Here is a 71,677-nt window from a genome sequence, read left to right on the forward strand (position 1 = left end):
ACCTGATGGATGTAGGGTGCCGTGCTGTTTGACCATACGCACACCTGGTCAAACCCTGGAGCCCCACCTCCACTGATCTCAGCATCTGTGTGGCTCCAGATTCATCCAAGAATGCATCAATTTTCTTCAGACAAAAGTCACAGAAACTAAGTATAAATAAAACACTGTCACCTATGAGAACTGTAAAGAATCTGCCTGCAGTGCGGGAGACCTGGGTTTGATCCCTGGGTTGGGACAACCCCCTGGAGAAGGGAATGGCTACCCACTCCAGTATTCTGGCCTGGAGAATTCCATGGATGGAGGAGCCTGGATTGAAAAGAGTTGGACAAGACTGAGTGACTAAGCACAGCACAGTATAGGATGTAAATTAAATGCTTATCAGAAATGACCTAGGTACCAGCTCTCAAAATTTTCAAACTAAAATTATAGGATTTCCCTGGTGGTCCAGTGGTGGATAAACTGCCTGACAATGCATAAGACACAGGTTTGACCCCCATTTCAGGAAGATTCCACATGCCATGGGGTACATAAGTTCATCTGCTGCAACTACTGAAGCCCGAGTGCCCTAGAACCCCTGCTCCGCTACAAGAGAAACCACAGCAGTGAGAAGCCCATTCACCACAACCAGAGAGCAAGCCCCACTCACTGCAACTAGAAAAAGCCTGTGCAGCAACAAAGACCCAGTGCAGCCATAAATAAAAAAAAGAAGCAGTTTAAAAAAAAATAAAGAATAAAATTATAGGTGCACCTTTATATACATGAATACACTGAAGACATACTCCAAGGTTTGCTTAATGGCAGATAGAAAAAGAGGGGCTTCATGACATGAGTGTGGAACATTAGACATTTAGGGACTTCCCTGGGGGTCCAGTGGTTAAGACTCCACACTCCCAATGCAGAGTGTACAGGTTCGAACCCTGGTTTGGGAACTAAGATCCCATATACCTCACGGTTTGGTAAAAAAAAAAGTCAAGTTTAACTACCACGTCTCAGTAACAGATTGAGCAGCTATTCAAAAAAGCCAGCAAGTATATAGTCAATTTGAATAATATCACCAGCCACTTTCACTCAGGCTGCATTTATACCTTGTTACACCCAATGACTGAAGAATTAAATCATTTTCAAGTGCACATGGACTAGCCAACAAGATAAAGAATATACTGGGCTGTAAAACAGGTCTTGAGAAATTTCAAAACACAGCTCTTACAGAATATATTCTCTGAGCACAATAGAATTGAATTAGAAATCAATAATGACATTATGACTGGAAAAGCACAAAATGCTTAGAACAGACTTGTAAGTAAGTAATCTATTGGTCAAAAAATAAGTCACAGGACTTCCCTGGTGGTCTGTTGGCTAATACTTCGCCTTCCAATGCAAGGGGTGTAGGTTCGATCCCTGGCGAAGGAGCTAAGATTCCACATGCCTTGCGGTCAAAAAACCAAAACATAAAACAGAAACAATATTTTAACAAATTCAATAAACACTTTAAATAATGGTTCACATCAAATAAAGGAAAAAATCACAAAGAAAATTGGAAAGTATTTCCAAATGGGTGATTAAAGAATGCAATATATAAAAAATTGTCAAATGCAGCTAAATCAGTGCTTTGAGAGAAATTTATAGCTCTAAATAATATTTACATAGAATTTTTTTTAAAGACTTAAATCAATTATACTTTTTTCTCCTTTTTTGTTGTTGAGTTGATAAGTCATGTCCGACTCTTTGTGACCCCAGGGACTGCAACATGCCAGGCTCCTCTGTCCTCTATTATCTCTGGGAATTTGCTCAAATTCATGTCCATTAAGTCAGTGATGCTATCTAGCCATCTCATCCTCTGTCATCCCCTTATCATTCTGCCTTCAATCTTTCCCAGCATTAGGATCTTTTCCAATGTGTCAGGTCTTCACACCAGGTGGCCAGTTGGAGCTTCAGCTTCTTCCAATGAAAATTCAGGATTGATTTCCTCTAGGATTGACTGGTTTGATCACCTTGCAGTGCAAAGGACTCTCAAGAGTCTTCTCCAGTAACACAATTCAAAAGCATCAGTTCTTCGATGCTCTGCCCTCTTTATGGTCCAACTCTCACATCTGTACATGACCACTGTAAAAACCACAGCATTGGCTACATGGACGTTGGTCGGCAAAGTGATGTCTCTGCTTTTAATACACTGTCTAGGCTTGTCATAGCTTTTCTTCCAAGGAGCAAGCGACTTTTAATTTCATGGCTGCAGTGATTTTGGAGCCCAAGACAATAAAATCTGTCACTGCTTCCACTTTTCCCCCTTCTCTTTGCCTTGAAGTGATAGGACCAGATGCCAGAATATTAATTTTTTGAATGTCTGAGTTTCAAGCCAGCTTTTTCACTCTCCTGTTTCACCCTCATCAAGAGGCTCTTTAGTTCCTCTTCCCTTTCTTCCATTAGAATGGTATCATCTGCATATCTGAGGTTGTTGATATTTCTACTGGGCCACCTGGGAAGCCCTGCTTTTTCCTTACAAAACTCAAAGAGACAAACAAACCCAAAGTTAATAAAAGTAAGAAAATAACAGAAATCATTGAAATAGAAAACAGGCTAGAGAAACAAATTCAGTCAAAATTAGTTCTTTGAAGGGTAATAAACTTGATAAATCAATAAGAAGACTGAACAGAAACAAAAAGAGGAAATACAATTTACCAATATTGGAAAATTTTAAATGGGATATCCTACTGACATCAGAAGGGAAATATAGAGTTAGTATGAATACCTTTATACCAAAACTCAATAATTTGATGAAATGGAAAAAAAATTATCAAAAGGCACAAATCACCAAAACAGATGTGAGGTGACAGAAAATCTGATTAACCTTTCATGTGTCAAATAAATCAGTTAGCAAAAATTACTCCACAAAAATCTTCAGGTCCAAAAGATTCCCATGATGAGATTCTGTCAGATATTTAAGGAAGAAATAATACTAATCTCACACAAGCTCTTTCAGAAAGTAGAAGAAGAAGGGCCACCCAAGGCATACGGTTCATGGTGGAGAGTTCTGACAAAATGCAGTCCACTGGAGAAGGGAATGGCAAACTACTTCAGTATTCTTGCCTCGAGAACCCTATGAACAGTATGGGAAGGGGAAAAAAAAAAGCCTGGTCTTACCTAATACTAATTGCGTCTTCCAAGACCCTGTTTCCAAAAAAGATTCTAAACAAAGGTTCTCAGTGAATGTGCACTTTGGAGGAGAGAATATTCAACCTTGTGCAGAGGGAAGGCATAACTCCCCACTCCTTAAGTGAGACTGTGAAAGAGGAAACAGACAGAAGAGGCTCCATCTTGAAAACAGGACTCCATCTTGGGCCAGACTCTGGACTTTCAGCTATATGCCCAGTATCTATGGAAAGGACATACCAACTGGAAAACCAGACCCCTGGATGGAAGAGCCCCAGGGCTCGTACCTAGACTCTCTGTCGCCTAAAAGAATACCCTAATTGTGTAACCAAATAGAACCATAAATTCTATTATGCTTATTCAGGTATGAGCACAGGCCTACTGATAATTGTCCACTGTTCACTAAGTAGGCCTAAGGCATATGAATCACGGGTTAACTTTGATTGTATCTTTCTCTTCCTTTGTTCAGACTAGTTTCAGGGAATTTGTCGAGGTGGGTTTGGGCACATACACTTAGGGTATATAAGGTTTTCAGAAAAACTGGTCGGGGTCCTTGGTTAAGAGGAGATTCTGCCTGGGGCTCCGTGTCATAAACTGCACTCCACTATCTGCATTGTGCTTGTGAGTGAGTTTGTTTCCCGGATGGGTGGCTACAACAGCTGTAGACATTGACTTCGTTCCCCAGAGTACAATATGGAAAAGGCAGGAAAAGAACATGAGAGTAGAGAACCCTAATACACTGAATAGAGTTCCCTCCTTGGACATTTTGAAATAGAAGGTTTGCTTCTGTTTTCTCCAATACTTCTTATTGGACCCCCGCCCCAGTCTTGCTGCTGATACACTAAAATAATATGAAGGAGATTGATAATGCTGTCAGTTAAAACTCTTAACAGCAGATCTCTTTTCTGCTTGTCCTCAGGAATTCGTACGTTACAATATCTCATCACACTCAGCCAAGAATGTTTGCATGTTTCCTTCACTACTCACCACTATGAGTCACTTGTCAAACAAGTGTCTATTACTCTGATAAGCTTTCTCATTTTTTCTTAATTTAAAAAAAAAAGAACTTTTTTTTGGTCACACGGCACATAGAATCTTAGTTCCCAGACCAAAGATCGAACTCACATCCCCTGCATTGCACGTGCAAAGTCTTAACCACTGGCCCACCAGAGAATTCTCTCCCTTTTTCTCCACCCTCTCATGGTCTCCAGTTAGTTCCCTTTAGGACCTCCCCCAGGAGGTCACACCTCCCCCCAGATACAAAAAGAAGTGTGTCAGGTGTATCTATGTACATCTTTACCATCATACATCGATCACACACAGTTAAGGGACATGTCTAGACAAATATTTCCTTGTCCTGGAAGATTTGGTGATAAGAAAGAAACTTCCCAAGGTCCTAAAACAGGCAGCTGGTGAGCCCAAAACAGGTAGTGGACCCCTGGGGGGAGGTGTACCCTCCAAGTGAGCTTAATGCTGTATCTGGTGGCTTTGCGCACAGCAGCCTTGTCTGATCTGTGGTTCAGAACCCAGAGTTCCAGGATTCTAGCCTCTCTAAAGGTAATAAGACAAATACATGATCTATTTTCATGTTTCTAAAAAGTTATTTTTACTGGTAATTATTTATTCCCATACATGCTACTCCTGTTCATTCCAAATGGAGATATTTATTATTTTTGTCTGATAATATATGCTCTAAAAAAATTCCAATAATAGCAAGTGAAAATTCCCTCAAAATTTTCCTTCCTTAAATATTGATTTTTGGTATATATCTTCCCACATTATATTTATGCCTCTCCATTGGAAAATCGTGTAGCAAAGAAACATCTGGGGCTTTGGAGTCAGGTAATTAAGGGTTTGAATCTAGATTTTGACCATCCCCACTGGGTACCATCTTTGATATGTTGCTTAGGCTCTTGACTTCTTTTTTTATACAAAAAATTGATTTTAATAGTCTCTTCCTCATATGAATATTTGGGGGAGTGTGGAAAAACCTGATTACCCACTAGTTCCTCAGTAGTAGCAGCTAATATGGAAACCTATTAATTGGTTTGAAAAAAATTAAAGAGATAGACTTAACTAGTGATTATTTGTGCAGCAAAATAGATGGACCTAGAGATTATCATACTAAGTGAAATAAGTCAGAAAGATAAATACCATTACAATAGCACTTATATGTGAACTCTAAAAAAATTATACAAATTAACTTATTTACAAAACAGAAATAGACCCACCTACATTGAAAACAGGCTTATGGTTGGGGAAGTCAGGGGGAGGGATAAATTAGGAATTTGGGATTAACATATGTGCGTGCGTGCATGTATGCTAAATCGCTTCAGTTGTGTCCGACTCTCAACCCCATGGACTGTAGCCTGCCAGGCTCCTCTGTCCATGGGGATTCTCCAGGCAAGAATACTGGAGTGGGTTGCCATGTCCTCCTCCAGGGGATCTTCCTGACCCAGGGATCGAACCCGTGTCTCTTATGTCTCCTGCATTGGCAGACAGATTCTTTACCACTAGCGCCACCTGGGAAGCCCAGGATTAACATATGCACTACTATATAGGAAATAGATAACCAACAAGGACCTGCTGTATAGCACAGTGAATTCTACTCAATATTTTGTAATAACCTATAAGGGAAAAGAATCTGAAAAAGAATATATATATATATATCATTGAGTCACTTTGCTGTACACCTGAAACTAACACAACATTGTAAATCAAGCATACTTCAATTTTAAAAAATTATTTTAAAAAACCCTCTCTAAAGAGTAACTGTTTGGATATGGTAGGTGAAAGAAAATATCCTAGGATAATGATCAGGCTTCTAGCTATGATAATAGGGTGGATTATAGTGCTATGAGCCAGCATAAGTGTGAAATACATTTATAAGTATTTTCTTCCAAGTTGAAACTTGATTTTTTTTCACAATTCTTTTGGAAGTTGCAAACAGCATAAGGAAAGGCACAGCACAGAGCCAGCCATGGAGTTAAGAATAATAGTCATTTTTCTCTTATCCTGACAAAGACTGATACAGCAGATATTTACACAAGGGCTTTTTCTCTATAGAGGGTAGTCTCAATAGATAAAGGGAACCATTTTTATTGACTTAATGAGATAGAAATTGATCAGGGAATCCATGGGAATGAGTGCATTTGTGTTTAATGGTTTATCAGATAACGCTGAAAGAATCCACAAAGCCTTACACAATTTGGGGAATGTTAAGTATGACTGTAGGGTCAAGTGGCTGAGGACGGATAAGAGACCTGAAATATGAGAACTAGGATCTGGGGGAAGCTAAGAATGAAGGAAGGAATTGCAGAAGGACAGGAATTGGGTGACTCATCAAGCATAAAGTGCATTTACTGTGTTGTCTGAGAATGTTCACTCTGACAGTGGAAAGCAAATGTAATTTATGTAACCTATGTGCGCATGAGTGCTCAGTCGTGTCTAACTCTTTGTGACTCTGTGGACTGTAGCCAGCCTGGCTACAATTCCTCTGTCCGTGGTATTCCAGGCAAGAATACTGGACTGGGTTGCCATTTCCTACATCAGGGGATCATTCCGACCTTCGGATTTAACTTGAGTCTCCTGTGTTGCCTGCATTGGCAGGTGGATTCTTTACCACTGAGCCACCTGGGAATCCCTATATAGCACATTAACCATAGCTAAGTAAGTATGACTGATTTGGATAGACAGAATACATGTACACAGAACACAGAATGGGACCAGAGGAGCAAGAGGCATCAATACTCTTATTTAGTACAACACTAAATATCCTTATGTACCAGAGGCATTCAACATCCATAGCTTTTATCTATGTATTTATTTTCTGGAGCCAAGAAAGGTTTATTGCAAAGCCATGCAAGGAGACAGGTTCCTCATGCCCTAAAGAGTCAGAAGCTCCCCAAAGTGTTTCAGAGAAGCACTTTTAAAAGCCAGATGAGGGAGGGGGAATCACAGGATTTGTGATCAGCTTGTGCACAATTCTCTGATCAGATTGTGCCACCATCCATAGCTTTTAAATTGGTGGTCCATGGGTAACACCCTTTCCAACGCCACTTGTATTCTACCCAAGTGATGAAAATAAATTCCACAGCTGCTCATCAAGCTAAGAAGAGCTATGCTTATGGCCAGGACTACCTTCCCTCAATGTCCCCATGGAGAAAGCCTGGGTGACTGTGTCCAGCTACATTTTTTCTGCAAAGATGTGGCCCTAATTCAGTCTGACCACATCCTTAGTCCCTGTCACATCTTGCACCTAAGACACGAGTTGTATGAACATTGCCAATCTGTCTATAATTCCCCCTTGAGACCCTAAGTGCATGAGGCTGTCCCAGTTTAATTCATTCTATAGGCTTCCAGCATATTGATTTCATCTGTGACATTTTTCTGTTCAATACCTCACTTGGTTGTTATACTTTGGAGGTAGAGCTACTTTGCATTCATTTCCCAAGCTTTTAACCTTTTTAAATTCTCAAGGACACTTTCTCCCAGGCCACATCAAACACCCAGAAACTGGGAACTCCTTAAAGAAGAGCTCGCCACCAGCTGCTGCTGCTTTCAGTCTGGTTTCACCTCAGCTTCACACCAAGGCATCTATTCAAATGCCTACATTTCGGTCTCCTCAGTCGGACTCACTTCCTGTGCCAGAAGCTTTTGTCGGCCCCAACTGCTTCTTTATTTAACAAATTCCCTTTATCTCCCACTTGAGGCGAGCTCCTTGGGCCCCGGGGGGCCAGCAGTGTTTACTAAGGGCCCTCCCCCTTTCCTGCCCCGTCTGGCGGTTGTCTGCCATTACCTTTGGGTCTCAGATCATGACTTCCCCACCGCCTCCCCCCAACCCTAGACACCAAGTTTTCTGAATAGCAGGATTATTCGTAACAGGATGAAATTTGTCCTTTACCCTGAGAATTGGGTGCTTGAAATTCAGTAAGCAAGGCCTCTACTCCTCCCACTCTTGGGCTTTGAATCCAGGCTGAGGAACTCAGAAGACCTAGGCAAATTCTCCTTCAGGCATGAACTCAAATGGAGAAGCAAGCTGAAAATCAAAACGAAGCGAAAATACAACGCAGTAAAATGACATTGGAAGTGACAGCCACCTCCTTTAGGGAGGAGGATGGAGAGAGCGAGATTTTCTAAAGAGAAGGGATGTGGAAAGATGGGAGAGGCTGGCAGGTGACTTAATCATCTTTTTTGCCTGTCTCCTTGTTATCAGTTCAGTTCAGTCGCTCAGTCGCGTCCGACTCTTTGCGACCCCATGAATTGCAGCACTCCAGGCCTCCCTGTCCATCACCAACTCCCAGAATTTACCCAAACTCATGTCCATCAAGTCGGTGATGCCATCCAGCCATCTCATCCTCTGTCGTCCCCTTCTTCTCCTGCCCCCAATCCCTCCCAGCATCAGATTCTTTTCCAATGAGTCAACTCTTCCCATGAGGTGGCCAAAGTACTGGAGTTTCAGCTTTAGCATCATTCCTTCCAAAGAACTCCCAGGGGTGATCTCCTTTAGGATGGACTGGTTGGATCGCCTTGCAGTCCAAGGGACTCTCAAGAGTCTTCTCCAACACCACAGTTCAAAACCATCGATTCTTTGGCGCTCAGCTTTCTTCACAGTCCAACTCTCACATCCATGCATGACCACTGGAAAAACCATAGCCTTGACTAAAGGGACCTTTGTTATACTAGTTTATATTCTTGGTAATCCTATGACCCAAGCCAAACACTTAAATGTCTTTAAATTGCTGTTGGTAATAGCAACATGATTTGTAATGGCAAATAACCAAAACAGAAGCAAATTAATGTATTTGCAATATGTATTGCACTATTTAGTATGTGTCAGTACAGCATTTAAATTCATTGATGTGGAGATTTTTTAGTTAGAAAAAATTATATGCAGAAAATGCATATAATTTATTTGGATAGGAAAAATGAGTTATGTTTATGTCACATGTATGCATGAAAATATCAGGAAAGATGTCAGAGTTAAAGTAACAATCTTTCTTTTTTAAGGAAGTGACAGTCACACTGAGATATTAGGAAACACCAAAAAACTTAAAAATCTTTCCCTGGTTCGACTAACTTGAATTTCACTCTTCATTAACAGAAATATTTTGAAAGAATATTTGAGGAAGAAACCACCTCAACATTAACTATGTTTAATAAGGAAAATAGGGACTCTGTTCTTGAATGTAGTTGTCAATTTTTATTAATTATCTAAATTATCTCAGATCTCTCAATTTTGATGTGCAGAGAGGCTGAAAAATGTCAAGTGGATAAAAGCCTTTCAGAAGAGAATGTATGGTATAATCCTCTTACAATGGAATAAGAGTCTATTAAAATCAACATATAGAAACCACCCATATTACATATACTAAAACACCTGTAGGAATGTATGCTATCTTGTTGATAGTTTACTAGACTCACTTCATTATGTATTTCTCTATTGCTTAGTTTTTAATGATTATTAGTCTTGCAGTCAAAAGCTCCAGTCTTTAAATGGATGAATGGCATTTCTGTAAAATGCCCGATTTTCAAAAGCAAGTAGTGATCATCAAAATTCCATCTATTTTCTGCTTCCCCCTTTTTCTCCAGTCTTACTCGCTTCCTTTCTTCTCCATTATCTAGCATCTTGCTTTAAACATAATAGGTGCTCCTATCCTTTCTGGCACTAATAAATCTTCCTAAATTAGCTGTTCCTTACCAATATATTCCCAATGTCTTATAGCTGCACTTAATCCAAAGCACAAAGTTGTAAAAAAACCTAACAATGGTTCATCTCAGTACAGGAAAAGTAAACTTGGTGTTTCCTGGGTTCTACCACTTTACTTTTAAATTGGAATATAACTGATTTACAACGTTGCGCTTCTGCTGTACAACATGAATAAGCATGTGTATACATACATCCCCTCCCTCTTGAGCCCCCTCCCACCCCCAATAACACTTTACAGTAACTATTTTCCCAAGTTTTCTGGGTTCTGGTTTATCATATAGTGCTTTTCTCAAAGCTGTCAGTTCATCTTGTGCACTTGTTTAGAGCCAAGAATTTTGTAAATGTTAAAGTGACTGATGATACAATCTATCAGTGCTTTCTATTTCCATCATCTACTCGGTTAAATATGCTGCTTGGCACAAAATCCACATATCTGCCAGTCAAAAAGAATGTTGCGTTCAACTGTGGTATTGGCAGAAATTTTCAGACTTCCTCTTTTAGTCAAATGTCTAAACTCATTGGGTTGGACAGTATGATAGATCAACATTGGAAAACTAGGGGAACCAAGAGGAAGATAAGAAAACCACTCTGGTTATTTCCACCAATGCTCTGTGGTAACCTAAATGGGAAGGAAATGCAAAAAAAAAAAAAAAAGTGGGGGGATATATATATGTATATATAGCTGATTTACCTTGCTAGTACAGGAAACTAGCACAACATTGTAAAGCAGCTATATCCCAATAAAAATTAATTTTAAAGAATCATTCTTAAGTTCACATAAAAAATAAAAGTAAACTGAACTCTAACAGTTGTTTCTGGCAGAAGAGCAGTCACAGAACCTGTCACTGGTTATAGGAGAGCTTCTAATTCCACCTCTTCCCCTCCTCCTTCATCTCCCTCCATTGCCCATCACTTAGCTTCTTTACAAACCTTTGCTCCAGATCTTCCAGATGTGGCATTCTTCCTTAACTGCAAACCACAGATTTTATTGTTTCAATACTATATACACTGAAAGGAAATAAGTTTGTTCAGGTTTAATTAATACATCACCTAATATTGTGTATCTGGTTACCTTTTTTTTACTCACTTCTAGTCTCCTGGATGCCTAGAGAAGATTAGTTTATTCCCTTCCATATCAAAAAACATTTCCATGTTGACCTCCCTGGTGGTCCAGTGGCTAAGACTGCGAGCTCCCAAGGCAGGGGGCCTTGGATTCAATCTCTGGTCAGGGGACTAGATCGCACATGCCGCAACTAAGACCCAACACAGCCAAAAAAAAAAATTTTCCATGTTTAGTCAAATTTTTAACTCTGAATCACTGCGTGAAATTGGTGAGAGACAACTAAATGTAAAATGGCTATTTTTTATTTGTACTTAAACAACAAACCAGCCAAACTGGTACTACTTACGATGTGGCAAAATACAAAATATCGTTCTCCAAAAAGTGATGAACAAATTAGGCATTGTAGTAAAATAGCTAAAAGGGGTGGTGGAAATCAGTAAAGCACTCTTCATCTTAAGGACTGAGACTCTTAACAAGTAAAGCCTCCCTATCCCAGAAAATATGAATAATCCTCATCATATGTCTTTGTACTTTTGCCCCCTGTGCTTAAAGTTAGATTCCAGATCCTAAAAGTATCCAAAATATTATATATTATATCCAAACTACTATAATCGCGTTATCTATAGCCAGACACCTTTTGTCATGTTGTACAATGCTTCTGAAACCTCTTATTGGACTCATTACCCTTCCCTCAAATTGACACAGAAGGTATAGTGAAAAGCAGCTTACTAAGGGGCAGTGGTACAGAATTCTAGAACGAGAAAAAAATCTAGAGAATACACAGTCTCTGCTCACATTAAGATCCCATACAGTAGCCGTCACAAATAGACTTTACAAATCTTCAGGCTGTATGTTGAGAGGGTAGTTTGGGAATAAATCAGTGATTTGCTGCTGGGGATTGAAATACTTGACAGCTTGCTGTATTACGTTATAATTTTCCCCAGCAGTTCCCAGGGTGGCCTCCAGATCACAGACGGGAGAATTCTGCTGGAGCTGGATCCCGGGCTGCAGGAATTCCTCCATGTAGTTGTTGAACTGATTGTTCCAAGGCTGGTTATTCCAGGCTTGGGGGCACCAGGCCTGACTGTTCCAGGAGTGGTTGCTCCAAGACTGACTGTTCCAGCTCTGGTTGCTCCACGTGGGGTTATTCCAGGTCTGGTTACCCAACATGGGCAGGTTTCCAGGAGAGTTCACCAAACACCCCTGGTGGTAGGAATAGAAGCCTGGGTATTCTGCCATTGCTGGGCCCTTTTGAAAAAAGAAGAATGGATTAACTGAAAAAGTACTTCTAAGTTCAGAATTGTCCGTGGTTGGGATTGCATGCTACAGCAATAGACAGAACTAAAACCTCTTGTTAGGAAAAAGCAGAAAAATTTAAGTTTTCTATCATTACCTGAGGCATGCCATTGCTATTTCTCGGCCAGTTGTTTTTCTGCCATTTCTTACATTTCATTCTCTGGTTCTGGAACCAGGTCTTCACCTGAGAAGGAAAAGATAACCGGAAAAAGTTTAAGATATTAGTAGGGACCTCCGATCTTCCAATGCAGGGGGCATGGGTTCAGTCCCTGGTCAGGGAGCTAAGATCCCGTGTGCTGCATGGCCAACCCCCCCCAAACCCACAAATAAATTTAAAAATAAAATATTAGTAATGCAGGATGTATCGATAGTAGGAACCAAAGAATATTAAGGTTTGGTTTTTTTTCTGATAGCTACAACTATCTCAAACTTGAAACAAAAATTCTAATTACCAGACTCTTAAATCCTGAATCTGGGTGAATTTCAAGCCTTTCAAGTCAGTTGGCTTTTTTAATAAACTTATGTTTAATAAACTTAACCAGTTAGATACACTGCAAGTATGGCTAGGAGGCTATGGCTATGAACTAGGAGGTTCACATTTAAATGTCTGCCCATACTGTTCATTAGTCACAGTTAAAAGTAACTTGTTTGCAATAATAAGCCCCCCTTCCATATTAGCACATTTACATTTAATATGATAATTGTATGTTAATTCAAGAATGATGAAACATACTTCACAAGGACAACTATACAAAAAGTTAAGATCATTTGATAGAGGACTTTTCCAAGTATGGTACCAGAGATAGAAAACCATTTGCCTGAATAAACTAGCCAATAAATATATGAAAAATGATTAACTTCATCAGTAATCAGATGTATACAGATAAAACATGCAACTTTAATTTTAATAAGAACCAGTGGTTGGCTAGGACTCTTCTAACTCAAGATGATAGAAGTGTGTTTTTCCTTTGTTTACCGGAAAATTGGAAACTTTTTCACAATTTTAGCTTAACATGGGAAATGGTTTAATAAATTATGACACATTTGCAATAGATATTTACTGAAAGAAAGATGGTCACAAAATACATTACAAAAAGATTCCATTTTCATTATTAAAAATTAACTTATTTGTAGAGGTGCATAAATATTCTTTTTTTTTTTTCCAAAAAATTTATCTTAGTTGTGTGGGATCTTAGTTGTGACATGTGGGAGGATCTAGTTCCCTGACCAAGAATCGAACCCAGGCCCCCTTCACTGGCAGTGCTGAGTCTGAGCCACTGGACCACCAGGGAAATCCCTTATTTTTTATTTCTTATTGCACAGACAACAAAACAACTGTACCTGCTTGTAGCTGAGGTTCAAGATGTTGGAAAGTTCTTGCATTTGCTGGAGACTGAGGTATTTCTGCCTCTGAAATCTGTCATTGAGCACACACAGCTGGGTCTGCGAGAACACAGTTCTAATCTTTTGTTTCTTGACCGGGACCGTCTCTTCCTTCTCTGTGCTCTCCTCCACAGACGGGGACAGTGGTTTCACTCTGGGGCTTGTGGAAGAATCAGGACTGTCCTGAATAAGCAGATCCATGGAGGAGGGAAGAGGAGAGACTGTTGGGAATAAAACAACACTTTTCTCTAAAACTTCAAATATTAAAAATGCATTGTTTTCAAAGCACTATTATAAGTCTTCAGAGCAAGATGGTAGGTAATAACTTTATTCTTAAGCGATCCTGAACACTCTACAAAGTTTTGCACAAAAAACATTTTACATGTAATAGACATGGTTAATATCATGTGTTGCTGGGAAGCAGTTTTGTTCAGTAGCTAAGTCCTGTCCAGACTCTGCGACCCTGTGGACTGCAGCTCACCAGTTTCCCCTGTCCTGGTGGGAAGCAATGGGGGACTCAAACCTCTTTGATAAAACAGATGATCCAGATTCTTGGGGACCCTATAGAATTAACAGTTTACTACCCAGTCTTAATACCAGGACTGTCAGAAAATGTGAATTCCAATAAACTCCTATTGCAACCCAGACCTTGGTTAGCTCTGTGGTCTCATTTCCAGGATTATCCCTTCCTCATAGTTTTTTTTTTTTTTTTTTTTTTGGTTTGGCGATTGGGCCAAGCTTATCATAGTTTTTTTTTTTTAATGAAATATGCTTACTGTGTAATATGTAAATCGCAGGTGTACAATATAGTTATTTACAATTTTTAAAGGTTATACTCCATGTATAATTATAAAATATTTGCTATCTTTCCCATGTTGTATATCTCATGGAGTTTTTCCATTGATTAATATGATGCAACAGACAAAAAATTTAGAAATAACAAAACAAGGTAACAGACAAAAATTGTCTAGCACAGGGCTTGACATATATTATTGACTTTGTAACTGAGAATTTATTTCCTGTATTAGATTTATTTGTACAGAGGTATTCCCAGTGCTCAACTCGAATTCTACCCTTGTCATGGAATAAATGGACAGGCCTTAAACAGCAACAATTCAAAAAAAAAAAAAAATCACAATTTCACAAGTAGGAAGGTCTTCAACTCAAGCCTAGAGGTGAGGAGTGTCTTAAAAATCATCTAGGATTTCCCTGGTGGTCCAGTGGTTAAGACTCTCTGCACTTCCAATGCAGGGTGCACGCTTCGATCCCTGGTTAAACAAAGATCCCACACAGCAAGGGGCTTGGTCTAACAAAAATTTTTTTTAATCATTTTTACAAACGTGCAGTTAGCTTGCTAGGAGGACATGCCCACTTGCTTGTATTAAGCACTGTGTTTTCAATCTGTGAAATTATAAAAGGATACTAACACAAAATTTAGGAAAATGGGGTTAACATTAAAATCCAACACTCAAATATCGCAGTTGGGACATCTTGCCTCAAATACAGCAATTATTTTAATTATTCCCTTCTCCACAACCGAGTTCTACAGTTGTAATCAAATAGTTCTTTGGCCGTCTTACACCATAAATGTTAAAAATCGCATTCCTGGGTAAATGGCTAGTGTTAACTTTTTTTTTAAAAAATGACTGCCAAATTGATTTCCCAAAAAGGTGGTGCTGTCTTTACAGTATCCTGAGCATCTCTTATATTCACAGTCACCAGTTAGAAGCTTAAGTACTAGAGCATAGCTTTTGAAGCCAATTCACAGTTACCAGTTAGAAGCTTAAGTACTAGAGCATAGATTTTGAAGCCAAACTGGATTTCAGACCTGAACTCTTAACCACTTAGGCAGCCTATTAAACCTTCTGGAATCATTCACCATAAAGTGAGGTGAACACTTATTTCCCCTGGATTTAGGAGACCTGAGCATACCAGGTGCTTACAAACTACCCAGTAATATCCAGACATCCAGAGGTTAGGAGAAGACACAACCGCTACTTGTATAGTAGAAAGGTGAAATATTTCCAAAAGGTGCGTTTCGGATCATTAACGATGCCATTTCTAGCACACCTTGAATAGACAGACCGAAAAGGTGATGCTCACCCGTACCAAGCGGTGATGTTCCTATTTCTGGCTTAGCAGTAACATTTACTGTTACCGGGTGCTCCGCATGATGCTAAGATTTTACACATCAGTGTATCACATTGCATTTGCCTATGCACCTAAACTCTCAAACACACCGTATACATTTGAACTGCTCCTCCCGGGTCCCCAGTCTCTCGGTCCACAGATCCTGACGCCTGAGACACCGGGGAAAGCGCACGACCCCATCAGATTATAGTGGGAAAAGAGGTGTGGAGAGGATTAACAGATAATGACACCTGCTTATATTGATGGGCTCAAGAGGGAGACAAATGACCTTCAGTCCCTTCTTTCTCTTTCCCTGAAGGAACTTTTAGCCCTTCAAGGGTTCGGTATTTTCTTACCAGTGTCCGTGTCGAGGGTGTCAGCAGATGACGTTTGCAAGGACGCGTAACTTTCTTCAGGCATGGGTGAAGATTCCCTAGAGTTGGATGCTTCGGGGCCAAGCAGGCTTTGGGGACAAGCTGGGCCCACACTCATGTTGCTGAGTTGAAGGAGAAGGAAAAAAGCCTAAGAGGTAGATGCTAGGAAAAGTCCAGGCTGAAGAATCGAGGTAGAAGAAACTTAGAGAAAGGTGAAGATCTCCGGGTGTGAAAGTATTTATTTAAAAAAGACGGAATGAAAGGAGTCACCTGTAAGATAAGAGCCAACCAGTCCAATCTAGGAAAATGAAAATAAATAGAGGCTCTACATTTATAAGTAAGGCTCAACCATACTTGGCCCCGCCCCTCCTGGCAACCCCACGCCCACACACACCCTTGCGAATTCCCAGTTAATCCCGTCTGCCAGTCTCACCAAGGCCATTGTAATGCAAAAGAGAGTTGCAGAGTAACCCAGACCCAGTGGGGAACTGGGAAACTAGGACCTCGGAAATGGGAAACACAATGAACCCAGCAATGAGATACTCCTAGCTTCACCTTCTTTCCATCTTTTAAAAGTCAAAGATGCACCTCCTGTGGCCACCTAAGGTGATTGAAACTCTCACTAGGACAATTAATTCCTTTGACTCGAGCCTCCCTTAGGGTCTCGAAATCAGGCTAGTTTATGGCAAAAACTGCAACTAACTCCATTTTCCTCTTTGGTTCACTCTAAGGTCACAGTAAAATGTTAAGGCATCTGCTGATGTTAAAAAATTGTACTTGTTTTCAACCCCCACCTAACTTCTGTCTTGGTTTTTGGCTTTCAGGAAAACCACCAAGTCTTTTCAGCAGGCAAAAGCCAGAGGAAAGGACCTGCAGACCTAGGATCCTGGGAGCCTGGTTAGTCATCATACATAAACCATTACTGTGGAGGTTTTTAAAACCACATAAACACATAAGTGCTTGGCTTAGCCACTTTACTACGTCTCAGTTTCCTCATCTACAAATAAGGGCAAAAGTACCTTATCTGTACCTTCTCTGTGTTATTGTAAGAATCAAGGAAAGTAAAATGCTCATAACATTTGACATGTTCGTGATCTATACCCATGGCTGTTAATAGAAATTCTTTCAGGACCCTATGCCTATGACCTCTAAGTCTGACAATACTTGATGAGATTTTTGTTCTAATCCAGTGAACATGAAATCTAACATTGCATGATAGAATGAAAGCACCACTTTCTTTACCTGGTACATTACTAGATATAAAATAATAAAATTTATTGACCTGTGAAAAGAAAAGTGAAAGTGTTCCTCGCTCAGTCCTGTCCCACTCTGTGCGACCCCAGGGACTGTAGCCTGTCAGGCTCCTCTGTCCATGGGATTTCCCAGGCAAGAATACTGGAGTGGATTGCCATTCCCTTCTCCAGGGGATCTTTCCAACCCAGGTATGGAACCTGGGTCTCCTGTGTCTCCTGCATTGGAAACAAGAAGAAAAAGAACATTCTCTAGGCAATTGATATTCTTGGAATAGACTTGCCAGAGCAAATGTGATAGATTTATTTGAGAACCAACATTTGCCCTCCTGACTATTTCTCCTTCCTAAGCAGTCATCTTTATCTTGCCTTCTTTTGCTTCTTCTGGCTCTTTCTTTGAATAGCTTTTCCTTCTCCAGCATGGAAATCCTGTCTGGTCCTTAAACCCCACACCATCCTCTTTCTTCTTCTTCTTTTGGTTTATTTCCCAAAGGAACCGTTTTTAGAGTTGAATTCCGCACTAACATATTTATGGACAAAAGATAAACATTTGCGCCTTCAATTTTCCTCCACATTCCCAAATTCAACATTCAAGAATCTTAAGATTTCTTCATTTCCCACCTCCCAATTCTAAAAGTAAACCCTTGGCAAATTCCAATTATATGTTTTTCTAAAATACAATTCTTGACGGATCCTCCCATCCACTTTGCCGCTCAGGTCTCCACCTGCTGGCTTAGTGCCCACGCCAGCTGAGTTTGACTCACAATACAAAGATGCTGACTTGCAAGAGTAGGATCATTGCCGGGTCCAAACAAGGGGATGAAATTCTGTGTAATATTTGTCTTCTTGGACCACCATCCTGGAGGGGAAAAGAGTCTAGAAGAGAGTCCTCAAGGAGAGGGTGGGTGGAATACATTGTGTTTCAGGTATAGAACCTCTGTCTCATTAGAAACAGAAGATGATTTCTTAAAAAAAAAAAAAAAAAAAAAAGGAATGTCAGGGACTTCCCTAGCAGTCCAGTGTTTAAGATTGTGTGCTTCCACTGCAGGGGGCATGGGTTCCATCCCCGGTCAGGGAAATGAGATCCCAAATGCCCTGCAGCACGGCCAAAGCAGGGAGGGGGAGAATGTGAGGTGATGTATGTTAACTAAACTTATTGTGGTGATCATTTTGCAACGCATCGGTCAGTCAGTTCAGTCACTCAGTCGTGTCCGACTCTGTGCAACCCCATGAGCTGCAGCACGCCAGGCCTCCCTGTCCAACACCAATTCCCAGAGCCCACTCAAACTCATGTGCATTGAGTTAGTGATGTATTTGCAACACATACGTATATCAAATTATTACATTGTACACCTTGAACTAATACGATATTGTATTAATATATCAATTACATTTCAACAAAAAGGGGAAAATAAGTTTAAATGGGGGAAAAACTAGACTTCCAGGCTCTCAATTAGGACTGTTTGGTAGTTGGGGGCAGTCAAGGCCACCAGGTACATTGGTTTGCCTGCAGCTCTCTAAACTGCTGGTATGGGAAGTTTTGTTCTTAGCTGGTGGGGGTCTTTGCATGAAAGCCTGAGATGAATTCACCCCATCCCCCTACCTGTGTCCCATTGTGTCTAAAGGAAGAGCCTCCGGAGAGAAAGACCAAAGGGCAGGGGGCTGGTAGCTGGAAGGTAGGCTTATTACATTCCTTGACCTGGAAAGCAATTTGAATGAGGCTGAGAATGCCTTGTAAGCTGTCAGAGACTGTGGGTTTGTTGGGGTGGGCTGTGTGGGTGGAGGAGGGGTATGTGATAATGTGCTGGAGTCCAGAGCCCCAAATGCAAAAATGAGTCAGTGAAATCATGATTTTAAATTTGATGAAAAATAAATAAATAAATAAATTTGATGATTCTAAGAGCAACATCTGGGAAAGAGAAGAAAAAAAAGCTAAATACTAAAAAGGAAAACTATTTTACGGCTATGATTTATTCCTTATTTATAGACAAGAAGTGCACTTTGTGGGACTTCCCTGATGGTCCAGTGGCTAAGACTTAACACTCCCAATGCAGGAGGTCTGAGTTCAATCCCTGGTCAGAGAACTAATACCAAATGCTGCAAATTAAGACCTGGCGCAGCTCATAAAATAAATCTTTAAAAAAAGAAAGAAAGAAATGTACTTTGGGCTACACAGTCTTTTAGGAGAGCTGGCCCTGTTAACTTTTCATTGGGTTTTGTTGATTTGTCAAAGATAAGGGAATGGCAACCCACTCCGATATTCTTGCCTGGGAAATCCCATGAACAGAGGAGCCTGGTGGGCTACAGTCCATGGGGTCGCAAAAGAGTCGAATACGACTGAGTGACTAACGCTAACAGTCATCACAGTATTTTTTTTTTTTAATATATTTGTTTTAGTTATTTGGCTGCGGCGGGTTTTAGTTGCGGCATGTGGGATCTAGTTCCCTGACCAGAGATTGAACTCCCAGCCCCCTGCACTGGGAGTGTGGAGTCTTAGCCACTGGACCACCAAGGAAGTTCCATCACAAGTGTTAATACAAACTTTACCTCCCCTCAAATCTCAGGTATGGCATCTACAGCAAATGTGGAATTATTAAATGTACTGTTGATTTATTAGTCGTGGAACTATTGAATTTATTATTGATATATCATTGCTTTTAGGCTCCACCCCTTTGTCTACTTGAGTTTGCTTGAGTATGTCCAAACTGGTAGGCATTCACTTATTATTATTATTTTTTTAATTCTCATGTAAGTTTTTGCTACTATTTCTTTCCTCTTCACATTGTTTCACTCTGCCTAATAAACCCATTCCATTAGTAACAGTTTCTTGTCAGTGTACATACCTGTGTGTATACATTTAGTGATTTAACAGTTGATTGGCCAGGAAATATTTATTTGTTGCTGTTTCAGCTCATAGTAAAAGAGATACCTACCACGAGCCTGAGAGGAGACGAATAAGTAAATATCATCTCTACTTTTGAGGATCTAACCATTTCATAGAGTAGATCAAATGTGTGATAAATATTGAAAACAAACCAACCAAACAGCACCAGGATGTATACAAGAGATACTGGGGGTGAATAAACAAGGAAGGTAGAGTCGAGGAAGGGAGTCAGAGAAGACTTCTTGGAGGAGACTTAAGAACTCAACTTCCTGAGTTGAGGTGGGAAAATGTTGAGAGATTAAGGAAGGGAATTCCAGAAATAAACAATTTGGGCAAGGCATTAGGGAAAATGATGGATTCCAGTACAGTCACTTAACATGGCTCAGAAGCAGGGTGCAGTGGAAGGGGTTGTGAGAGAAAATGACTGGAATTCATCTATAGTGAGCTCTATTTTTTTGTCCTCTGAGGCATTTTATTTGCACACATATGTATTGTTGTTGTTCAGTCACTAAGTTGTGTCTAACTCTTTGTGACCCCATGGACTGCAGCACACCAGGCCTCCCTCTCCCTCACCATCTCCTGGAGTTTGCCCAAGTTCATGTCCATGGAATCAGTGATGCTATCCAACTATCTCATCCTCCGCCACCCTCTTCTCCTTTTGCCTTCCATCTTTCCCAGCATCAGGGTCTTTTCCAATGAGTCAGCTGTATTGTATTAAATGTATATTATATCCCTAGACAAAGAGTCCAAGAATTTTCCCTCCTATGTGTTTTCATCTTATTTCTTTATGGTCCATGATGCCTGCTGAGGTCGTCAGTACAATGAAACCAAACCAACAGGACAAGAGCAGTTTATTCTGCTGTTTTTCCAGATCTTTCACATCCAATCTGGGGCTGATCACGCCACACTTATTTAGCCTGCCTGTGAGGTTCACAACAGTTTTCCCAGCCTTGTGGTCATCAATGATTTCAAATTCTCCAGTGTAACCATGCTTCACCATCACAGTTAGAAACACGACAAAGACTTTGGAGCACACCCTGGTGTTTGCCTCTCTTTTAAGCATTGTTGATACTCTTGAGAGCATCAGCCAGGACATGCGTGGGCACAGTTAAGGCGACATGGGAAGATGGCAGAAAGAGTATAAGTGAGCTCTTGCTATGTATAAGGCACTATTGTGTCTGTGTTGTAGGCACCTTAATTAGCATCTAGCTCAGCATCTGATGTGCAGTATATGCTCGAGCTTTGTGCTTTTAATAAATAAATACAGATGGGGATGTTTAATAGGTCTTTGGAAATGAGAGTTGAGAAAACTAAGAGGTAAAAAGTGATCACAGGAATAGTAAAAACAAAACAAAACAAAACAAAACAAAACTGAGTTTTGAATTAAATCCCCTCCTCTTATTAGTTTGCACTTTCCTGGTGGTCCTCTTACTAACCTGGTGATTCTGTCTCCTTTCTGGTTCTTCCTTACTCCTATATCTAAAAATTAGAGTGTACCCAAGTTTAGTTCTCTGGCTTCCCTGGTGGCTCAGACAGGAAAGAAACCTCCTGCAATGCCGGAGACTGGGTTCGATCCTTGGGTTGGGAAGATCCCCTGGAGGAGGGCATGGCAACTCACTCCAGTTATTCTTGCCTGCAGAATCCGCATAGACAGAGGAACTTGGTGGGCTACAGTCCATGGGGTTGCAAAGAGTTGGACACAACCGAAAGACTAAGCAAAGCACACAGCAAGTTTAGTTCTCAAACCTCTACCTATAGTCACCGCCTTAGTTATCTCAGCCTATCTTATAACTTTATTTTTTTTTTGGTCACATGGCTTGTGGGATCTTAGTTCACTCAGTAGGGACTGAACACTCACCCTCGGCAGTGAAAGTGTGCAGTCTTAACCACTGGACTGCCAGATAATTCTATCTTATGACTTTAAATACCATCTATATGCTTTTGTTTTTCACATGTATGTCTTTATCCCAGATCTGTTTCTGAGACTTAAGTCTCTTATCTATATAACTCCCTACTTAACCTCTCCACTTGAATTTCTAGTAGGCATCACAATATTAATATTTCCCAAACCAACCTCTCAATGTTCTTTCCTACACAGGCTCCTCCTACAGTCTTCTCCATCTTGGTATATGAGTATTCCATCCTTCTGGTTGCTCAGGGAAAAATTCTAAAGCCATCTTTGTTGACGAATGCCATCAAAATTTAGCAGAATCCAATTTGTTGTTGTTTAGTCATTAAGTCATGTCTGACCCTTTGGACTGTAGCCTGCCAGCTCGTCTGTCTGTGGGATTTCTCAGGCAAAAATACTGCAGTGGGTAGCCATTTCCTTCTCCAGAGATCTTTGTGAACCAGCCCAGAATCCAATTATTTCTTTCTTTTAATTTTTTTTCTCTCCATGTTTCCTTTTTCCACTGTTTTTGATCATCATATAGACTAGGGCATAGAAAATCAATGGATAGCAAGAAATGGTTATTTTTTTAAATAAAGAACATGTATTTATTTTGTTACTGTTCATGTCACAAGAGAGCTGGGGGCTTGAAATTACCTGTGTCCTGTGTCCTCTGGGAAAAGAGAAAGCTCAGGGTTTTCTTTGGTGGCTCAGTGGTAAAGAATCTGCCTGCCAATGCAGGAGACATAAGTTTGTTCCCTGATCCAGGAAGATCCCACGTGCCAAGGAGCAACTAATCCGGTGCACCACAACTACTGAGCCTGTGCTCTAGAGCCCCAGGAACCGCATCTACTGAATTTCAGCCCATGCACACTAGAGCCTGTGCTCCACAACAAGAGAAGCCACCACATGAGAAGCTTGAGCACCACAGCTAGAGAGTAGCCCGCCTTGCCGCAATTAGAGAAAGCCTGTACAGCTACTGAGACCCAGCAAAGACAGAAATAAATCCTTTTTTTTAAAAAAAAGAGAGACAGGGGGCTGCACTTGACCTTTTCTAAGTATCTCCAAGGCTACGGCCCTCACCAAACCACCATCTAGATTGCTTGGATTATTCCAGTAGCCTCTCAACTTTGAAAAAAAATTTTTAAAGACATATCATGTGAAGCTATTCCTTTGCTCACAGCCCTCCTTTAGTTTTCGCACATTCAGAGTAACAAGTCAGTACACTGAATTACAGAAGGCCTCTTCTGGCCGAGTACTTGACTTCTGTCTTGGGTCCTTGTGTTTTCTCCATGAAGCCGGCCTCCCTGCTGATCCTGGAATGAGCTAGGAAAGCTCTAGATCAGGGCTTTTGTGTCCTTACTTTTCTCTCTGATCAGTTCCCTGCCCTTCCCTGCCCCCGCAGAATTACAACCAACTTGATCTCTCCCTTTAAATCTTTAATTTTCCTCTTCAGTAATGCCTCCTATTCCCAGTCCTTCTCTACTTTTCTTCTTAGCACTTATCATCATGTTGCATAATATATATTTTTTCTATCTATTCTATCCATCTATCACCATCTTCTGTTCCCCACTACCACTAAAAGATAAATTCTGTTAGGGCATTATTTTAATTTTTGTCTGTTTCATTTAGTGTAGTATTTCCAGCCCTAGAAGAGTGTGGTCCATAAGGCAGCATCATCAGTATTTCTTGGGAGTTGTTAGGGACATAAGTGGATGGCCTTTACCACAGAATTGCTGAATAAGAGTCTCTGGTGGGGGTGACTGGAATCTGTAAATCTATGTTTAAAAGTTCTTCAGGTGAATCTTTGACAAGTGATTGAGAATTTCTGTTATAGAACAGTCATGGGCAATAGTAGGGATGCTCTCAATCATTGTTTGTTGATGAAGGAATGGGTTTCAAAAGATCTAGAACTTTGTAAGCAAATAGAAGGTAGAAGCCATTTCCCACATTTAAATATTAAATTGCACTTCAATGTGAAATACAAAATAGTGCTTAAAAACAACAACAACAACAATGCTCTTGGCCTCAGGTTCCCTAGAATGAATTCAGTGAGCCTGGGACTCTTCCGAAAGAGCTGACTTTAATTTGCAACAAATTAGCTCTTTCTAGGTCCTCTGCTGCTGCTGCTAAGATGCTTCAGTCATGTCTGACTCTGTTGCGACCCCATAGCCGGCAGCCCACCGCCGTCCCTGGAATTCTCCAGGCAAGAGTACTGGAGTGGGTTGCCATTGTCTTCTCTGCTAGGTCCTCTGAGAGATAGTTAACTCTTAAATTGCTTGTGTTGTAAGAAAATAACCACACAACCACCCAAACTGCCATTTCAGAGGCTACTAATGGAATTTCACAGTATGTTCTCCACTGACTTTTGCCTGTTATAACTATAAGAGCATTCACACACTTTTATCCACCTGCAAAGAAGCTTCTTACTTACTTAGTACAATATGATAAGCCCTCAAAATGTACCTGGCATCCAACTTTAGTAAGTTACTCATGGCCAATTTTGTTTCATCAGTGACCTTACCATGAGTACAAGCTTGGACATCCAATAAAAGATTCACCTAACAGGAAAATAGGTGACACGTCACTGACACCTTTTTCCAACATCTGAACCTTAATATAATTAATACTAACTCTTGTGATCATTTTATCTCCTGATACTTCACCAGTCTGTCCCTTGGATGTTCGGTGTTCTTGTTGTTTGGTGGCTAGGTCTTGTCCGACCCTTTGGGATCCCATGGACTGTAGCCCACCAGGGTCCCTGTCCATGGGATTTTCCAGGCAAGAATTCTGGACTGGGTTGCTGTTTCCTTCTGGAGGGCATCTTCCTGACCCAGGGATAGAAGCCCCATCTTCTGCTTGACAGGTGGATTCTTTATCACTGAGCCACCTGGGAAGCCTGTATGTTCAGTACCACCCCCTTTACCCTCATTCAGGCATCATCTCTTGCCCAGACCTCCACAGACTTCCACTTAACCTTATATAGGCAGAACCCACTGTGTGCCAGAAAGATTGACCTTCAAATCAACCATATTATCCTTTGGCTGAAGTCTTTTCTAAAGAAAACCACAGCCTACTCTCTGCCTGTCTCTTCAGCTTTGGCAGGTTGCTTTACCCAACTGTCCTTTCAGTCCTGATGCTTTTCTCCTCTCTCTTTGCTTGGGTGCATTTTTAGTTTTTCAAGATGCAAATCAGGTGTCCTTTCTCTCAGTGACTTAGGTGTCCCTCTTCTGTACCTAACTCCTCCTATGGCAGTTGTCACTTTGCATTTATTTTTTAATTTAAAAACATTTTGGTAGTGTGGGGGGAGGTAGTCTGTGTTGCAAGGCATGTGGGGGTCTTAGTTCCCTGACCAAGGATTGAACCTGCATCCCCTGCATTGGAGGCTTGGAGTCTTAACCACTGGACCACTAGGGGAGTCCCAACATTTTGCATTTTAGTTATAGCTTTGTTTTTTGTATTTGGATTCTGTCTGGAATAATAACTCATTGAGAGTCTGGTTTGTTACTATAGCCTAGTGCAATACTAGTCAAAGAATGGTCCTGCTTTCAGATCATATCAGCATTACCTGGGAGCTTGTAAGAAAAGCAAATTCTTGGACTGGGTGTTACCCCAGATTTACTGGATCAGAATCTGGGAGTGGAGCCCAGGAATCTGTCTTTTCAGAATCTCTGATTTTTGTGTGCTCTAAAGTTTGAGGAGCACTGATTTAGAACACAGTGCTTTGCAGTAGGGGAAAATCTCAATTAATATTTAAAGAATCTGCCTGTGATTCGGGAGACCTGGGTTTGATCCCTGGGTTGGGAAGATCCCCTGGAGGAGGGCATGGAAACCCACTCCAGTATTCTTGCCTGGAGAATCCCGCGGACAGAGTCCATGGGGTCACAAAGTCGGACACAACTGAGCAGCTAACACATATTCATTAATTTAATAAATCAGTTCCAGTGGCTATAACACTGATATTCAGAAAATTGTAGAATTAAGAGAACTCTTAAAAAACAAAGCAAACAAATCAAATTTCTTCCTTGGGGTTCTGATTTGGATTTGTCCCATCTTGCTCTCTCTAATTACTCTGTCTCCCACATTGTAAAGTGTCCTAGTGTCAAGTTCTAAAGGTCAAACCATCAAGTTGAATTGTCAGAATCCTGACCCTCTGCATCACTATTGACAGCCTGACTCCCTTTCCGCCCTACCCTCAGGGGATCCTTCACCTAGAGTAGAAAAGGATTTTTTTCTTATTTTCCATCTAGGTTAGGTCTAGCCCGCAGGGAAAGGAGGAACCTACAGGAATGTCTACCAAAGTTTAGCAAATGTATACAGTTGCTCTGGAACTCGGCCCAGAGTTATTGGCCCAGAAGAGAGTAAGCTTCCCAGTTTCTCTGTAGGTTTTAGAGAAAGAGGAAGAAGTTAGAAAAGCAGGTCTTTGTGGAAGGAGTAAGGTGATGGTGATGGTAGTGGTGGTGATGGTGGTGGTGGAGGGGTGTGGAATAAAAGAAAAAACAGCCTTAGTTGTTGCTCTAGTTGACTGGTATTGGGATGAAATAAAGCTGTTAACCCTAAATCACTGCACCTAAATATTGTACTTAGAATATTTCAGGACACCAGGGTATTCCAATATTATATAGAGATGAGAGGAAGAGGGAACAAGAGATTCCTGCCTTCCAGGAGTAAATAAATTCAATACCAGAAAGAGAGAAGTCAATGCTAAGGCAAACAGCAGGATGTGGAGAAAGAATTCAAATTTAACAAAACTATTTTTTTTTAGTGACGTATAGTTAATTTATAATGTGTTAGTTTCAGGTGTACAGCAAGGTGATTCAGTTTTACATATACATCTGTCCTTTTTCACATTCTTTTCTATTATGAATTTTTATAAGATATTGAATATAGCTCCTTGTGGTATACAGTAGGTCCTTGTTGTTTATCTATTTTATATATAGTAGGATTCCCTGGTAGCGCAACTGCTAAAGAATCTGCCTGCAATACAGGAGACCCCAGTTCGATTCCTGGGTGGGGAAGATCCACTGGAGAAGGGATAGGCTACCCACACCAGTATTCTTGGGCTTCCCTGGTGGCTCAGTTGGTAGAGAATCTGCCTGCAATGTGGGAGGCCTGGGTTTGATCCCTGGGTTGGGAGGATCCCCTGGAGGAGGGCATGGCAACCCATTCCAGTATTCTTGCCTGGAGAATCCCATGGACAGAGGAGCCTGCTGGGCTACAGTCCCTGGGGTCGCAAAGACATGACTGAGCGACTAAACACAGAACAGCACAGTGTGTATAGATTAATCCCAAACACTATCCCTGTTTAGTAACCATGTTTGCTTTTTATGTCTGAGTCTATTACATAACCAGTAGTTTCACATTTCTATGCCTCAATTTCATGAATGTACATGAAAAAAAGGACATAATATATAGTAACCGATCAGAAAGGTATGCTGGGTCCCAGAGTGGGCTGCACTTAAATGTGCCTCAATGGCATATTGGTTATTTTGAATTAAAGTTGCTTAAGACAGGATCTTTGTATTGCACTCAAAACGCCAGCAAACTTGGAAAACTCAGCAGTGGCCACAGGACTGGAAAAGTCAGTTTTTATTCCAATCCTAAAGAAAGGCAATGCCAAAGAATGTTCAAACTACTGCACAATTGCACTTATCTCACACGCTTGCAAAGTAATACTCAAAATTCTCCAATCTAGGTTTCAACAGTAGGTGAATTGAGAACTTCCAGATGTTCAAGCTGGATTTAGAAAAGGCAGAGGAACCAGAGATCAAATTGCCAACATCCTCTGGATCATAGAAAAAGCAAGAGAATTCCAGAAAAACATCTTCTTCTGCTTCATTGACTATGCTAAAGCCTTTGACCGTGTGGATCACAACACACTGTAGAAAATTCTTTGCGCGTGCTGTGGTTCACGGGGTTGCAAAGAGTCAGACATGACTGAGTGACTGAACTGAACTGAACTTACCTGCCTCCTGAGAAATTTGTGTGTAGGTCAAGAAGCAACAGTTAGAACTGGACATGGATCAATGGACTGATTCCAAATTGGGAAAGGAGTACATCAAGGCTGTATATTGTCACCTTGCTTATTTAACTTATATTCAGAGTATATCATGTGAAATGCCAGACTGAATGAAGCACAAGCTGGAATCAAGACTGCCAGGAGAAATATCAATAACCTCATATATGCAGATGATACCACCCTTACGGCAGAAAGCAAAGAGGAACTACAGAGCCTCTTGAAAGAGGAGAGTGAAAAATCTGTCTTAAAACTCAACATTCAAAAAACAAAGATCATGGTATCTGGTCCCATCACTTCATGGCAAATAGATGGGGAAACAATGGAAACAGTGACAGACTTTATTTTCTTGGGCTCCAAAATCACTGCAGATAGCCGACAAAGGTCCATCTAGTCAAAGCTATGGTTATTCCAGTAGTCATGTATGTATGTGAAAGTTGCACTATAAAGAAAGCTGAGCAGCAGAGAACTGTGGTATTGGAGAAGACTCTTGAGGGTCCCTTGGACTGCAAGGAGATCCAACCAGTCCATCCTAAAGAAGACCAGTCCTGAATATTCTTTGGAAGGACTGATGCTGAAGCTGATATACTCCAATATTTTGGCCACCTGATGTGAAGAACTGATTCATTGAAAAAGACCCTGGTGCTGGGAAAGATTGAAGCCAGGAGGAGAAGGGGACGACAGAGGATGAAATGGTTAGATAGCATCATCCACTCAAGGGACATGAGTTTGAGCAAGCTCTGGGAGTTGGTGATAGACATCTAATGTGCTGCAGTTCATGGGGTCCCAGAGTCCACACAACTGAGCGACTGCACTGAAGACAGAATCAATGCAAGAGGGGTACTCTGACTCTCCTCGCTTGTCTTCCTGAAAGCAGGAAATAGATCTCTTCAGTGAAACATGGACTCCCCCGTGTGGAGGGAGAAGTCCACCCTTATCCCCAGTGACAGAATTTTGGCCAAGAAGTCTGTGTAAGCAAAACTTGTTACTTATTTAATCTATTACTCTAGGCTCTAACTCTGTTTAGATTTTTCACTAATTGAGCTCTGAAGTCTGAGTTTCTTGGTCCTGTCAATTCTTTGCAAATCTATTGTTTCTTGGTTTAAAAGTATAAACGCTGCTTGCTTTGACCACTTCTTGGGTCCATTTCTACGAGATGGTCACTATTAGAATTTTTTTTTTCTTTTTTTAAGGAAAAGCATTATTAGTTCAGACACAAGAACTCAAGAGCATGAGAGGGGGAAATTCCCTTCCCCCACCTCCACAGGTATATCTTGTAAGTGCTCAGTCAGTGTTAGCTATTATTATTTTCTCTCTATATGCTTTATTATGGGGCTTCCCTACTGGCTCAGTGATAAAGAATCCGCCTGCCTTGCCAGGAGATACAGGAGACGTGGGTCCAATCCTTGGGTCAGAAAGAGCCCTTGGAGAAAAGCATGGCTACTCATTCCAGGGCTCTCACCTGGAGAATCCCATGGTCTGAGGAGCCTGGTGGGCTGCAGTCCATGGGGTCACAAAGAGTCAAATATGACTGAAGCAATTGAGCACAGCCTAGCACATGCTCTGTTTTGGAAAGTCCATGAGTTCATTCACTAAGCGAATATACTATGAAGCATCTCTGAAGTGTCAGGTGCTAGAATAAAGAAGTGGGTTATGCATGCTTCCCAGTGGGCTTTCCAGGTGGCGCAGTGGTAAAGAACCACCTGCCAATGCAGGAGTCTGGAATTTGATCCCTGGATGGGGAAGATCCCCTGGAGAAAGGGAATGGCCACCTATTCCAGTACTCTTGCCTGGAGAATTCCATGGACAGAGGAGCCTGGTGGGCTATAGTCCATGGGGTTGCAAATAGTCAGACACAACTGAGCAACTAACACTTTCACTTTCAATATCAATGAACCATTCCATGAACAAAAATAACTATTACTTCTTTCAGTGTTCTAACTAGATTACATGTACTCTAGCATCCACAGATTTTTATCTTGTATAGCACATTTGGAATTGTTATTTCCATCCTTAAGAGACATGTCAAGAATGGAGGTAGTTGAATTTGAGGAGAACATAATTCATTCCATAAGAGTTATGTGTGTGTGTGTGTGTGTGTAGCAAATCCTTTTGTTTGCATCCTTCTCTGATCCCTGTATCAGCTAACATAAGATGTATAGATAATAATTAACTTACATCAGTGTATTTAAGATACAGTGTATCAAGGAGATCTCTGATAGCTCAGTTGGTAAAGAATCTGCCCGCAATGCAGGAGACCCTGGTTTGATTCCTGGGTTGGGAAGATCCTCTGGAGAAGGGATAGGCTACCCACTTCAATATTCTTGGGTTTCCCTGGTGGCTCAGCTGGTAAAGAATCCACCTGCAATGCGGGAGAACTGGGTTCGATCTCTGGGTTGGGAAGATCCCCTGGAGAAGGGAAAGGCTACCCACTCCAGTATTCTGATCTAGAGAATTCCATGGACTATACAGTCCATGGCCTCACAAAGAGTCAGACATGACTGAGTGACTTTCATACCAAGAAGAGTGAGTATCACCCAGATTTTGTACTATCTTGCTGGGAAAGAGCACATTTCTGGTTGTACACACGATAGTTTTATTATGTTAGGTAGAAATATGACTTTGCTATTTTCTTTATTTGTAGGTTAAATATGGTTTAAGGAGATGTATATGGGTGCCATGTTCACAAGGGATGAGCTATGATGCTTAATTTTATGTGTCAACCTGGCTAGTCAGCAGTACCCAGGTATTCAATTATAAACATTAGTCTGAGTGTTTTTGTGAAAGTATTTTTGTAGAGGTAGTTAACATCTACCATCAGCTGACTTTAAGTAAAAGAACATTATTCTTACTAATCTACGTGGGCCTCATCTAATCAGTTGAAAGTCCTTGAACAAGACAGAGGTTTCCCCAAAGAAGAAATTTCACTTCTGGACTGCAGCTTTAGCTACTGTCTGAGAATTTCTAGCCAGCTGGCCGGCCCTCTGGATTTTGGGTTTACTAGATCCTCAGAGCCACATAGACGATTCCTTGAAATAAATATTTATATACAGGTGTATAACCTACTGGTTCTGTTTCTATGTTAGAATCCTGGTTGATTTAGCTGTTTTGTATATTACCTATGAATAAAGTCAAAGTTAATACCTAGGTGTTGAAAGTGGCAGTTGACATATTTGGTTTGTTGAATTTGGTATTCATTATTAACAAAGTTCTTTTCATCTGGCCTATATGGGCTTCCCTTGTGGCTCAGTTGGTAAATAATGCACCTGCAATTCGGGAGACCTGGATTTGATCCCTGGGTTGGGAAGATTCCCTTGAGAAGGGAAAGGCTACCCACTCCAGTATTCTGCCCTGGAGAATTCCATGGACTGTATAGACCATGGGGTTGCAGAGAGTCAGACACCACTGAGCAACTTTCATTTTCAAGGTAGGTGCCCATCCAGGCGTCCTCAGGAGCTAACGTCATCTAGGTGAAGACGCAGCCTCCATACCGGGGCAGGCAGCTCGGGACGGGCTCTGAATTGCAGGCTCCCCTGGCCCGGCAGAGCCGTGCGCCGCTGGTACCTCACCAGCAAGCGTAGGCAGGAAGCAGGGCCTCCAGCGTCTAGGGTCCGACTTCCTGTTGTCCGATCTCAGGGTGAGGAGGGGCTCACTTCTGTTTTCTTTTTTCTTCCAGAATACTTCTCAGTATACCACGTTACATTTAGTCATAATGCCCAAGGCTGTTCTTGACTGTCACAGTTGGTCTATTTAATTTTAAGGATGCCCATTTCACCCATGTCCTCATCTATTCTAGATTGCTTCCCTTTTTCCTACCCCTTTTTGCCCACTTGTATTTTTTTTCTGTACTTGTATTTTATGCCTACTCCCTGAACATGTAATTCGTTTCATACCCCCTGCTTTTAAAGGCATTATCTTCCTTTAAGATTTTTAAAAATCTTAAGAATGGCAGGGTGTTCTCCAAAATGTCAAAGGTTATAGCTAAAAAAGATGACGATTCTGTGGTCACAGTAGATAGCTAGCATTTTTAGGATTTTGCGAAATTCAGATTAATTTCATTCTTTCATCTTCGCTTCTGCAAATTATAGACAGTGTGGTATGGTTTGGAGGAACTTAGATAGGCAAGTTTTAGCTTTGAGGTTAACCAGACCAGGGTTTGAATTCCAGAGCTATTTGGATGGTGGCCAAGTTCATTTAACCTGATTTTCTAGTTCTTTTATCTGTAAAGCAGCTTTAGGGAATGCAGAACTTCACCTCTACTCTTACGTGGTCCCTGACTGGGCTCAAGAATTAAGTTGACACAAAACAGATTAAAAAGAGAACAGTATTTCACTTCACTTGATGATTTTACATATGGGATTCTTCACAGGAAAATGAAGACTCGAAAAGCAGTATATCATTTTTTATGGCTTAATTTTCTGTGCTGACCACTTATCCTCTAACATAGGTTGCTAATATCACACCTGATTATGACCAAAATATAGGGATAAATGATCATTGCCCACAATAACTTGAAAATTAAGAAACTGGACAAATGATTTACATATTCCCCATAGACACCTCAATCTTGAAAATGCCATGATAGCAAGATTTTTGTCCACTTCACTCATCTGGCACCTAGAATCATGTCAATTATATAGAAAGAGTTTCCGTAAATATTGATGCTTTTGAACTGTGGTGTTGGAGAAGACTCTTGAGAGTCCCTTGGACTGCAAGGAGATCCAACCAGTCCATTCTGAAGGAGATCAGCCCTGGGATTTCTTTGGAAGGAATGATGCTAAAGCTGAAACTCCAGTACTTTGGCCACCTCATACGAAGAGTTGACTCATTGGAAAAGACTCTGATGCTGGGAGGGATTGGGGGCAAGAGGAGAAGGGGACGACAGAAGATGAGATGCCTGGATGGTATCACTGACTCGATGGACGTGAGTCTGAGTGAAATCTGAGAGTTGGTGATGGACAGGGAGGCCTGGCGTTCTGCGATTCATGGGGTCGCAAAGAGTCAGACACGACTGAGCGACTGATCTGATCTGATCTGACCTGAAGTGAATGTATATAAGTGTATGTGTGTGTGTGTGGGGGGGGGTCAGATAATGGAGAATTAAAGATCAGAGGGGGAAGTAATGAGTTATTTAATAAATGCTGCTAGAAAAGATTGATGAAATTTATATAAAAGTTGAGAACAGCTATTCAAAGATTTCCTGAAGTAGAGAGAAAAGCCATAAATCTACAGAAAATGCATGTAACAGAAAATGACAAATTTTTGGTATCTATAACACAGAATTTCCAGAAATCATAATCAATAAAGCTCTGTCCACCTTGAAAGGCTTTCTTCTTAGGGCTCCCAGGACCCAATCCTTTTCTGAGATTCCTTCTGTGTCAATGATGCACATTCCACTTTTCTTTGATTTTACTACTCTTCTCTCCCTCTCCCTGACTGAGGACCTACTGTGTATCTCAAAGCTACAACTTCTAGTCTAAATTCAATCTGTCAGAAAATCTGCTTTCCTTTCTTCAAAATATACCCCCAAATCTTCAACTTCTGACCACCATCACCTCTAAACTAGAAACATTTTCTGGTGTCTGGTTCTCATCTTCCCATCCCACAGACTATTTCCAACTGATCAGAGTAGTTCTTTTAAAATGTAAATTACACAATATCATGCCATGACTGAAACCTTGACAGTGGCTTTCAATATCTTACAGAGGAAAAGCCAGAGATTTTGCAAACTTCTAAAGGATTTGGCCCCTTGCTCCATTTCTTATGTCTTAACACTTCCCCTCTCATTTACCTCCATCCCTTCTGCTTAGCCTGCTTTTCAGTAAATGAACCTAGCATGGTTGCAATTTCAGTCTTTGCACTTGCTGTTTGCTGTGCCTAGAAATTTATATTTCCATATAAAAGCAAGAGTCTTTTTTTCTTTTTTTTTTCCTTCTTTTTCTTTTTAAAATTTGGTCATGCCCCATGGCTTGCAGGATCTCAGTTCCCTGATGGGGGATTGAACACGGGCCCGGCAGTACAAGTGCTGAGTTCTAACTCCTAGACTGCCAGGGAATTCCCAAGACTTATTTTCCAAAAGTATTTTTTAAATTGAAATATAGCTGATTTACATTGTTGTGTTTCTGTTGTACAGCAAGTTCAGTTCAGTCACTCAGTCGTGTCTGATTCTTTGCAACCCCATGAACCGCCACATGCCAGGCCTTCCTGTCCATCACCAACTCCTGGAGTCCACCTAAACCCATGTCCATTGAGTCGGTGATGCCATCCAACCATCTCATCCTCTGTCGTCCCCTTCTCCTCCTGCCCTCAATCTTTCCCAGCATCAGGGTCTTTTCAAATGAGTCAGCTCTTCGCATGAGGTGGCCAAAGTACTGGAGTTTCAGCTTCAACATCAGTCCTACCAAGGAACACTCAGGACTGATCTCCTTTAAGATGGACTGGTTGGATCTCCTTGCAGTCCAAGGGACTCTCAAGAGTCTTCTCTAACACCACAGTTCAAAAGCATTAACTCTATGGCACTCAGCTTTCTTTATAGTCCAACTCTCACATCCATACATGACCACTGGAAAAACCATAGCCTTGACTAGATGGACCTTTGTTGGCAAAGTAATGTCTTTGCTTTTTAATATGCTGTCTAGGTTGGTCATAACTTTCCTTCCAAGGAGTAAGCATCTTTTAATTTCATGGCTGCAATCACCATCTGCAGTGATTTTAGAGCCCAGAAAAATGAAGTCAGCCACTGTTTCCACTATTTCCCCATCTATTTGCCATGAAGTGATGGGACCGGATGCCATGATCTTAGTTTTCTGAGTGTTGAGCCTCAAGCCAACTTTTTCACTCTCCTCTTTCATCAAGAGGCTCTTTAGTTCTTCTTCACTTTCTGCCATAAGGGTGGTGTCATCTGCATATCTGAGGTTATTGATATTTCTCCTGGCAATCTTAATTCCAGCTTGGGCTTCCTCCAGCCCAGCAGCAAAGTGATTCAGTTATACATATGTGTGTGTATATATATGTATAGCTGAATCATATAGCTATATAGCTGAATATGTTTATATATATATATATACACTTTTTCATACTCTTTTCTACTATGGTTTATTATATGTGACTGAATATAGCCTATAATACTAAATATAATATAGTTCCCTGTGCTCTACAGTAGGACCTTCTCATTTATTCATTTCATTTCTAGTAGTTTGCATCTGCTAATTCCAAGCTCCTTTTATCCCTCTCCCACCCTCTTTACCATTTGGTAACTATAAGTTTGTTTTCTATCAGATAATTTTTCTCACCTTCCTCCAGTTTTTCTCTAAATATATTTGTTGACAAAGCAGTGTCCAGAAGTTAGATTTAAATCTGTACCTGAGAAAACTATTAGAATTTGTGATTTAGAGCTTGAGGGTTAATGGAAGGTTCTGGGAAATTTTGTTTGAACTTGTGATCAAGTAAAATTTAAAACACAGAGCAAAAAAATAAAAAAAAAAACCACAGAGCATTTCTACCAGAGAGATGAAATTACAAATTCAGGCTTAGACATTTAGGAACTGGCACTTGTTGATGAAATCACATTTTTTAATTTTTAACTCAAAAGTTTAATTGTTTTCGATTGGACTGGGTCTTCAGTGCTGCCGGCAGGCTTTCCCTGGGTTTGGAGAACGGGGCTGCTCTCTAGTTGTGCCTGGGCTTCTTATCGCAGTGGCTTCTCTTGTTGCAGGGCACAGCTCCAGGCCCATAGACTTCCGTGGTGGCAGCACGCATGCTCAGTGGTTGCGGTATACTGGCTCTAAGGTGGGCAGGCTTCAGTCCTTGTGGTGCCGGGGATCACTAGTTGCAACTGTCAGGCTCTAGAGCCCTGGCTCAGTAGTTGTGGCTCACCGGCTTAGTTGCTCCTTGGCATGTGGAATCCTCCCAGACCAGTGATGGACCCTTTTCCCCTGCATTGGGCAGGTGGGTTCTTATCCACTGCACCATCAAGAAAGTCCTCACATTCTTTCCTAACAATTCAATTTCCTCATTTTGGGTCTAGAATGACAATCAATGAGGTAATATTAAAGATTTATACATAAATATCCATAAATAATATATACAACTTCCATAAACAACCAGTGCCATTAAAAGTGTTGATGTTGTTTTTATCTTTATCTTCCTTCCCATCATATGAGCTTTTTCCAAACAACAGTGAGGAAAGACAAGCACCAAATATATTTAACATCTAAGAAACAAAGAAAAGACAAAATTATTTAGTCAATAAAAATCTAATGGCTGCCATTCTGTGTCTGGTAATATGATTACATGATAAATGGTGGCATGACCACAGGTGTATTTATGTCTGTTGAGGGGACTGAAAAATAGGACAGAAAGTTGATGGGATATTCAACTGTGGGAACACAATGTGTCTCCAGAGGTCAATGTATTTTTTCCATTTTATGTTCTACATGTCAGACATCCTTACCTCTTCTGTTTTTATATGCCCTCCAGTGTATTTCTTTTTTGTATATCTTCCTCTTTGTACAAAACCATCGGTTTATCTGCCAAAAAAAAAAAAAAAATGTTGAGAGGTGATTCATCCAGAAATAAGGATAATGGTTTATATGGGTAAGAGTTGTACACCAGGGACTTTGTCAGTAAACAAACATGTGGTCATACCTGAGTCTCTGTCATGCTAAATTCAAGTGCAAGTGATGAAATATCCTGAAATGTGGGATTTTTTTTAAATTTAAACATTGCCCAGAGAGTGTCCATGAGGGGTCTGCTGACAAATTTTTTCTTCTGGTATCATTTCTTATTTTTCTTTTCTTTCTCGTCCTTCTCCTTTTCCAAGTTCTCTTCTATGACTTCTTCCTTTTCTCCTCCTCCTCCTCTCTTTCTCTTCTCTGTCTTCCTTTCAACTTCAAGATGATTTTGATCACAGGCATCCTGGTTGTTTCTGTGCACCAGAATCTGTGGAATAAAATCAAGTTGCAGCTAAATTGAACATTCAGATCATGGTATTCTTCAGTGTGAGAATATATTTGATTTTAATAACATAGCAGTGTCAGACATTGTTGGGAAGCAGAGGAAAGGAAAAGTCAAATTGTCTAAACCAGTGAAGATTTTCATGAAAAGAATGGTGTGAAAAAATTTTTCTTTTGAACGCTAAGTAGTGATAAATAAATACTTCCTAAGGAAAGGCTATTTATTGAAGTTGAAACATCTGTATGTGATGTTAAGTACTCAAAAATAAGTGAACTTGAAATGAAATTAGCTATGATTGACCTTCCTTAAAGGACTATGCATGCTAAATCACTTCAATCGTGTCTGACTCTTTTCAATCCTATGGACCATAGATCCCCAGGCTCCTCTATCCATAGGATTCTCCAGGCAAGAACACTGGGATAAAAAAAGAAAAAAAAAAAAAAAGAATACTGGAGTGGGTTGCCATGCTCTTCAGGGGATCTTTCTGACCCAGGGATCAAACCTGCCTCTTTTAGTTCTCCTGCATCAGCAGTCAGGTTAAGGACTATACAGGCTTTCTATTTCTATTTCAGCAAATTTGCTAATTTTTAGAAATTTGTCCTTATATTTCACTTTTCCAAGGGTCCTCCTGGCATATGTTTATGTCCTGGCATAATTACTAATATCACCACTTTTACCTTAAAGTACCCTGGCTTAATCTATATATTATGTGATTCCATCACTTACACTGTTTAAGAAACCAAATCAGTAATTTAAAAGTAACCGAGACACATCAGAAGAGTTTAATTAGGAACATAATGAACAGCAATAGTTATTGAAACAGAAAAGAATGATTGTACAAATGGACAAGTTCACCACTGAAAAGGAAAGGGGGGCTAAAGTTAGACCCTAGTAGATAATCAAAAATTGATGTATGATAATGGAGAATTTATGATCAGTGGGGGGAAGTAATGAGCTATTTAATCAGTGCTGCTAGATAAAACTGATCAAATTTATATAAAAATTGACAACTGCTATTCACCAAAGATTTCATGAATAAAGTAGAGAGAAAAGCCATAAATTGGCAGAAAATATATGTAACAGAAAACTGACAAATTTTTGGTATCTAGAGCAAAGAGCTCCCATAAATCTATAAGGAAAAAAAAATCCAAGAGAGAAAAAAAAAGCTGTGTGTGTGTGAGGGCTGGGAGTCAGAAGTAGATCTGAATGGCTAATATTTTAAAAAGAATAATCAAGATGAAGATAAGAATGAGCTGCCTTTTTATAGTTACTTGATAGACAGAAATGAAGAAATCAAATAATATCAAATATGAGACAGCGGTAGGTTGAAAAGAACTTGCAGGTATTTTTATTAGAGGTGTGAGTTGATTGAATTCCTTTGGAAAACAATTTTGCACTTTCTTGTAAAATTATAGATTCTCTTATCCTTGATTTAACCCTAGAGACTTACTTGCATATGTTGAAGAGGAGACACAAATAAAAATCTGGTACCGTTCATGATCTGAAACATCAGGAGGGGAAATAATTCAATGTCTATCATCAGAATGACAGTATTTTGGCCACCTGATGGGAAGAGCTGACTCATTGGAAAAGACCCTGATGCTGGGAAAGATTGAGGGCAGGAGAGGATAAGATGGTTGGGTGGCATCACCAACTTGATGGACATGAGTTTGAGCAAACTCTGAGAGATAGTGAAGAACAGGGAAGCCTGGTGTGTTGCATTCCATGGGGGTCTCAAAGAGTCAGACACAACTTAATAACTGAACAGCATTATCAGAATGAAGTTAATGATTAAAGCTAATTTAAGAATTTGGTGAACTTTAGAATTATAATTCTGAGTAAAAAGAACAAGTCTCATAATTAAAAATAAACCAAAAAAGAACAATTCTCCAAAGTAAATAGTATTCAAAAACCAAATAATATTATTGAAGGGTATATACATATGTGATAAAAAATATAAAACTAAGCAAATGATAAAGGAGTTTCAGAAGATGTGTGGAAGAACAAAGTAGGATAGAAGAGGCTTACAGAAAAGCTGATGAAATGCATTAATAATATTATACCTAGATCAGTAATGTTATATGACATCTGTAATATATGTTGTACTTAGGACTGTCCAGTTATTCTGTGACCTAGATGTATCCATGTGGCCTGAAAATTAAGAGTCCATTAGGAATGAGCTTCTGTGATTTGGTTATTGGTGCCACAACAATTAGACTTCCCAGGTGACACAGTGGTAAAAACCCTATCTGCCAATGCAGAAGACATAAAGAGACTCCGGTTCAATTCCTGGGTCAGGAAGATCCCCTAGAGGAGGAAATGGCAACCCACTTCAGTATTCTTACCTGGACAATCTCATGGACAGAGGAACCTGGTGGGCTGCAGTCCATGGGGTCAGACATGACTGAAGCAATTTAGCACGTAGGCACGCCACAACAACTAAGAATGGAGTGAAAGATAAGAGGCAGTGCATTTGCTTATTATTTGATTTCCATTGAATTCATACTTACTCCAGCTTTCTGATTTTGTGAAGTTGTCACCCATTTCCAGCCATTGTTGACATAGGTCCATGATTATCTTCCTTTGGGTCTTCTGTACTAGATGTTGTCCTTGAGTTTCAGAAATCAAATACTCAGATTGACCTAAGAAAAATCCAGAAAAAGAGTTTGTTATAGAAACACATTCAAAAGCTCTTACGGGGGCTTCCCTGGTGGCTCAGTTGTAAAGAATCTGCCTGCCAGTGCAGGGGACATAGGTTCAATCCCTGATCCAAGAAGATTCCACATGCTTTGGAGCAACAAAGCCCATGTGCCACAACTATTGAGCCTCTGCTCTAGAGCCCAGGAGCTGCAGCTACTGAGTCCACGTGCCACAACTAATGAAGCCCATGTGTCCTAGAGCCTGTGCTCCGAAGCAAGAAAAGTCACCACAGTGAGAACCCACTTGCTGCAATGAAGTGTAGCCCCTGCTTGCCACAACGACAGAAAAAGCCGGCACAGCAACCAAGACCCAGCACAGCCAAAAATAAATTAAAATATTATTATTTTTTTAAATCTCTTATGGGACTTCCTTGATGGTCCAGTGGTTAAGAATCTGCCTGCCAATGGAAGGGGCATGGGTTTGATTCCTGCTCTGAGAAGATTACATATGCCTTTGGGGCAACTAAGCCCAGGCACATCAACTACCGTACCCATGCCCTAGAGCCCCAAAATCTCTATTGCAACTGTGTGTTTATTTTCTTGTACAAGAAAACTGCTTTTAAAGAGTCCTATTTGTGTTTGCATGTCGGTGATATATTTCCTGCTCATTGTCTCTTGAATTGACTCCAGTCAGTCTTTTACATCCAACTCCACAGACATCTCTCTTGTCGAAGTCACCAATCAACGATCTTAGCATTGCAAAAATCCAGTGATCGATTCCCAGCCCTCTCTTACTTGGAGTATTTGGAGCTCTGTCCATCTTGAAAGGCTTTTCTCTCAGGGCTCTCAGGACCGAATCCTCTCCTGAGATTCTGTTTATGTCAGTGATGCTCAAGTTTCTTTACTTCTTCCTTTTTCTCTCCTTGTCTTCCAGACTGCGGACCTACTGCAACTCTCAAGTCTATGTCTCTAGAGCTCTGAGTTCCTATATATACTGTCCAAGCACGGAAATCTAATCATAATGACATCGTTACCACCCAGACGGTGATTAGGTTAGGATTTGAATCTCCAGGCTTGTATATCCAAAGTTCCAGCTCCGTATCTCTGCTTGGATGTCTCATTAGTCATAAGTCAAACTTAAAACTTCCAACCTCAACCTCGAAGTCCCGAATTGACCCCTAACCCCCTCTCAGGCCTCCCTGTTTAAGTGAAGGCAGTTCCATTGATCCAGTTGATTGAGTCAAGAACCTCAGCTTCTGCAATTGTTGTCTTTTCTCTTGGGCCAAAATCAATCTTTAAAAAAAAAAAAAAAAAATCTGCTTGGTCCCTTGCTAGGTTTCCGACTTCTGTTAACCCTTTCTTGTATTTCCCTGGTGGCCTAGTGGTTAAAAATCTGCCTGCTAATGAAGACATGGGTTCACTCCCTGGTCCAGAGGATTTCTCTTGCCTTGGGGGAACTGCCCCCTGTGTGCCACAACTACTGAAGCCCAAGTGTTCTAGAGCCCGTCCTCCACAATAGAAGGTCCTGCAATGAAAAACCCACTCATTGCAACTGGAGAGTAGCCCCTGATTGACAAAACTAGAGAAAGCTAGCATGCAAGAAAGAAAGAACTGCAAGTTCTTGGGAAAAAAAAAAAAAAGCACCTTCCTGCACTCACTTTGCTCCATCCCTCAGACTGCCTTGCTTTTCAATTAACAAGCCAGTGTGGGGCCCAGCTGAAGCCTCTGCACTTGCTGTTCATTCTGCCTACAAAGTTTTATCTCCAGAGAAATGCAAGACTTGTTCTCTTACTCTCTTCTGATTTCTTTTCAAGTACTTTTATTGACAAGGCAGTGCCCAGAAATGAGACCGTAGTAGGCCGTGCATGGAGATGACAGTTAAGGATTTGGGATTAGAATGTGAGGGTTAATAGACTCTTTCAGGAAGTTTGAACTTGGGCTGTGATCAAGAAAAATTTAGAGAACTGATGAGAACTCTTCAAAGCTGGAGACCAGCCAGGAACCTGAAGATGTTCCAATTCAGGCTAAGGATTTTGTGAAAAGAAAGAAAGTGAAAGTAGTGTGTGACTCTTTGTGACCCCATGGAGTATACAGTCCATGGACTTCTCCAGGCCAAAATCCTGGAGTGGGTAGCCTTTCCCTTCTCCAGGGGATCTTCCCAACGCATGGATCGAACTCAGGTCTCCTGAAATTGCAGGCAGATTCTTTACCAGCTGAACCATAAGGGAAGCCCGAGAATACTGGAGTGGATAGCCTATCCCTTCTCCAGGGGATCTTCCTGATCCTGGAATCCAATCGGGGTCTCCTGCATTGCAGGCGGATTCTTTACCAACTAAGCTAAATATTTAAGGCCATTGGGCATCCCTGATGGTTTGTAAATGATGAGGTAATCTGTGGTGAAGATGGATTGGATGAAGCAGATTAAGGAACCAATGATTTGCTTGTTGCAGAGGTTACAGAGATGGCAGTGCCTAGAACTAAGGTAGCTGCCTTTCCTCCCTTGGATATCAGTGGACCACAAGAATGAGCCCCAGTGGTAGAGTGGGTAAAGTGTATAAACAACAACAAAAAACCCGTAAAAAAATACATTTCCATCAGGCATATGAAACATATTCAATTTAATCAAGATGCAGAGAAACAAAACCTTAAATAAGGAGATATATAAACATTTATTTCTATTATGATACAATATTTACAAAAATTTATAATCCATAAGTATGTCTACAAACAGACCCCAGTGTATAATCTAGGCTTAATGTATGATAATGGAGAATTACAGACTAGTGTGGCAAGTAATGAGTTATATAATAAATGCTGCTGGAAAAGATTCATCAATTTTATATAAAAATTGAAAACTGGTATTCATCAAGGATCCCAGGAATGAAGTGGAAAGAAAAGTCATGAATTTGCAGAAAATATATTGACAAATTTGTAGTATCTGAAACAAGATTCCCAGAAATCAATAAGGAAAACAATCCTTATTAAAAGATGTGTGTGTGAGGCCAAGGAGTCAGCAGAATACCTGAATGGCTAATATTTTGACAAGTATTCCAACCTTAGTAAAAATCAAGATGAAGACAAGAATGAGCTGCCATGTTATACCCACTTGAAGAAGTCAAACAGTGCTGCACGTTAGAGAGTTGTAGATTGACAAGAACTCTCGTGTGTTTTTGGTGGGAGTGTAAATTGATTCAACTTGTTTGGCAAACAATTTTTTTTTAAATAATTGTCTCCTGTGCTTCACATTAATTAAAGGAGAGAGTTATTTTTCTTAAAAAAAAATTTTGTTTTTTTACTTGGTTGTAGCAGGTCTTTGGGCTTCCCAGGTGGCACTAGTGGTAAAAACTCCCCTCTCCACCCCCGAACAATGCAGGAGATGTAGGAGACGCAGGTTCGACCCCTGGGTTGGGAAGATCCCCTGGAGGAGGAAACGGCCATCCACTCCAATCTTCTTGCCTGGAGAATCCCATGGGCAGATAAGCCTGGCTGGCTACAGTCCATAAGGTCACACAGAGTTGGACATGACTGAAGTGACTTAGCACCCCCACATGCAGTGGTCTTTAGTTGTGGCCTGGGTGATCTGGTTCCCTGACCAGGGATCAAACCCAGGCCCCCTGCACTAGGAGTGCAGGTATTAATTATTGGGCCATCAAGAAAATCCTTTGTCAAACAAGTTTTCACCGTCTTGTAAAATTATACATTCTCTTATCCTTCATATATACATGGAGACCTTCTTCCATATGTGTATCAGGAGACATGAGGAAGAATGTGGTAGCATTCATGGTCTGAAACATCAGAAGGGGAAATAATATAGTCAGAAGGAAGCAAATGAATGAAAGTTGATTTGGGTCCTTGGTTGCGGCTTCCCTAGTAGCTCAGCTGGTAAAGCTCAGCTCCAGTGCAGGAGACCCCAGTTCAATCCCTGGATCAGGAAGATCCCCTGGAGAAGGGAACAGCTACCCACTCCAGTATTCTTGCCTGGAGAAGCCCCATGGACAGAGGAGCCTGGCATGGGGTCACAAAGAGTTGGATATGACTGAGCAACTCTCACTTTCAAGTACTCGGTTGATTTTAGAAGCATCATTTTGGGTAAAAAGAGCAAGTCTCGAAATACATAATCATCAAAAATCAAATAATATTATTGAAGGGTGCATAAATATGTGATTTAAAAAGCTATAAAACTGAGGAAAGGATAAAGGAAATTCAGGAAGATGGTTGGAAAAACAGACTAGGATAAAGGAGACATACAGATGAGCTGATGAAATGTATAGCTAACAGTATGTGTTGGTAATGTTATACGACTTCTGTTTTAGACTCACCTCTTTTTTTTTTTTTTTTACTGACGTGTAATTCTCTATAAGCTGCACATTTTTTGTGGGCTCCAGAGCACAGGCTCAGTAGTTGTAGTACACGGGGTTAGTGGCTCCGCAGCATGTGGTATCCTCCTGGGGATCGAACATGTTCCCTGCATTGGCAGATTCTTATCCTTATTCACTGTGCCACCGGGGAAGTCCCCCCATTTTACTTTGATTAGATTTAATATATTCATAAACATTACTTGAAAACACAAATCTTTTGAGATGGCATGTTTTTAAAATTGTGTGCTAAGTCGCCACAGTAGTGTCTGACTCTTTGTGACCCCATGGACGGTAGCTTGCCAGGCTCCTCTGTCCATGGGATTCTCCAGGCAAGAATACTGGAATGGGTTGTCATGCCTTCCTCCAGGGGATCTTCCTGACCCAGGGATAGAACCCACGTCTCTTATGTCTCCTGCATTACCACTAGTGCCATCTTAAGTAATTTATTTTCCTGTCTGCACCAAGTGACTTGCCGAATCTTAGTTCTCTGACCAGAGATTGGACCTGTGAACTTGCCAGTAAGAGAAGGGAGTCCTAACCACTGGATTCCCAAGGAATTCCTGAGGCCACACCTCTTATACCTTGTTTGTGAGAGTCCAAACTACTTATAGGTGTAGAAACACATTCAAATTCTCTTATAAGTAAATGATTGAATTTTCCATTTCCTAGAATGTCTCTAAGTTGAAAAAAAAAAAGACATTAAAGTTATTGAATTTGTAACTTGAACTTCATTGTTCTGATTTTGAATCGCATCATGAATCACAGCACACCAGGTCTCCCTGTCCATCACCAACTCCCGGAGTTCACTCAGACTCATGTCCATCGAGTCAGTGATGCCATCCAGCCATCTCATCCTCTGTCGTCCCCTTCTCCTCCTGCCCCCAATCCCTCCCAGCATCAGAGGCTTTTCCAATGAGTCAACTCTTCACGTGAGGTGGCCAAAGTACTGGAGTTTCAGCTTTAGCATCATTCCTTCCAAAGAACTCCCAGGGCTGATCCCTTCAGAATGGACTGGTTGGATCTCCTTGCAGTCCAAGGGACTCTCAAGAGTCTTCTCCAACACCACAGTTCAAAAGCATCAATTCTTTGGCGCTCAGCCTTCTTCACAGTCCAACTCTCACATCCATACATGACTACTGGAAAAACCATAGCCTTGACTAGACGAATCTTTGTTGGCAAAGTAATGTCTCTGCTTTTGAATATGCTATCTAGGTTGGTCATAACTTTCCTTCCAAGGAGTAAGTGTCTTTTAATTTCATGGCTGCAGTCACCATCTGTAGTGATTTTGGAGCCCAGAAAAATAAAGTCTGACACTGTTTCCACTGTTGCCCCATCTATTTCCCATGAAGTGATGGGACCGGATGCCATGATCTTCGTTTTCTGAATGTTGAGCTTTAAGCCAACTTTTTCACTCTCCACTTTCACTTTCATCAAGAGGCTTTTGAGTTCCTCTTCACTTTCTGCCATAAGGGTGGTGTCATCTGCATATCTGAGGTTATTGATATTTCTCCCGGCAATCTTGATTCCAGCTTCTGCTTCTTCCAGCCCAGCGTTTCTCATGATGTACTCTGCATAGAAGTTAAATAAACAGGGTGACAATATACAGCCTTGACGAACTCCTTTTCCTATTTGGAACCAGTTTGTTGTTCCATGTCCAGTTCTAACTGTTGCTTCCTGACCTGCATACAAATTTCTCAAGAGGCAGATCAGGTGGTCTGGTATTCCCATCTCTTGCAGAATTTTCCACAGTTTATTGTGATCCACACAGTCAAAGGCTTTGGCATAGTCAATAAAGCAGAAATAGATGCTTTTCTGGAACTCTCTTCCTTTTTCCATGATCCAGCAGATGTTGGCAATTTGATCTCTGGTTCCTCTGCCTTTTCTAAAACTAGCTTGAACATCTGGAAGTTCACGGTTCACATATTGCTGAAGCCTGGCTTGGAGAATTTTGAGGATTACTTTATTAGCATGTGAGATGAGTGCAATTGTGCGGTAGTTTGAGCATTCTTTGGCATTGCCTTTCTTTGGGATTGGAATGAAAACTGACTTTTTCCAGTCCTGTGGGCACTGCTGAGTTTTCCAAATTTGCTGGCATATTGAGGGCAGCACTTTCACAGCATCATCTTTCAGGATTTGGAATAGCTCAACTGGAATTCCATCACCTCCACTAGCTTTGCTCATAGTGATGCTTTCTAAGGCCCACTTGACTTCACATTAAGAATAAAATAAGTATTACTTATGATATACATGTTGCCAAGTAATAATGCTTATGACAAAAATCAACAGGTAAAGAATGTAAAGTACAAAGAATTTGTGTCACTAAAATTTCGATGATCACTATCCCAGCACAGGACTGGTCAAAATGACTCTAATTTCCATGTATTTGAAAGCATTGTTTTCCCACATTATCTTTCCAGTTATCAAATAGAGTCATATAATTGTCTTCTGATTCACAATAGAGATGGTAAATGCTTCCTTGAAAATCTTTGTTTATCTGCCCGGAGATTTGAGTGTTTGGGTGCATTTGTGGGTTCAATGACACATGCTCAGTTTTGTTTTTTTTTTTTTTTAGTGCTTTACCATTTACAAATCTTTCATATACATTCCATTTGACCCTCACAACAACCCTGTGAGGTAGGCAGCACAGATATTATTTTCATTTGACAGATGAGGAAAGTGAATCTTGGAGCAATTAACTAATATGCCCAAGGTTCTACAATTGGTAAATAATTGGTAGTCATATCAGTCTTTGGCCTAAAGATTCAGCACCCCACCTCCCCTCACACTTGCCTACCTACTTCACAGGGATAATGAAGATAAAATGAATTCAAAGCTAGAAAAATACTTTGAGGGGGAAAAAGCACTATATAATTATACCCACAAACTATAATTTTCCACAATATATGGCTCATTCCCCTTGTCATCCAGGCTTGTAAGTGAACCCAGAATTTTATATTGCCTCTGTTCTGTGTTCCGCTAAGCAACTAAGTAAGGCAGGGGAACAGTGTGATCCTCTTTATATAAATTACAGTCAGGGTAACTGCTATTACAGGAAATTGAAAAACAACACAGAAAGGCCAATGTGCAACTGGGACCCAGGGAAGCACAGTAAAGCAAGGCAACAGTATCAGATAGGGCATGATTGCATAGAAGGAAAGGTGGTGTAAGAGTTCACACTGGCACACACACAGTTATCTAAGGCAAAGTGGTGGCAAAGAGTCATTCGTTCCACCTAATATAAACAAGAGCAGAAGATTCATGAGACCCCCATGAAACAGCATCGTGTATCACACAGATCTCTCCAGCTGCCTACAGGGAATATAAAACCACAGTGTCATCTTCATTTTAAAGAATGACTGTACCTGTGCTCATAATCCTGTGCTAAACCAAGGAATAGCTCTGTGCTAAACTTCCTTGGCTAAAATACAACCAGTACCATCATTCCTAGTCAGACTGATAGAATGTCTTTTAAGGTAATGAATTCGATGGCTGTGTTTATATTTTTTTTTTTTTTTCTTTCCAGGATTCACTTTTGATTCTCCTGCTTTTTTAAGACCCAAAGAAAGTTGTACTGAGTTTTTATTGGTGATTCTAAGTATATGTGTTTATAACAGTTAACGTGTGATAGGTGAATTTAACATATTTAAAAGAGTGCTATAGCATCTGTTCAGAAAAGATTATATACTGTACAAACTATTCGAGTCATACAAAACCATTTTTTTCAGTGTCTTTTCAACTGAGAAGAATCCTATTCAGCACGTTTCTCCTCCTGAGGTGGTTCATACTGAGCAAGCTTTGTTTTCAGTTTTTTATTTTCTTCTACAATAGCTTCATATTTCTCTTTCATTTCTGCCAATTCTAGGCGAAGCAGCTCTATTTCTGGATTTTCTGGGGTAGCAGCTCCTAAGTGATGCTTTAAAAAATCCAAAGCACTATTAGGTTTCTCTGGTTCTTCATATAAGGCTACCAATACCTTGGTCAGCGTGTCCAGCACCCCCGACTTCTCCAAGTACCTCCGGAACTGCTCGCGCTTGGAGTTGGCGGCTTTGTAATGGGCCATAGTGGCAGCGGCAGCGGCGTAGCTGGCGCCGGAGACCGTCCACATGCTCAGTTTTACATGTAGAGCTTCTGATGCTGGTGGTGGACTTACATTTAATCCTTCCTCTTGAATCTGGGGTGACAGTATTTCTTGAAAACTTGGAAAGTTGTTTGACTTTTTATTTGTTATTTATTTTTTGGACCCAAGTGCTTTATTTACACAGCAGAAAGCCAACACCAGAATGTACACTTTTCAACTGTAGAAAGACTTTTATTTGTTCTTGGAAAATTAAAGCAATTACAATAATATGAAGTAAACAATCAGGTCTTGTGAAAAAAGCTAAGTTAACTTTGTTAAGATTGCTAACATTCCTTTTTTTTTTTTTTTACAGAAATTCTCCACCTCCTCCCATCAGAACCCATTTCCAAGGTGTTGACTGGGGGTCTCTTCACCAGTAGCTTCTGCAAAAGGATTCTCCACAGTAGGTCTGCTTGAATGTTCTGCTGTGGGTTTGGTGTTGCTCTGACTCAGTCCAGCAGCATGAAGTTAGACTGGCAGTGAGCTATGAACTCCGTCACAGGGTCATGTTCACCCGCCCTTTTCAGGGTGCTGGCAATGCTGTTGTTTTCCAGGATGGGCAGGAAAAGCCGCACAAAGTCAGAGGTGTAGGGAGGGATGATCATATCCAGCACCTCGGTCACAAAGTAGCGGATGAGAGACAGGTCGGTGTCCAGCTTCTCCAGACACCTGCGGATGTAGGCGACCACGGGGAGCACATAGCGGCAACTCAGCAGGTGCACCATCCTGTTCAGGAGGGTCTTCTTCACCTCGAGCTGCTTCATGGCATCTAGCTCGGGGTACTCAGTCTCCAAGAGCTTGATCAGCAGCTGCAAGACGTGGGGGTGCAGGAGGGGATGGTAGGTGCTGACCTCGTCTAGCAGGGCCAGGGGCACTGGAGTGGGGTGCGTGTGCTGCTGGAAGAACTTGGGCTTTGACACGGTCCCGTCCACCCATGTCAGCACACCCACCGCCACCACTGGAAATCTGATGCACCTATAGAGGGTGCCCAGCTCGGCCAGGAGCTCGCTTGCCCCTGTGTTCTCAGCACAGCACAAATTGTGAACAGTTTCAATAGCCTTTGCTGTTGCCTTCAGCTCATCTTGATTGATGCTCAGGCGTTTGTTCTTCTTCCAGATCTCCACCACGCTGGCCGCGTAGGCTAAGAGATGGATATACTTGTGCTTGTGGTCTGGGTTGATCCTGGCCCCAGGTTTAAAGAGCGATTGCATGAACAGGTCCAGGAAGGCGGGCACCCGGATGAGCTCGACAGGAGGCGGGTCCCTGCTGGTAACAAACAGGTTGTAGAGGACGGTGATGTCAGCTGGATTCAGGGCCCCCTTGGACAGCATGGCCCCCAGGGCCTGGCACAGCCGGGGGTAGGAGGCAGCTCTGCCCAGGGCAAGCGGGATGCGACTGGCATCGTGGCCACTCTCCTGGGCGAAGCGCTGGACCTCCTGTGCAACCCTGCGCACTGCCCCGCCCCGCTGGCCTTCCTGGGCCAGCACGGCCATCAGGACCTGAGCCAGCAGGTACGTATGCTCGCCGTGGCACACCATCTTAGCAAACTGAGGCAGGTTTTCTGCAAGGTTGGCTTCTCCTCCATCCAAAATGGTAGCTAGAGAGCTCCCAAGAACTCTAGAGAACACTTCCAGCTGCTGGCAGGCTGCCACCACGCCAGTGATCTCACCTTGGTATCCTGCATCGGAAATGAGCTTGACCGTGAATTTTAGCATCAGACAGTCTGGGTGCACTTCTGTCAGCCGGTAAACAAGATCCCTCCAGGTGGGATGTGCAATCATTTGTTCCAGCCAGGCGGGGGTTGCCCTTTCGTTTGTAAAGATAGAATCTGCTTTGCGGGGGTCGAAGTGTTGCATCACTAAGTTCTTCAAGTGGTTTTCCACTGTTTCCTGAATCTGCACTGGTTCCACCCCGGTCTGAATGAGCCACTGGGCCAGCAGGTTGATGGTCTGGGCCACAGCTGTGTAGTTGTCTGATAAGAGGTGGATCACCTCCTCTGGAGACCCTCCTGCCTGGAAATATCTCATCAAAGTGTTGAAGACAGAGGGCTCCATGATATAATCTGGGGTAGAAAATTTCTGCAGGCATTCTTGCTGGACCTGGGCATCTTCTTCTCCCAGCACACCATCTTCTGGCTGCTGGTCACCCCACTCGGCAGGGCTCCCGAAGTCATCCTGGTCCATGTCCATGGTAGCGCCAGGCATGGCCCCCACTGGACTGTTCCGAAGCTGCCTGTTTAGGAAGGGATAACAGGATAATGGTCACCTCTCTCTTTTTTTCAAGGCTGTGGTATGTAAAACTGATGTTTCTTTTTCAAAAATATGTATTAGTTTTATTTATTTGGCTGTACCAGGTCTTCGTTGGGGCATGCGGGACCTAGTTCCCTCACCAGATAATGAACCCTGGCCCCCTGAGTTGGGAGCACAGAATCTTAGCCACTGGACCATCACGGAGTTACCTATGTATGTTTCTTGATAGGAATATGAATTTACTGATTAGATCATAGGAGGGCAAGTTTCTTCTGTCTACTCTTGGAATTGCAGTCTGATGTTCCAGAGGTCATTTCATTGGCCAGTTGAGATGCTTCTCTATAATGATCACGTGTTAAACTTATACTCCGATAAAATTACTATTTTCAAAAATTTGGAAAAGCTTTACTTTCTCCAGACCACTAATATATTCTCTCAAAGATTAATCATCTGTGTCTTTTAGCTCTGACACTCTAGAGACCCAAATCAGTAATCCTTAATCAACTTTTGAGTCAAAACTAGTTACTATGCTCAAATAGTCCTTATTTTTTATACTATTGCTATGCCTTTTCTTTCAATGAAACTTCCATTTAATTTGGACTTTTTAAATCAATTTTATTATTTTTGTTTTCTTCATATTACATATTTATTCACTTCACTATAATTTGAGCACTTTTCTGTGTACCAGGCAATTGTCTGTATGTACAGTGTTTGTATGTAAGTTTGCATAAGGTTTTAAGTGGAAAAGTAACAGAAAATGGTTTTCTTTGAAAGAGATTATGCCTGTCAAGGGAGAATGGCTAGACGGGAGCCACCGTGGACAAGGGGGCACTAGGTGGACAGGTGTTAGGCTGGTAGTGGATGTGGGTTTTAGGGAGTGGGAACAGAGTGGGAACAGAGGACTGAGTGAGTGTTTCATTCTCTTTCTTCAACAGATTTTCAAAGATGGAGGTTTACATGAGGGGAGACAGAAGAAAACCAAAAATAGAAGGCTTGGTAACTTACAGGGATATGGCCTTTGGGGAACAGAAGGACCACAGAGAGCACACAAGCTCCTCAGTCATGGGTTGATCCACAGTCTATTCCAGTTCCTGAAAAATAAGAAAAAGAGCAGTTCAAACTCACACTGCTGGTAAGATTTGTGGTTAGGATCCACACCCAGCTCTGCCAAACTAAAAACCCTCATTATTATGCTGTGGAATAAAATGCGGCAGTGAAAAAAAAAAACCTGAAACTCCAGTAATTTGGCCACCTAATGCAAAGAGTTGACTCATTGGAAAAGACCCTAATGCTGGGAAGGATTGGGTGCAGGAGGAGAAGGGGAGGACAGAGGATGAGAGGGCTGGATGGCATCACCGACTCGGTGGACATGGGTTTGGGTGGACTCCGGGAGTTGGTGATGGACAGGGAGGCCTAGCGTGCTGTGGTTCATGGGGTCGCAAAGAGTCAGACACAACTGAGCGATTGAACTGAACTGAACTGAAAAGAAATATGTGTGAAGTAGGACAATACACACCAACATGAAATGACATCCCAGCTATATTTGAGATAAATCAGATGAACACAGTAGAATAAGTTTCTTAAATTGAAAAACAGATCCGATGAATATTCACATAATCAGAGGGCTTCCCTGGGAAATTTTACTAACATTCAAATAATAGTTAAACCTTTCACAAACTCTCCCCAAGTACAGAAGAGCAAGAAAGACTTCCAGCTCACTCTAAGAGGCCAGTATTCATTACCCTGTGTTATCAGTCAGGGTCCTATTAGAGAAACCAAACCCGTAGGAGATGTGTATTAAGAGATTTCTCACAAGGAATTGGCTTACACGACTGAGGGAACTGTCTAGGCAAGCCTGAGATCCTTGGGGCAGCCGTCAGAAAAGGCAGACTGGCATTCTTCAGTACCAAGGATGCTGCTCTCCACAGACAGAATGTGTTCTCTTTAGGGAAACCTCAACTCGATGCTTAAAGCCTTTGTTAATTAGATCAGGCTAATTGGTTTATCTAGAATCCTCTTAATGGCACCCCACTCCAGTACTCTTGCCTGGAAAATCCCATGGATGGAGGAGCCTGGAAGGCTGCAGTCCATGGGGTCGCTGAGGGTCGGACACGACTGAGCGACTTCACTTTCACTTTTCACTTTCATGCATTGGAGAAGGAAATGGCAACACTCCAGTGTTCTTGCCTGGAGAATCCCAGGGACGGGGGAGCCTGGTGGGCTGCCGTCTATGGGGTCGCACAGAGTTGGACACGACTGAAGTGACTCAGCAGCAGCAGAATCATCTTGCTTCTTTAAAGTCAATTGATACGGATTTTAATTACATCAAAAAATACTTGAAAAATACCTATAGCCTCCAAGATTCCACAAAACCATACCTTGATGCCTGAGCCACACAGAGGAATCCCAAGAAAGCTACTGACTAATATCCTTTGTGAATACAGGGAAAAAATTCAACAAAATCCCCACAATCTGAATCAGGCGAGGTAAGGATTATACACCATGACTCAGCAGAATTTATATCAGAATTGTGAGGTTGATTAGATTTATGAAAAACAATCAATGTAACGTGTCAATAGAATAAGGGACAAAAACCATATCATCATCTCAACAGAGGCTGAAAAAACTGTTTCTAAAAGTTAAACATAGAGTTGCTGTATGAGGAGTCGTGTCCGACTCTTGTGATCCCATGGACTAAAGCCCACCAAGGCTCCTCTGTCCATGAATTTCTCCAGGCAAGAGTACTGCCATTTCCTTCTCCAGGAGATCTTCCCAACCCAGGGATTTAACCCCAGTCTCCTATATTGCAGGCAGAAAGTGAAAGTGAAGTCACTCAGTCGTGTCTGACTCTTTGTGACCCCGTGGACTGTAGCCCACCAAGCTCCGCCATCCATGGGATTCTCCAGGCAAGAACACTGGAGTGGATTGCCATTTCCTTCTCCAGGGGACCTTCCCAACCCAGGGATCGAACCCAGGTCTCCCGCATTGCAGGCAGACGCTTTAACCTCTGAGCTACCAAGGAAAACTTTACCCACTGAGCCACCTGAGAAGCCCTATGGCTCAGCCAGTCCTTTCAGATAGCATATGCAAGAGAAATGACAACCTAGCTCCACACAAAATACTTTTCAGGTGAGCATAGCAATGTTACTCATAATGGCCACAGGGCAGAAACACCCAAATGTCCATCAACTGATGAATGGATGAACAAAGTATGGTATACAGTGGAATATTATCTAGTCATGAAGAGGAATAAAACACTAATTCATGTTCAGCATGGATGAATCTTGAAAAGTTGCAAAGTGAAAGAATCCAGGTACAAGAGGTCATATACTACATAATCCCACTTAAATGAAACAGTCAGTACAGGCAAACTTGTAGAGATAGAAAATCAATTAGAGGTTGTCAGGAAATAGTGTGGGGCAGGATGGAAAGTGTCTGCTAATAGACTTCTTTTGCTGCTGCTGCTGCTGCTGCTGCTAAGTCGCTTCAGTCGTGTCCGACTCTGTGTGACCCCAGAGATGGCAGCCCACCAGGCTCCCCCGTCCCTGGGATTCTCCAGGCAAGAACACTGGAGTGGGTTGCCATTTCCTTCTCCAATGCATGAAAGTGAAAAGTGAAAGTGAAGTCGCTCAGTCGTGTCCGACTCTAGTGACCCCATGGACTGCAGCCCACCAGGCTCCTCTGTCCACGGGATTTTCCAGGCAAGAGTACTGGAGTGGGGTGCCATTGCCTTCTCCGAGACTTCTTTTAGAGTGATGAAAATGCTCTGGAATTAGATAGTGGGGTGGCTGTACAACATTGTGAATATGCTAACAAACTACTGAATTTTATACTTTAAAAGAGTGAATTTTATGGTTTGGACATTGTGTCCAGTTTTTTAAAGTGCTCACACAGTCCAGGAGCATAGACCAGACTTCAACTAAATTGCTTAGGCATGTGAAACAATTATTTACATTTAAATAAGCTAACAATTATATTTTAAAAATTGCAACTTCAAATTTGTGGGATTCAAATAATTAGTTATAGCTGTCATTTAATATAACTAATATGATTGGTTATATTAGTCTCCTCTGTCATTTCCATCCACCATATAGACAAACTAATTATTACCAGGTTTGGGAGGAAAAAACAAAACTCTGTTGAATATCACAAGGCTCTTTTGCTATCACCCCATTTTTAACATTTCTTTTACAGGAAAACTTTTCTAAAAAGTTCTTTGTCTTTACTGTGTGGTGATCTTTTTCTCCTGCACATTCTCTCTTTAATTTACTCCAATCAAGCCTCACCTCCAACCTACATAGACACCCAACCTGTGAAAGTCACAAATCCATGATCTTAACATTGCAAAAATCTAGTGATCAATTCCCAGCCCTCTCTTACTTGGAATATCTGGAGCTCTGTCCACCTTGAAAGGCTTTCTTCTCAGGGCTCCCAGGACCCAGTCCTCTCCTGAGATTCCTTCTTTGTCAGTGGCAGCTCCTTCCAAGTGTTCTTTGCTTCTTCTCCTTCTCTCCTCCTCTCTCCAACTGTGAACCTACTGCGTCTTGCAAGGTGACATCTCCAGAGCTCTGCAATCCTATATATACTATCCAGGCATGAAAATCTAATCATAATGATTTTTTTACCACCCACACAGTGATTAGATCTGGATTTGATCTTCAGTCTTGTATATCCAAAGTCCCAGCTCAGTATCCCTGCTTGAGTGTCTCATAGGTCATAAGTCAAACTTAAAACTCTCCACCTCAATTCTGACGTCCAGCCCTGACCCCTCTCAGGCCTCATGGCTTAAGTAAAGCTGATTCCATTAGTCCAGTTGATTGAGTCAAGAGCCTTAGTATTTCTGACTCCTCTCCTTTCTCTTGGTCCAAGCTCAACTTGTGAGAAGAAAATCTAACTTGGCCCCTTGCTGTTTCTGACTTCTATTAACACTTTCCTTCCTGCATATGACTCAACAATCCTACTCCTAAGTATATATCTGAATAAAAACATAATTCGAAAGGATACGTGCTCCTGCATGGTCATTGCTGCACTATTCACAATAACCAGGACATGGAAGCAACCTATTCATAAATGTCCATTGACAGAGGAATGAATAAAGAAGATGTAGGTCATATATATGATGGAATATTACTCAGCCATAAAAATAACAAAACAATGCCATTTGCAATGATATGGATGGACCTAGAAATTGTCATGAGTGAAGCACGTCAGACAGAGAAAGACAAATATATGATATTGCTAATATATGAAATCTAAAAAAAACTGTGCAGATGAACCTATTTACAAAACAGAAATTGAGTCATAGACGTAGAAAAGAAATTTATGGTTACCAAAGGTGGGGGGAAGGATAAATTAGGAGATTGGGATTGACATATATACACTAATATATACAAAATAGGTAACTAATAAGAACCTGATGTATAGCACAGGGACTTCTATTCAATACTCTGTAATGATTTATATGGAAATGGAATCTAGAGAGGAGTGGGTATATTTATAACTGTCTCGCTTTGGTGTATAGCAGAAATTAACACAACATTCTAAATTAACTATACTCCAATAAAAAATTAAAAACAAAACAAAACCCAAAACCACTTTCCTTCACTCACTCTGCTCCATCCTCTCTGGATGCTTTGCAGTTCATCTAACAAGCCAGGCACGGTCCCAGTTTAGGCCTTCGCACGCACTGTGTGCTCTGCCTAGAAAGTTATTTCTCCAGATTAAAAGCAAGACTTGTTCTCTCATCTTCTTCTGGCTTCTTTTCAAGTACTTTTAGTCACAAGGCATGTGACCACAAATGAGACTGGAGTCAGTGGTTAGAGAAGACGATCAGGGGTTTGGATTAGAGTGTGAGGGTTAATGGAATCTCCCAGGTTTGTCTTAAAAAAAGCAAATGTTTGTTTGCCTGTGTCAGATCTTAGTTGCGGCACACAGGATTCTTGCTGTGTTGTGAAGAATATTTCGTTGCAGCACCTGGACTCTCTAGTTGTGTGTGGGCTTCTGTAGTGTCAGAGTGTGGGCTCCCTGTAGTAGACACAGGCTTACTTGCCCTGAGGTATGTGGGATCTTCCCAAACCCGTGTCTCCTGCATTGGCAGGCAGATTCCCAACCACTGGAATTATTTCACACAATGCTTTATTTTCTACCCTCACATATCTGTAAACTGCCATTGAGAAGACTTCCTGATCTCTCACTATTAAATAATTTATCCATTCAAAATTATTTATGGAGCAAAAAAGAGTATTTTCCTCTTACTAAATATTTTTCAAAGTATTGGGCTCCCCTGGTGGCTCAGACGGTAAAGAATCTGCCTGCAGTGCAGGAGACTTGGGTTCAATCCCTGGGTCAGGAAGATCCCCTGGAAAAGGGAATAGCAACCCACTCCAGTATTCTTGCCTGAAAATCCCAAGGACAGAGGAACCTGGCAGGCTACAGTCCATGGGGTCACATAGAGTTGGATAAGTTTTAATGACTATATAATAACCTATTCTGTGGTCAAGGAAAACAACAGAATGGAAAAGACTAGAGATCTCTTCAAGAAAATTAGAGATACCAAGGGAACATTTAATGCAAAGATGGGCTCAATAAAGAACAGAAATGGTAGGGACCTAACAGAAGCAGAAGATATTAAGAAGAGGTGGCAAGAATACACAGAAGAACTGTACAAAAAAGATCTTCATGATCCAGATAATCATGATGGTGTGATCACTCACCTAGAGCCAGACAGCCTGGAATGAGAAGTCAAGTGGGCCTTAGGAAGCATCACTACAAACAAAGCTAGTGGAGGCAATGGAATTCCAGTTGAGCTATTTCAAATCCTGAAAGATGATGCTATGAAAGTGCTGCCTTCAATAGGCCAGCAAATTTGGAAAACTCAGCAGTGCCCACAGGACTGGAAAAGGTCAGTTTTCATTCCAATCCCAAAGAAAGGCAATGCCAAAGAATGCTCAAACTACCGCACAATTGCACTCATCTCACATGCTAGTAAAGTAATCCTCAAAATTCTCCAAGTCAGGCTTCAGCAATACGTGAACCGTGAACTTCCTGATGTTCAAGCTGGTTTTAGAAAAGGCGGAGGAACCAGAGATCAAATTGCCAACATCCACTGGATCATCGAAAAAGCAAGAGAGTTCCAGAAAAGCATCTATTTCTGCTTTACTGACTATGCCAAAGCCTTTGACTGTGTAGATCACAATAAACTGTGGGAAATTCTGAAAAAGATGGGAATACCAGACCACCTGACCTGCCTCTTGAGAAACTATATGCAGGTCAGGAAGCAAAAGTTAGAACTGGACATGGAATAACAGACTGGTTCCAAATAGGAAAAGGAGTACGTCAAGGCTGTATATTGTCACCCTGCTTATTTAACGTATATGCAGAGTACATCATGAGAAACTCTGGGCTGGAAGAAGCACAAGCTGGAATCAAGATTGCCAGGAGAAATATCAATAACCTCAGATATGCAGATGATACCACCTTTATGGCAGAAAGTGAAGAGGAACTAAAAAGCCTCTTGATGAAAGAGGAGAGTGAAAAAGTTGGCTTAAAACTCAACATTCAGAAAATGAAGATCATAGCATCCGGTCCCATCACTTCATGGGAAATAGATGGGGAAACAGTGGAAACAGTGTCAGACTTTATTTTTGAAGGCTCCAAAATCACTGCAGATGGTGATTGCAGCCATGAAATTAAAAGATGCTTACTCCTTGGAAGGAAAGTTATGACCAACCTAGATAGCATATTGAAAAGCAGAGATATTACTTGGCCAACAAAGGTCCATCTAGTCAAGGCTATGGTTTTTCCAGTGGTCATGTATGGATGTGAGAGTAGGACTGTGAAGAAAGCTGAGCGCTGAAGAATTGATGCTTTTGAACTGTGGTGTTGGAGAAGACTCTTGAGAGTCCCTTGGATTGCAAAGAGATTCAACCAGTCCATCCTAAAGGAGATCAGTCCTGGGTGTTCATTGGAAGGACTGATGCTGAAGCTGAAACTCCAATACTTTGGCCACCTGATGCAAAGAACGGACTTATTTGAAAAGACCCTGATACTGGGAAAGATTGAAGGGAGGAGGAGAAGGGGATGACAGAGGATGAGATAGTTGGATGGCATCACCGACTTGATGGACATGAGTTTGAGCAAGCTCTGGGAGTTGGTGATGGACAGAGAAGCCTGGCATGCTGCAGTCCACGGGGTCTCAAAGAGTCAGACATGACTGAGTGACTGAACTGAACTGAACATGCTTCAAGAAGGTGGCATCCACTGGCTTATGCTCAGGATGAGAACTTTTTTTTGGCCACATTTCTGTCGTCCAGTGTCCCATTCCTGGCAGTTTCAATAGTATGAGTTATGGTGAACGGTTGTGCAAGCAGTGAGAATCCTGCAGTTCATTTATAAGAAAGCTTTAACCAGTCCTGGCAGGTTAGAAGTGAGGACACAGTTCTGTGGTGCTGGGTAGGAAGGAGGACTTGTGCTGTAAGAGTAGGTTAAAAGCCACGTGTGAAAGCTTGACAGTGTGAGACGATGTTATCCCTGGTTAGTTGTACTGTGAGCAAGTGCTTAGTCACTCAGTCATATCAGACTCTTGCAGCCCCATGGATTGTAGCCCGCCAGGTTCCTCTGTCCATGGGATTTCTCAGGCAAGAATACTGGCGTGGGTTGCCATTTCCTCCTCCAGGGGATCTTCCACACCCAGGGATCAAACCCCGAGTGCCTGGCATCTCCTGTGTTAGCAGGCAGCTCCTTTACAACGAGTGCCCCCAGCACTCGTACTGTAATTTGATGAAAGTCATTGGGCAGGAGCAAGCAATTTCATGGGTCTATCACTTTTTAATCTTAATCCAGGTTTCATATTGGTTGTGGCTCTCAAAATGATTAGTGCCAACAGTTAAGGCTTAGGGTCTTAGTGACCTTGTGTTTATTAGAGATTTTCGCTCTTTTGCTCTTTGATGTCCTTTTGTTCTTCTTGAATATGTCAGTACATTAAGTATAAAAATGGTAGTGTGGGACTTCCCCGGTGGTCCAGTTGTTAAGACTCCACACTTCCACTGCAAACGGCACAGGTTTGATCCCTGATTGGGGAAGCAAGTTCCCACATGTTTCGAGGTGTTCCCCAAAATTAATAAATATGATAGTGCAAAAATGATTGTGCACTAAAACTTACAGAGTTGTGTTACTCTGAGCTATTTTCTTCTGCCTCTGACTGTTTCTGGTATGAAAACAGACGGCGTCCAGTGAGAAATTAAGCTATTTCTTTTTAACTATAACTAAATCATCTGCAAATTTCTTTTTAACTATAACTAAACGATCTGCAAAAATAGAGTTTTATACATTCATGAAAGAAACACTTATTTACAAGATGATATGAATGGATCCACATGAATTTTTTAATTGTATGAAATTCATTGAAAAGTGAGAAAGGAACTACAGGGTTGGCCTCACTGTCTTCACTAGCTACCCGATTTCCTACACGGTAACTTTAAGAAATAAGGCATCCTAATTTGCATAAAATTTGGGACAAGCTTGATTGATCAACCCTCCTTTACTCACATACACAGACCACATGTATAAAATGGGGGAGTGATAATCTGAGACCCCATCAAATAACACTCTATTCATGCAAATTTTGTCATTGCACAAGTCAATTGGGTTTTTTTGTTGTTGTTGTTGTTCTTAGTTCAAGTTTGACTTAATACATTTTCTACATCCCAAGGAAAGATATTGGGGAATATGTGGGAGGGGCAGAGTTTACCCCTGTCACTGTGGGGCTGCTCTGCCAGCCTGCCCACTCCCTCTCGCATGGAAAGTGAAAGTGTTAGTCTCTCAGTCCTGACTGTATGCAACCCCATGGACTGTAGACCAATTTCATGGACTTTGAATACCAGACTTCTCTGTCCATGGAATTTTCCAGGCAAGAATACTAGAGTGCATTGCCTTTCCCTTGCTCTAGGGGATCTTCCCGACCCAGGGATAAAACCTGGGCTTCCCGCATTGCAGGCAAATTCTTTACCATCTGAACCACCAGGGAAGCACATCCCTCTTCCGTGCTAGGGCTCAACTCTACTGTCCTCCTTCATCCCTGCAGTGGTCTTTTCTCAGATGTGACTGGTTCTGAGCTGTGCACCACCAGGACAAGAACACCCCCATCTGTCTGGGCTTGTGTGCCTGTCAGTGCCCAGGCTGGGCTGATCTTGTCGCCTGCCTCTCACTGTGACCAAGCACCAGACACTTAGTTGATTTTGATGGTATTTTTCCCCATTTTATTAACACTCTCCTTTATCTTTCACTAAAAAGAGAGAGAGAGACTGGGGAGCTATTCCCTCTGTCTTTCTCAGCTTTTAAGTCACAGTCATGGTGACAAGCCCTGATCCCAAATTGCCCTAAAACCCTTACATGCATCCTCAGTTCCCCTTCCCTCACTGTGATGTGAAACCTTGGCAAAATCTAAACCTAAGATCATATTGCGGTCATAATCTATGAAGGCAGATCTTGCTTTGTTGTTGTTCAGCCGCTCAGTGGTGTCTGACTCTTTGTGACCCCAAGGACTGCAGCACACCATGCTTCCCTGTCCTTCACCATCTCCCAGAGTTTGCTCAAACTCATGTCCATTGAATCGGTGATGCCATCCAACCATCTTATCCTCTGTCGTCTCCTTCTCCTCCTTCCCTCAGTCTTCCCCCAGCATCAGGGTTTTTTCCAGTGAGTCAGCTCTTTGCATCAGGTGGCCAAAGTATGGGAGCTTCAGCATCAGCATCAGTCCTTCCAATGAATATTTAGGGTTGATTTCCTTTATGATTGACTGATTTGATCTCCCTGAAGTCCAAGAGACTCTCCAGAGTCCTCCAACGCCACAGTTCAAAAGCATCAATTCTTCGGCACTCAGTCTTTTTTATGGTCCAACTCTCACATCCATACATGACTGCTGGAAAAACTGTAGCTTTGACTATGCCAATGGACCTTTGTCGGCAGAGTAATGCCTCTGCTTTTTGGTACTCTTGTCTAGGTTTATTTTTGCTGTTCGTCCAAGGAGCAAGCATCTTTTAATTTCATGACTGCAGTCATCATCCGCAGTGATTTTGGAACCCAAGAAAATAAAAGTCTGTCACTGTTTCCATTGTTTCCCCATCTATTTGCCAGGTCTCTGAAACCTTGGTTTCCTGCATTGCAGGCAGATTCTTTACCATCTGAGCCATCAGGGAAGCCTTTGCTTTATATCATGTCTAAAAACAGTTGTATTATTTTGATGGCACTTATTAAACAGTGTTGGAATCGAAGAGGAAAGGAGGAGGAGGGATAAATTTAGAATTTGGGATTAGCAGATACACACTACTATATATAAAATAAACAACAATGTCCTACTGTATCAATATCTTGTAATAACCCATAATGGGAAAGAATCTGAAAAATAATCACTTTGATGTACATCTGAAACACTGTAACTCAATTATACTTCAATAAAAAGAGTTGTATTATTTCAATGTCATTTTTATTTATTACCTTAGATATATTTAATATTTAGAATATACTTTTTGGTGTAAAGATCCTAAAACTTTTATGACTTTTCATACGCATAAGCATACAAAGACATCTGATAAAAAAATTGTGTATATATTTTGCTTAGACACAAACATAATAGGTTTATCTTGTCTTAAAATTTTTAATTATTTATTTATTTGACTGCTCCGGATCTTCATTTCAGCACATGGGTTTTAGCTGTGGCTTGTGCAATCTAGTTCCCCGACCAGGGATAGACAAACCCAGGCCCCCTGCATTGGGATCTCAGAGTCTTAGCCACTGGACCACCAGCGAAGTCTTAATTTTGCTCATTTTATCTGACTAGGTAAAACACATAAAAACAGACCATTTCATACCTCATATTCTTTCTAATGCAAAATTTATCAGACATATTGTATTGAAGGACCTGTCAAAGTTTATTTACTCCTCCATGAAAACCCCATCAAGGAATTAACAGAGTGCCCACTCACCAGGATTTGGGAAATAAAGTTTATACACTTTAAGTAAAGAATTTACCGCTTCCCCAATAAGTACAGGTTATTGTTGACTGCTGCTGCTTTATTCGTATAGTCATAAAAGCATCATGTTTTTATTAACCAACATGAATTATACTTGAGGTACAATGCTTTGCAGTGATCTTCCCAGAAATACCATTAACAGAAATAATGGGTGTATCTGAGAAGCCAACTGTAAGCAGATAGATCTGTGGCTCTTGGTCAGTTCCAGGAGCCCCCGACCTGGGTGCTTGTTTTAGCAGAGAGCCTCCAACTGGAGGGTTCTAAACACAGAGGTGAGGGATCTTTTTTTTTCAACTCAAACAATTATCCGTGAATCTCAGCATTCTGTACAAGATACAGAGCCACCATTTGCTCATTTCTCAGTTGGAGGACCAAATTTTTTTCTCCTCCATTCTAGTTGTCATAAAAAATCTCTGATATATATATATGCGTGTGTGTGTGTGTGTGTGTGTGTGTGTGTAGCATCGGGCTTCTCTGGTGACTCAGTGGTAAAGAATCTGCTCGCCAGTGCAAGAGACGCAGTTTCCATTCCTGGGTCAGGAAGATCCCCCAAGGAAATGGCAACCCACTCCAGTATTCTTGCCTGGAAATCCTGTGGACAGGGGAGCCCCGAGGGCTGCAGTCCATGAGATTGTAAAGAGTCTGACATGATTTAGCAACTAAACATCAATAATTTTATATTTTTATATATATATATATATATATATATATACACACATACATATAAATGAATCATGTTACTGTCCAGTAGAAATTAGCACAACATTGTAAATAAACTGTACTTCAGTAAAATAAAAATTTAAAAAACTTTCTGATTTTTGTAATTCCTTGGAGGTCCAGTGGTTAGGACTCCTCACTTTCACTGCCAAGAGTGCAGATTCAGTCTTGGTTAGAGAACTAAAATCTCACTAGCTGCACAGCACAGCCAAAAATTAAAAAGAAAAGATACAAAAGAAATAAAATATTTCTAATTTTAATAATTTTCATATTGTCATTTTTAAGCTTCTCAGAACTGCTTCTTTTCCTGTGTTCAGCTTTGAGAATGCTGACCTTCCTGACAAAAAGTTGTTGGTAAAAACAATCTTGGAGATATATAAAAGAAGATACTCTTTCTCTCCTGAAACTACAAAAATCAGCCGATACAGTTCTGAATCATAAAACTCTCCTTGCATGACATGTCCACACTCCTTTGGAAGGCCAGGACCTCCTGTTTTGTACTTATCTCACCCTAACTACTCAAGTCATTACTCTGGGAATTCTCATGGCTCTCGGTTGCATCACCACTATTTCCCTCAAAACTTGATCTTTCCCGTCAGCATGCAAACATGAGCCATCTGGGGATATCTGACTGTAGCCATTAAAATTCCTTAAGCTATTCACTTTTTCCCAGTTGGCTCTAAAAAATGAGAGAATTGAAATTCTTGACGTAATTGTGCTCAAATGACAGTCTCAGTATTGGGCCTCACCCAATGCCTCGTGAATCAGCATTTGCCTCTAAACAAGATCCCTAGGTGGGAGGGATTAAACTTAAAAGCTTTTGCACAGCAAAGGAAACTATAAGCAAAGTGAAAAGACAACCCTCAGAATGGAAGAAAATAATAGCAAATGAAACAACTGACAAAGGATTAATTTCCAAAATATACAAGCAGCTCATACAACTCGATATCAGAAAAACAATCAACCCAATCAAAAAGTGGGAAAAAGACCTAAACAGACACTTCTTCAAAGAAGACATACAGATGGCTAACGAACACATGAAAAGATGCTCAACATTGCTCATTATTAGAGAAATGCAAATCAAAACTACAATGAGATATCACCTCACACCCATCAGAATGGCCATCATCAAAAAGTCTACAAACAATAAATGCTGGAGAGGGTGTGGAGAAAAGGGAACACTCTTGCACTGTTGGTGGAAGACAGTATGGAGATTCCTTAAAAAACTAGGAATAAAACCACAATATGACTTAGGCATACACCCTAAGGAAACCAAAACTGAAAAAGACACATGTATCCGATTACAATAGCTAGAATATGGAAGCAACCTAGATGTCCATCTACAGATGAATGGATAAAGAAGCTGTGGTACATATACAGAATGGAATATGACTCAGTCATAAAAAGGAACACATTTGAGTCTGTTCTAATGAGTTGGATGAACCTAGAACCTATTATACAGAGTGAAGTAAGTCAGAAAGAGAAAGATAAATATCATATTCTAACGCCTATATACAGAATCTAGAAAAAATGGTACTGAAGAATTTATTTACAGGGCAGCAATGGAGAAACAGACATAGAGAATAGACTTATGGACATGGGGAGAAGGGAGCAGAGAGTGAGATGTATGGAAAGAGCAACATGGACATTTACATAACCATATGTAAAATAGCCAGCAGGAGTTTGCTGTATGGCTCAGGAAACTCTAACAGGGACTCTGTATCAATCTAGAGGGATGGGATGGGGAGGGAGACGGGAGGGAGGTTCAGATGGGGGGGATATATGTATACCTATGGCTGAATCATGCTGAGGTTTGACAGAAAACAACAAAATTCTGTAAAGCAATAATCCCTCAATTAAAAAGAAAATTAAATAAAAGAAAAAAAATGTTGCAGGCAGATACTACATTTCCAGATTTTGAGACTAATGAATTAATCTTAAAGCAATGTTTTTCAAACTGCAGGTTGCAATCCATTAATTAAGTAAATAAATCATTTCAGAGGGTAAAAAAAAAAAAATCCCTGGATGACTCATAAAATTTTGAAAAACTCTTGACTGTGTCTGTGGAATCACTTGAGTAGCTTTAAGAAATCCTGATGTCCGGAGACCAATTAAATTGGAACTTGGGGGAGTAGATCCCAGGGATCTGTGTTTTTTTAAGCTCTTGGTGACACTGGGGTTTCCCTCCCAAGTGGTTCAGATGGTAAAGAATCTTCCTCCAATGCAGGAGTTCCAGGTTCAAACCCGAGGTTGGGAAGATCTCCTGGAGAAGGAAATGAGTACCCACTCCGGTATTGTTGCCTGGAGAATTCCATGGACAGAGGAGCCTGCGTTCATGGGGTTACAAAGAGACACAACTGAGCAACTAACACTACTAACACCAATGTGTAGCCAGATGTGAGAACCCCTGAACTAGACATATTTTCTTTTTCTGTGTTACTGATAGTTGGTACAATCTCTCTATGGAAAGAGGATTGAAGTCATGTTGAGCCCAGGAAAAAATAGAGACCCTTCCTGGTTTCTTACGTGGTATCAGCATTGGATTGGCTAGACAATGTCTGTCCTGAATTCCAGGACTTTTTTTTTTTTTTAATTGAAGTATAGTTGATTTACAATGTTGTCCCTATCTCTGCTGTATAGCAAAGTGACTCAGTTATACACATACACACATTCTTTTTTTAAATATTCTTTTCCATTATGGTTTATCTCAGGAGATTGGATATAGTTCGCTATGCATTACAGTAGAACTTTGTTGTTTATTCATTCTACACGTAATAGTTTACACCAATGCCAAACTCCCAGTCCATCCTTCTCCCTCCTCTATTTCCCCTTGGTAACCACAAGTCTGTGAACCGCGAACTTCCAGATATTCAAGCTGGTTTTCAAAAAGGCAGAGGAACCAGAGATCAAATTGTCAACATCTGCTGGATCACTGAAAAAGCAAGAGAGTTCCAGAAAAACATCTATTTCTGCTTTACTGACTATGCCAAAGCCTTTGACTGTGTGGATCACAATAAACTGTGGAAAATTCTGAAAGAGATGGGAATACCAGACCACCTGACCTGCCTCTTGAGAAACCTGTATGCAGGTCAGGAAGCAACAGTTAGAACTGGACATGGAACAACAGACTGGTTTCAAATAGGAAAAAGAGTAAGTCAAGGCTGTATATTGTCACCCTTATTTAACGTATATGCAGAGTACATCATGAGAAATGCTGGGCTGGAAGAAGCAGAAGCTGGAATCAAGATTGCTGGGAGAAATATCAATAACCTCAGATATGCAGATGACACCACCCTTATGGCAGAAAGTGAAGAGGAACTCAAAAGCCTCTTGATGAAAGTGAAAGTGGAGAGTGAAAAAGTTGGCTTAAAACTCAACATTCAGAAAACTAAGACCATGGCATCTGGTCCCATTACTTCATGGGAAATAGATGGGGAAACAGTGGAAGCTGTGTCAGACTTTATTTTCTGGGGCTCCAAAATCACTGCAGATGGTGACTGCAGCCATGAAATTAAAAGACGCTTACTTCTTGGAAGGAAAGTTATGACCAACCTAGATAGCATATTAAAAAGCAGAGACATTACTTGGCCAACAAAAGGTCCATATAGTCAAGGCTATGGTTTTTCCAGTAGTCATGTATGGATGTGAGAGTTGAACTATAAAGAAAGCTGAGTGCCAAGGAATTGATGCTTTTGAACTGTGGTGTTGGAGAAGACTCTTGAGAGTCCCTTGGACTGCAAGGAGATCCAACCAATCCGTCCTAAGGGAAATCAGTCATGGGTGTTCACTGGAAGGACTGATTTTGAAGCTGAAACTCCAATACTTTGGCCACCTCATGCGAAGAGTTGACTCATTGGAAAAGACTCTGATGCTGGGAGGGATTGGGGGCAGGAGGAGAAGGGGACGACAGAGGATGAGATGGCTGGATGTCATCATTGACTCAATGGACATGAGTTTGAGTGAACTCCAGGAGTTGATGATGGACAGGGAGGCCTGGCGCACTGTGGTTCATGGGGTCACAAAGAGTCAGACATGACTGAGCGACTGAACTGAACTGAAGTTACACCCATGTTGCTGCAAATGGCATTATTTAATTCTTTTCATGGCCAAGTAATATTTCTTTGTATATATGTATCACAGCTTCTTTATTCATTCTTCTGTCTATGAGTGAATATTTATGTTCTTTCCATGTTTTGGCTGTTGTGAATAGTGCTGCTATGAACATTTGTGTTTAGTCTCTAAGTTGTGTCCAACTCTTTGTGACCCCATGGACTGGGTCCCTCCATGGGATTTCCCAGGCAAGAAAACTGGAGTGGGTTGCCATTTCCTTCTCCAGAGGATCTTCCCAACTCAGGGATCGAACCTGCCACTCTTAGTTCTCCTGCACTGGGAAGCTCTGTGAAAGAGTTTATTCCTCTGTAACTAGTCAACCCTAAGTACCACCAGCAAAGCTTTCAGCTCCAGTCTCTATAATAGTTATTCATTTCACAATCAGGATCATCATCAGGGAAAATCAGTAAGGGCATTTCCAACATATCCAAAAACTTTCACACTTTTCTCATTAAAATATTGTCTCCCAGTTAGTGATCTTGGACTTCCCTTGTGGCTCAGATGGTAAAGAATCTGCCTGCAATGCAGGAGGCCCAGGTTTGATCCCCTGATCAGGAAGGTCCCTTGGAGAAGGGAATGGCTACTCACTCCAGGATTCTTGCCTGGAAAATTCCACGGACAGAGGAGCCTGGTGGGCTACAGTCCATGGGGTTGCAAAGAGTCAGACATGACTTAGCAACTAACACTTCAGTGATTTTAATGGACCAACCATACACACTTTTGGGAAATATCCACAAGCTATCAAAACAATATTAGTCTCAACATATTACTAAACACTTTTGCATGATAATGGAATATTTTTGAGGGCAAAGATCTCAGGATACATATTATCCCACATAGAAACAGTTAATGCTGGGTGATAAACACTTTAAATTTTTTATAATTTATTAATTAATTAAAATTATTTATTTTGGCTGCACTGGCCTCTCTAGTTGCAGCACGGGCTTAGTCACAGAATGTGGGATCTTAGTTCCCTGACCAGGGATTGAACCCAGGGCCCCTTGCATTAGGAGCATGGAGTTTCCAACCAGTGCCCCCTGCAGTAGAAATGTAGAGACCTAACCACTGAACTGCCAGGGAAGTCTAAAATAAGACAACTTTAAAGCAATAATTTAAACAAAATTACTTAGTTTGTGAGTAATAATATTAAAAATAGTGCTCAGTTCAGTTCAGTTCAGTCGCTCAGTTGTGTCCGACTCTTTGCGACCCCATGAATCGCAGCACGCCAGACATCCCTGTCCATCAGCAACTTCCGGAGTTCTTCATTAATTCTAAGATACCCCTTTTTTCACATTTTAATAACTCAGAAATTGGATATGTTTTATAGTCTAAACATCATAGTTTATTTTCCTTTTTATTTTCTTAGGAGTCCATTAGATTGATAAAATTATATAGTATTAGCTAACATTATTTATTATGGACCCTGGCACTATTCTTAATACTTCTTTGTGTAGTCTTCTTCAATTTTTGCACTAAATTAAGAAGGGACAAGGGACTTCTCTGGTGATCCAGGGGTTAAGACTTCATCTTCCAATGCAGGGGTTATGGGTTCAATCCCCAGTTGGGGAGCTAACATCCCACATACTTCATGGTCAAAAGAAAAACAAAACACAGAACAGAAACAATATTGTAACAAATTCAATACAGACTTTAAAAATGGTCTATGTCAAAGTAAATCTTAAATTAAAAAAAAGGATCAGGTTGGTGTCTTATAATCAGAATAACAGTAAAATAGATATCTGAAGAAAGGTTCTCTGAACATATTTTCTGTCCCTTTCATGTAGTCAAACTGGTCCAAAAGAAGTCAATTACGGGCCTTTCCAGGTGGTGCTAGTGGTAAAGAACCCGCTTGCTGATGCAGAAGACATAATGAGATGCAGTTTGATCTCTGAGAGGGGGAGATCCCCTGGAGGGCGGCATGGCAACCCACTCCAGTATTCCTGCCTGGAGAATCCCATGGACAGAGGAGCCTGGCGGGCTACAGTCCACGGGGTTGAAAAGAGTCAGACACGACTGAAGCAATTTAGCAGGCATGCACATTAAAAAAAGAAAGAAAGAAAGAAATGCACTAGAGGAGAAAAAGTGAAGATAAATAAAACTTTCATAAATTAAAAAAAGAAATCAATTACTTTTTCTTTGTTAAACCCATATGTTCAAACAAGACTGGTAGTCTGCTCCCCATGATGTGTAGAGCTATTAGGAACATACTGGGTTCAAATACTTGGAAAAGAATCCCCATGGACGGAGGTGCCTGGCAAGCTACAGTCCATGGGGTCGCAGAGTTGGACATGACTGAATGACTAAGTACACACAAAGAAAAATATTCTTTCTGCAGAGTTCTTCTCTTGATTCAACTAGTTGTAAAAATCCTTTGATTATGTTCTTTCATTCTTCTTTTCCCATTTTAGAGACCTACAAAGAAATGTAAAGCAAAAATGCTAAAATTTATTTCTTCAATATGATATGAACTTTATTCCTTTCTTCTTGTGGAAACCATATTCCTTGTGTTTGTTCATCATTTAAAAGGAGGAAAAAATTTGCTAAAATTTCTCCTGTAATAAATAATAGCCTGTATTTATGATATGGGCTGTGTGTATGATATGATTTACACACACACATAAATACCCACTGAACTGAGAAAGAAATAGGAGTAGAGCTTTTTCTTGTCAAGTTTCATTTCTTGAGAGAGATAGCTTATTTTTCCACATCTAAAAAATACACCTGAAGGGATATATACACCTGGGATCATCTCTGGGTTTGCTGGTCAGATAGAAAGCTCAGAATTCACTGTCTGTCAGTCTTGTTTCCTTCCACATAACAGCATCTTTTGCTGAGATTTCTGTGAGAATCTTCTGTCTTCTTTCTTATGGAATCATCTCTTTCTTCTCAGATCAGCCATTCAGGTTGAAGGGATGCAGTTTTATTAAGGTTGATTAAGTCACTGAGCGCGCCAGTCACTGAAGCTAGTTTAGGAAATTTAAAGTAGAAATAAAGCAGCAGAGACCGCTGAAAGAAGAAAGAAAGCAAAGGGGAAAAAATAGTAACACTTAAGAGTGAGCTGTCCCTGTGCTAAATGCATTCCTCAGTCAATCAACAGTGGTCTCTATGGGAAATTCCACTGGAGTGGGAGATAATAGAGTAATTAAAATACTTGGCCCTTAGTTGTGGGGAGGCAGGATTAAATTTTCCAAGGATACATAGCACTGGTTGGGACATTAGTCCTGTCTTGTTATCAGATTACTGAGTCCTATTTAGTTATTACCAGTCAAGGCTGGCCACCGTGCATGCAATGGAAACAGTAGATTTGACCTCTGTCTGACAACCCAGGATTCAGGATATGCCTGTGTCTCCTAGAATATAATTCTTAAAGATGTCTGAAGACAAGTTGATCTGCTTTCCTCTTCCAATATGCCTGTTTCCATGAACTTCCCAGAAAACCTCTTGACCAGTATACTTCTTCCCACCAGAACCATGAATACATCTGTGATCTTGTTAATCATACTAAGAAATATATGTATATTTATCTTTGTCCCGTTTCTCACTCAGAGATCCTAAAACCCTTGAAACGTTCTAATAGCAACAAATATGTCATTTGTTATATTAAGGAGGTGACTTTCAGACTCCACCTAAGGTTGGGAGCTGGGGAATTTCTCTGGATAGAACTCTACACTTCCACTGCAAGGGGCATGGGTTCAGTCTCTGGGGAGTTAAGATCTTGCATGCCATCATGCCAAATAAAATTCAAAAACCAAAAAATAAAATGGAGACTTATGATGGAATTGTTCTGAGTCTTGACTGTGATTGAATCTGAATCTACACACGTGTTAAAATTGCATATAGCTAAATACACAGAGAGACATAAACACAAGTGAGTACATGTAACACTGATGAAATCCCAACAAAGTCTGGATAATATCAATATTAAAAAAAACAGTTGAAAACATTTATCTTAAATATTGAGGTTTTAAGGTTCTTCCATTTGCCCTTATCTTATCTCTTTTTAAAAAATATTATTATTAATTTGGTTGTGCCAGGCCTTAGTTGCAGCATGCAAATTTAGTTGCAGCAAGCAGGATCCATTTCCCTAACCAGGCCCCCAGCACTGGGAGAGCAGAGTCCTAGCCACTGGACCACCAGGGAAGTCTTGCCCTTACCTTACTCACCCCATCCTAGTCCCTGTTTTTCCTCTACCAACCAGATAACCAGTAGCAGCACCCCCTCCCCTCAGTAACTACCAAAATTGTCTCCACACCTTACTGAATGTCCCTTGGGGGGATGTGGCCCCTAGTTGAGAACCACCGCTCTAGCTCTAATGATATCGAATGTTACTTTCCTGGTTCACACCACAGCTGAATCTCTGAAA

At 41.1% G+C, this 71,677-nt stretch overlaps 3 protein-coding genes, 1 long non-coding RNA gene and 1 other non-coding gene across 7 annotated transcripts; 1 reads left to right on the forward strand and 4 right to left on the reverse strand.

Moving 5' to 3' along the window:
- Window positions 1-11,199: 11,199 nt before the first annotated feature.
- On the reverse strand, window positions 11,200-16,397 carry NANOG (Nanog homeobox). The gene is made up of 4 exons (XM_006069762.4): window positions 16,085-16,397; window positions 13,557-13,819; window positions 12,313-12,399; window positions 11,200-12,167 (listed from the first exon to the last, which is right to left on the reverse strand). The coding sequence occupies exons 1-4, from the start codon at window positions 16,218-16,220 to the stop codon at window positions 11,751-11,753; spliced, it is 903 nt and encodes a 300-aa protein (XP_006069824.2). The 5' UTR covers window positions 16,221-16,397; the 3' UTR covers window positions 11,200-11,750.
- A 141-nt stretch (window positions 16,398-16,538) lies between these two features.
- LOC123333198 lies at window positions 16,539-49,466 on the forward strand. The gene is made up of 4 exons (XR_006550376.2): window positions 16,539-16,708; window positions 16,927-16,999; window positions 48,523-48,612; window positions 49,326-49,466. It is a non-coding gene; the product is annotated as an uncharacterized LOC123333198 (long non-coding RNA).
- LOC123333197 lies at window positions 35,692-40,718 on the reverse strand. 2 transcript variants are annotated; one of them, XR_006640915.1, is made up of 5 exons: window positions 40,530-40,717; window positions 39,606-39,737; window positions 36,787-37,080; window positions 36,593-36,668; window positions 35,692-36,162 (listed from the first exon to the last, which is right to left on the reverse strand). It is a non-coding gene; the product is annotated as an uncharacterized LOC123333197 (transcript). The 2 variants fall into 2 exon arrangements; XR_006640916.1 differs by lacking the exon at window positions 35,692-36,162 and adding an exon at window positions 36,236-36,352 and having other exon boundaries at window positions 40,530-40,718.
- LOC102405126 (c-Myc-binding protein) lies at window positions 47,659-48,212 on the reverse strand. The gene has a single exon (XM_025283160.3). The coding sequence runs from the start codon at window positions 48,195-48,197 to the stop codon at window positions 47,841-47,843; it is 357 nt and encodes a 118-aa protein (XP_025138945.2). The 5' UTR covers window positions 48,198-48,212; the 3' UTR covers window positions 47,659-47,840.
- LOC102396326 (negative elongation factor C/D-like) lies at window positions 48,381-55,562 on the reverse strand. Of its 2 annotated transcripts, XM_044941041.2 has the most exons (3): window positions 54,839-55,562; window positions 51,464-51,549; window positions 48,381-50,441 (listed from the first exon to the last, which is right to left on the reverse strand). In XM_044941041.2, exons 2-3 carry the CDS (start codon window positions 51,520-51,522, stop codon window positions 48,659-48,661), a joined length of 1,842 nt encoding a protein of 613 aa, XP_044796976.2. In that variant the 5' UTR covers window positions 51,523-51,549; window positions 54,839-55,562; the 3' UTR covers window positions 48,381-48,658. The 2 variants fall into 2 exon arrangements, with proteins under 2 accessions (XP_044796976.2, XP_044796977.2); XM_044941042.2 differs by lacking the exon at window positions 51,464-51,549.
- Window positions 55,563-71,677: the final 16,115 nt, after the last annotated feature.

The sequence above is a fragment of the Bubalus bubalis genome, chromosome 4, assembly GCF_019923935.1.
Source record: "Bubalus bubalis isolate 160015118507 breed Murrah chromosome 4, NDDB_SH_1, whole genome shotgun sequence".
NCBI classification, from domain to species: domain Eukaryota; kingdom Metazoa; phylum Chordata; class Mammalia; order Artiodactyla; family Bovidae; genus Bubalus; species Bubalus bubalis.

Coding starts and splice junctions, on each gene's coding strand:
- NANOG (XM_006069762.4), bottom strand. CDS start 16,220: ATGAGTGTGGGCCCAGCTTGTCCCCAAAGCCTGCTTGGCCCCGAAGCA. Junction 13,820..16,084: donor CACCCTCGACACGGACACTG/GTAAGAAAATAC, acceptor TATTCCCAACAG/TCTCTCCTCTTCCCTCCTCC. Junction 12,400..13,556: donor TGAACCTCAGCTACAAGCAG/GTACAGTTGTTT, acceptor TTTCCTTCTCAG/GTGAAGACCTGGTTCCAGAA.
- LOC102405126 (XM_025283160.3), bottom strand. CDS start 48,197: ATGTGGACGGTCTCCGGCGCCAGCTACGCCGCTGCCGCTGCCACTATG.
- LOC102396326 (XM_044941041.2), bottom strand. CDS start 51,522: ATGACTGAGGAGCTTGTGTGCTCTCTGTGGTCCTTCTGTTCCCCAAAG. Junction 50,442..51,463: donor TCCCCAAAGGCCATATCCCT/GTAAGTTACCAA, acceptor CTTCCTAAACAG/GCAGCTTCGGAACAGTCCAG.